This window comes from Rattus norvegicus, chromosome 18 (genome assembly GCF_021556685.1).
Source record: "Rattus norvegicus strain SHRSP/BbbUtx chromosome 18, alternate assembly SHRSP_T2T, whole genome shotgun sequence".
NCBI lineage: Eukaryota > Metazoa > Chordata > Mammalia > Rodentia > Muridae > Rattus > Rattus norvegicus.
This window is the reverse complement of record NC_141551.1, coordinates 71,958,123-72,009,624: the sequence shown is the minus strand read 5'-3', so window position 1 is coordinate 72,009,624 and position 51,502 is coordinate 71,958,123. Positions and strand designations below refer to the sequence as shown.

General features: G+C 47.5%; 1 long non-coding RNA gene across 1 annotated transcript; it reads right to left on the bottom strand.

Annotated features, from left to right (window-relative positions):
* Positions 1-21,020: 21,020 nt before the first annotated feature.
* Positions 21,021-37,727, bottom strand: LOC102549578 (uncharacterized). The gene is made up of 4 exons (XR_015642655.1): positions 37,509-37,727; positions 32,313-32,385; positions 24,757-24,848; positions 21,021-21,320 (listed from the first exon to the last, which is right to left on the bottom strand). It is a non-coding gene; the product is annotated as an uncharacterized LOC102549578 (long non-coding RNA).
* Positions 37,728-51,502: the final 13,775 nt, after the last annotated feature.

Genomic DNA, 51,502 nt, shown 5'->3' with positions numbered 1-51,502 from the left:
TCTCTTTCCTTGCCATAAAACACTCCTCTTTATCAGCTATTAATGTTGCTATCCCTATTTCTGTGTTATTAGCCTGCACTGGCACAGATCTTAACATTTCCCTCTTCCTTTCAACTTCGTTATTTGTTCTCTATGTGTGTTTTCCAACTACCCAGACAGGATTTTTAAAAAGCTAATTTGAGAAGAATATAACTCGTTCCAAAGTATCATGGTAGCTCATATACTTAGAATTGCTTACACGGATGGTGGTGGTGGTGGTGGTGGTGTGTGTGTGTGTGTGTGTGTGTGTGTGTGTGTGTGTGTGTCTGTGTCTGTGTCTGTGTCTGTGTCTGTGTGTTCGTGTGTGTCCACATATGTTCTACAGAACATACTTTTTGGTTTTTAACCCTTTTATTCTTCCTTTCTTTATGTCCTTGACTTACTGTCACTCCATTCCCAGTGTTTGAGTTATCTTCTAGGTCCCCATCTTTCGAGAGTTGACCATACAAAGATCAGTGCCTATTTTTATCTCCACCCAGGTTAGCTAAGGGCAAACTGCCTATCACTCCCTCTGTCCTCTGCCACATCCTGTGAAAGCACCCGACATTTCTCTTCTGTATTTCCTTTTAGTTCTTTTTTTTTTTAATTTCTAATTTCTTTGGCGTTTCTTGAGTTGTGCATCAAGAGCGGTGTTCACTGTCATAAATGCACTGAGAGGTCTGAGTATGCATAGGGTTATCTCGTGAAGGAAAATACATCATTTTCTCTATCGAATCACTTAGGAATAACTTGGGCTTTGCTTAACAAAAGCTCGCAAAAATGGTAGTTTAAAAACGCACAAATGTGGACCTCAAATAATACACAGAAAGACATTTTTCTCTCAAGTAAAGGAAGCCCAGAAACGCTGAACCCAGAGAGGATCCCTGCAGGTGCTGGGAATTTATACCTTGCAATCCTGCTGCCTCACAGAACGTGGCTTCCTGTCCCAACATTATCTATCCCATGGCTCAAATGTCTGCTAGGACTCCAGTCATTACACATCCACCCAGGCAAGAGGAGAAAGAAAAAAAAAAAAAAAGAACACCCTTCTAAGGAACTTCCTAGAATATCATCATTCTATTTCTACTTACAGTCTATATATAACTGCAAAAGGGGGACTAAGAAACTAGTTTTGCTTTGTTTTTAAATTGGGTGGTCATAGGCACTCATTGTGAAGCTGGAAGATGGCAAGAGTCAATAGAAGGTCCTGAAAGCTTCCAGGAGAGGGGGGAAAGGTCACGTTAAAAGCAAAGGACCGGGGCTGGGGATTTAGCTCAGTGGTAGAGCGCTTACCTAGGAAGCACAAGGCCCTGGGTTCGGTCCCCAGCTCCGAAAAAAAGAACCAAAAAAAAAAAAAAAAAAAAAGCAAAGGACCATTTCAGATGATTCAGAATTCCAGGATTTGAAGCCATACTGGAAGCCGAGAGACCACATAGAAATCCTTTTGGGGATCTGGGAGAAGTGGCCTCAAATTTGGAATTTTAGGTCCAGTCAAAGCCCTGAGGAGAAGGGTGTTCATCTTAATAGGAAGCTACTAAGACAGAGCTCACCGAAATGAGGAAATCCCTGAAAAGGAGAGACCTGGAGTCCGGGAATCCAGCCTCAGAAGAGGATGAAGAGAATTCCAGTGTTCCATCAGCTGGAGTAGCTAGCATATTTGGACAAACTGGGAAGATGTCTCCCATCTGTGGGAGACTGGGAAATGGGTTCACAAGCAAGGCTACCGAATTTGTAAAGTCAACAAAGAAACTTGAGAGCAGGAGAGAGGGAGAGGAAATTTACAGTCAGCACACACCTGTGCCTTAAGACTGGAATTCGTCACACTAGTCAACAACACCCAATGGTGGAAGCCATTCGGTCTCTCTCGGAGGATGGGGCATGGGGGATTTATGTGCTGAGAGGGGAAGTAAAAGTCTTGCCTGCAAGTTAAAGTAGACATTTCCATAGATGACACTTAGTTGGTAACCCTCAAAATGGAGATGTTAAGAGAGGACTGTCTATAGTAGAAATTTCAAAATATAGAAGCAGCTAGCTGACCACAGCTGGGAGAGTGGAGAGTGGTTGCTTTGGGGAGTGGGAATCTCAGATAGCAAGATGGAGTACCGACTGCTCTGTCCTATACACACCTGGCCTTACTTCTTGTCTAAGGAGCTTGCTAAATAAAGTAAACGTGCTTCTCTGTCAGCATCAGGCAACTCCAGGTTCCTTTTTGTCTGTTCTCAGGGGAGGAGGGGGCAATAGCCGAATACAATAATTCTTCCAAAGAGGAATTCGGAGGCTGGTAAATGTTCTGAGTCCTTATTTGCCTGACGCGGCTTCATTTTACCCTCACACTTGAATGATAATTTATGTTCAAAGCCATTTGCCCTCCGTGCTTTGAAGACATCACACCATTATTTTCTTGGATCCAATTTTGCTGATGAGGAGTGGGATTGAGATCCAGCCCTGGCTCCTCTGTCTAGCAGGCTAAATGGCGTCCCATCAAAATAAACTCGGATCCTCGCCCAGCACCCACGAGAGCGCCCTCATCACGCAGAGGGGCGTGTACAGGTAAAGAGGGTCTGGAGATGGGATCATTAGGACAAGACCTATGTCCAAAGACCAGTGTCTCTGAAGGGAGAGGACAGAGGATAAGGACACAGAGATGAAGGCCACATTCAGACTGGGACAGAGGAGGGGACACACAGCTGCAGGGGAAGGGCCTGAGGAGCTACCAGAGCTCAGGGAGGGGCTGGAAAAGACTCCCTTGGAGTCTCTGGGAGAGGCCACTCACAGCTCCACTAGAGACTCTGGCCCCCCAGCTGGGATTGTTACAAAGCCCTGCTAGTCAGTCTCCTACAGCAGCACTGGACAATGAATATGACACACACACACACACACACACACACACACACACACACACACACACACAGTATATATCTATATTATATATAGATATATATATACTTTTCTTATTCCTCTAGTATTCTAGAATCCCACAATGTGTCTTTTCTTTCTTCTTCCTCTTCCTCTTCCTCCCACCTCCTCCTTCCCCTCCTCCCCCTCCCCTTCCCCTTCTCTCCCCTTTTTCTTCCTCCCTCCCCTCCTCTTCCTCTTCTTCCCCCTCCCCTTCCCTTCCCCTCCCCCTCTTCTTCTTTTTCTCCTCCTCCTCCTCCTTTTTCTTCAGGTTCTTTTAATCTGAAAAGTGATATCTTTCTTTTGGTTCTAAAAAATTCTCTCCTGTAACTCCTTGCCTGTTGCCTCTCCCTCCTCCATTGTTTCTATCTCCCTGTCTACACTCCCTACAGCGGTGTCCTTTATAGTGGCCAGCTCCCCTTTCCAGTCCTCTTCTGGACATTTATGTTGTGTTGCTGGAGAAGTCTTGATCTTTTTTGGTTGCCGATCTGTCTTCATCCACAAACTCATTTTGAGCTTCAATCTGTTGCTTTTGAGATTTTAAAAGTATTCAACTACGGGGTTGGGGATTTAGCTCAGTGGTAGAGCGCTTGCCTAGGAAGCGCAAGGCCCTGGGTTCGGTCCCCAACTCTGAAAAAAAGAACCAAAAAAAAAAAAAAAAAGTATCCAACCACAAAATCGTTCATTTCTGTGACTGCTCATTGGTTCTTAGTGTTTAGACTCCAGGCCTCCATGTCTCTTATAGGATATTAATTGTCCTTGCTGTGTCTGCTTTCTGCTACTGTAACAAATACTTGAGATGACCAATTTTTTTTTATTAACTTGAATATTTCTTATATACATTTCAAGTGTTATTCCCTTTCCTGGTTTCCGGGCAAACATTCCCCTCCCCCCTCCCCTTCCTTATGGGTGTTCCCCTCCCCACCCTCCCCCCATTGCCGCCCTCCCCCCAGCAGTCTAGTTCACTGGGGGTTCAGTCTTAGCAGGACCCAGGGCTTCCCCTTCCACTGGTGCTCTTACTAGGATATTCATTGCTACCTATGAGGTCAGAGTCCAGGGTCAGTCCATGTAGAGTCTTTAGGTAGTGGCTTAGTCCCTGGAAGCTCTGGTTGCTAGGCATTGTTGTACATATGGGGTCTCGAGCCCCTTCAAGCTCTTCCAGTTCTTTCTCTGATTCCTTCAACGGGGGTCCTATTCTCAGTTCAGTGGTTTGCTGCTGGCATTCGCCTCTGTATTTGCTGTATTCTGGCTGTGTCTCTCAGGAGCGATCTACATCCGGCTCCTGTCGGTCTGCACTTCTTTGCTTCATCCATCTTGTCTATATGGGTGGCTGTATATGTATGGGCCACATGTGGGGCAGGCTCTGAATGGGTGTTCCTTCAGTCTCTGTTTTAATCTTTGCCTCTCTCTTCCCTGCCAAGGGTATTCTTGTTCCCCTTTTAAAGAAGGAGTGAAGCATTCACATTTTGATCATCCATCTTGAGTTTCATTTGTTCTAGGCATCTAGGGTAATTCAAGCATTTGGGCTAATAGCCACTTATCAATGAGTGCATACCATGTATGTCTTTCTGTGATTGTGTTAGCTCACTCAGGATGATATTTTCCAGTTCAAACCATTTGCCTACGAATTTCATAAAGTCATTGTTTTTGATAGCTGAGTAATATTCCATTGTGTAGATGTACCACATTTTCTGTATCCATTCCTCTGTTGAAGGGCATCTGGGCTCTTTCCAGCTTCTGGCTATTATAAATAAGGCTGCGATGAACATAGTGGAGCACGTGTCTTTTTTATATGTTGGGGCATCTTTTGGGTATATGCCCAAGAGAGGTATAGCTAGATCCTCAGGCAGTTCAATGTCCAATTTTCTGAGGAACCTCCAGACTGATTTCCAGAATGGTTGTACCAGTCTGCAATCCCACCAACAATGGAGGAGTGTTCCTCTTTCTCCGCATCCTCGCCAGCATTTGCTGTCACCTGAGTTTTTGATCTTAGCCATTCTCACTGGCGTGGGGTGAAATCTCAGGGTTGTTTTGATTTGCATTTCCCTTATGACTAAAGATGTTGAACATTTCTTTAGGTGTTTCTCAGCCATTCGGCATTCCTCAGCTGTGAATTGTTTGTTTAGCTCTGAACCCCATTTTTTAATAGGGTTATTTGTCTCCCTGTGGTCTAACTTCTTGAGTTCTTTGTATATTTTGGATATAAGGCCTCTATCTGTTGTAGGATTGGTAAAGATCTTTTCCCAATCTGTTGGTTGCCGTTTTGTCCTAACCACAGTGTCCTTTGCCTTACAGAAGCTTTGCAGTTTTATGAGATCCCACTTGTCGATTCTTGATCTTAGAGCATAAGCCATTGGTGTTTTGTTCAGGAAATTTTTTCCAGTGCCTATCTGTTCCAGATGCTTCCCTAGTTTTTCTTCTATTAGTTTGAGTGTGTCTGGTTTGATGTGGAGGTCCTTGATCCACTTGGACTTAAGCTTTGTACAGGGTGATAAGCATGGATCGATCTGCATTCTTCTACATGTTGACCTCCAGTTGAACCAGCACCATTTGCTGAAAATGCCATCTTTTTTTCCATTGGATGGTTTTGGCTCCTTTGTCAAAAATCAAGTGACCATAGGTGTGTGGGTTCATTTCTGGGTCTTCAATTCTATTCCATTGGTCTATCTGTCTGTCTCTGTACCAATACCATGCAGTTTTTATCACTATTGCTCTGTAATACTGCTTGAGTTCAGGGATAGTGATTCCCCCTGAAGTCCTTTTATTGTTGAGGATAGTTTTAGCTATCCTGGGTTTTTTGTTATTCCAGATGAATTTGCAAATTGTTCTGCCTAACTCTTTGAAGAATTGGATTGGTATTTTGATGGGGATTGCATTGAATCTGTAGATCGCTTTTGGTAAAATGGCCATTTTTACTATATTAATCTTGCCAATCCATGAGCATGGGAGATCTTTCCATCTTCTGAGGTCTTCTTCAATTTCTTTCTTCAGTGTCTTGAAGTTCTTATTGTACAAATCTTTTACTTGCTTGGTTAAAGTCACACCGAGGTACTTTATATTATTTGGGTCTATTATGAAGGGTGTCGTTTCCCTAATTTCTTTCTCGGCTAGTTTCTCTTTTGTGTAGAAGAAGGCTACTGATTTATTTGAGTTAATTTTATACCCAGCCACTTTGCTGAAGTTGTTTATCAGCTTTAGTAGTTCTCTGGTGGAACTTATGGGATCACTTAAATATACTATCATATCATCTGCAAATAGTGATATTTTGACCTCTTCTTTTCCGATCTGTATCCCCTTGACCTCCTTTTGTTGTCTGATTGCTCTGGCTAGAACTTCAAGAACTATATTGAATAAGTAGGGAGAGAATGGGCAGCCTTGTCTAGTCCCTGATTTTACTGGGATTGCTTCAAGTTTCTCTCCATTTAGTTTAATGTTAGCAACTGGTTTGCTGTATATGGCTTTTACTATGTTTAGGTATGGGCCTTGAAATCCTATTCTTTCCAGGACTTTTATCATGAAGGGGTGTTGAATTTTGTCAAATGCTTTCTCAGCATCTAATGAAATGATCATGTGGTTTTGTTCTTTCAGTTTGTTTATATGATGGATCACGTTAATGGTTTTCCGTATATTAAACCATCCCTGCATGCCTGGGATGAAGCCTACTTGATCATGGAGGATGATTGTTTTGATGTGCTCTTGGATTTGGTTTGCCAGAATTTTATTGAGTATTTTTGTGTCGATATTCATAAGGGAAATTGGTCTGAAGTTCTCTTTCTTTTGTTGGGTCTTTGTGTGGTTTAGGTATAAGAGTAATTGTGGCTTCATAGAAGGAATTCGGTAGTGATCCATCTGTTTCAATTTTGTGGAATAGTTTGGATAATATTGGTATGAGGTCTTCTACGAAGGTCTGATAGAATTCTGCACTAAACCCATCTGGACCTGGGCTCTTTTTGGTTGGGAGACATTTAATGACTGCTTCTATTTCCTTAGGAGTTATGGGGTTGTTTAACTGGTTTATCTGTTCCTGATTTAACTTCGGTACCTGGTATCTGTCTAGGAAATTGTCCATTTCCTGCAGATTTTCAAGTTTTGTTGAATATAGGCTTTTATAGTAAGATCTGATGATTTTTTGAATTTCCTCTGGATCTGTAGTTATGTCTCCCTTTTCATTTCTGATTTTGTTAATTTGGACACACTCTCTGTGTCCTCTCGTTAGTCTGGCTAAGGGTTTATCTATCTTGTTGATTTTCTCAAAGAACCAACTTTTGGTTCTGTTGATTCTTTCTATGGTCCTTTTTGTTTCTACTTGGTTGATTTCAGCTCTGAGTTTGATTATTTCCTGCCTTCTACTCCTCCTGGGTGTATTTGCTTCTTTTTGTTCTAGAGCTTTTAGGTGTGCTGTCAAGCTGTTGATGTACTCTCTCTCCTGTTTCTTTCTGCAGGCACTCAGAGCTATGAGTTTTACTCTTAGCACAGCTTTCATTGTGTCCCGTAAGTTTGGGTATGTTGTACCTTCATTTTCATTAAATTCTAAAAAGTTTTTCATTTCTTTCTTTATTTCTTCCTTGACCAGGTTGAGATGACCAATTTTTAATTAGGTTGGTTTGGGTTCAAAGGTTGAGAGGTTTAGGATCAATTGACCTATTGCTCTGAGTCCTCTGTGGAAAAGAGCCTATGGAAAAGCCAGCGCTCACTTATAGATGGGAGAAGAAAAGGTGGGAGGAGGAAGAGAGGGGGAGGGAGGAAGGGAGAAAGAGAGACTATCAAGGGTAAGCCCCAAAGATCTAAAAGCTACCATGATGTTCCTTCTCTTAAAGGTTCCCACAGCACCACAATGATGTCCAGAAAACCTCCACTCAAGTCCACAGCTGCTGCTTCCTCTTCTCCTCATGGTCCATTTGTTCATTCCTTGAGCCAGGCATGTCCACTCCTTACGACACCTTGCAAGTCCTCAGAGGTTCTTGATTGCTCTTTGGTCTTTGCGGAGCAGCCATAGAACCCTGGTATCAGCTTGCCAGAAGGTTAAGGCTACTTCTGGGTGTGCTACTTGAGCTGGCCTCTGTGGGGAGCAGCAGATGTATGTGCCGCCCTCATCTGCCTCGGAGTGGTTGAGACACATCCCTTCTAGAACTTTCTGTGCTCAGTTCCAAACCGCCCATATGCACCAGTCTCAGGTGTCCATCCCAATGGGCATTCATAGAAAAGACAAGAAGCTGGACAGAGGTCTCTTGCTGTCCCTAGCTTGGCACCCTACCTAGTATCCCCTTGAGCCCTTGTCTTCACACACCACCAGAGTACGTTTGAACACTGTGTAAAAAGTGTTCTCTGTGTTTCTAAGGTTGTTGCTTGAAGTTATAGTCTGTCTTTCAAACACTGTGGTCTGGCGTCTTGCATGATTCCTCTTGGTTCTGATGCGAAGATTGTCTCCACTGTTAATTGAGGCCTTTCAAGGTGCCAGGCAATCTACTGAGTACTTAACAATTATGGTCTGGCTCCGGGATTTGAACCTTTGGCTACTGTGCTGCTTAGTTTCTGTCAACTTGAATCACCTGGGAAGTAGGAATCTCAATAGAGGAACCGCCTCCATCAGACTGGCCTGCCTCCATCAGACTGACCTCTAGACACATCTATGAGGCATCTTATTGATTAATGATTGGTGTAGGAGAGCCCAGCCAAAAGCAGGTGGTCCTAGATTGTATAAGAAAGGAAACTGAGCAGTCCATGGGGAGAAAATGTGTAAACATTTCCCTCCATGGTTTCTTCCTATGCTCTTGCTTAAACCCCTGCCCTGCTGTAATCAGGATGTGTAAGCCTAATAAATCATTTCCTCCTCCAAGTTGGTTTTGGTCAGTGTTTTATCACACCCACAGACCGCCTTCCATCATGGTCCCTATGTCACATGGGATTTCCTGATATCAGTTTGTGTTTTGTTAAAAGGTCAGATTATACTGGGTTCTCACTGGGAGACACATAGGACATTTGACACATCCCTGGAGATGCGTCAGATGATCGCAAGGAGGATAGCAAAGGTAAGCCTTTAGCGGGCAGAGCATAGGGACCCTCCAACGTCAGTTATGTCTGTCCCTGCAGGTAGACAATCCCCTGCCTCAGTGTAGACTATCAGGGTCTGTGGGCCATTGCACAGCTCCTGGTCCACAATGCCAGTGCGAGTGTAGGGGGGATACCCAAAGGACGTGAGCGGAGCCGGCGAGTTCACAGAAAAAGACTTCGAAGGTGAGTGGCACACGTGACTTTCCTTCAGTCATATCATTGGGTGGCTTCTCAGTCTTGCGGACTTCAGGCCTCACACGAGCCCTTCACATCTGCTAACCACCCCTGGAAACCCCGAGCCAGGCCTCAGCCCCAGCTGTCCATTCTCTGAATGTTGAGTAGACAGCCAGGTCCCGGTGGGCTTCTTAGTGGCGTTTTCAGGGCGTAAAAGTGGGAAAACCCCTCCTATCTCCAGGAAGAGAAGAACCAGAAACACCAGTGCCCCACAGGTCACTACCGGGACACCGTGGCAAATGGAATCCCTGGGAGCCAGTCACAGGCCTGGGAAATATAAAAAGCAGACCTCCGAGGCACCCATCTGAAGACCCTCCCGGGCAGCCAGAGAAACCCTGAACAGACACAAGGGACGTCTCTGAAAGGTCCTGCACCTCCATGTTCCTATAAGAGTTAATGAACTTAAAGCATCATGCTACCCTGCCTGAACTGCTAGGCAGAGCAGTCACGTTAGGGAGAGAAGCAAAAGAGGCTGTAAAAACAAAAGAGAAAGTCAACAGAGTGAGGAACTGCCTTGTCCACACTCCCTCACCCCCCACCCTCCATAATGGAGCGCCGTGGTCAACATTCCAGAGCTTCCAGGTCTTGCTCAAAGCGCCTTCCAGCTTTCTGTGGCCTCCAACTCCCACTGGCTGCCTCCCCTCTGGCCTCTCACCTAAGAAGCCTTGTCAGATCTAGACAAACAAGGCTGAGAAACAGAACCCACAGTGGACCCTGCCTTGTACACAGACGTGGCTAGACCCACAGGGGTCCTGAGGTGATTCAGTTAACCCACTTGCGTGATTCTGTGCCTATGGAGGAGGAAACATAGCGAGGAAGAGACCAGGCTGGAAGACTCCAGACCAAGCACCATTCATGAACCTCTCTAGCACCCCCGTGTGGCCGAAGCCCCCTCCCCAGCACACCTAGTCTCCATCCTGGCCTTGACCGGCCCAGTGACAAATGAACAGGGAAGTCGTAGCTTATGATGCCCCTGGTTTTGAACTCAAATCGCATTTCCCTATTGACCCACAGGACGGCTTAGGAGATCGTTAATCTTCATTTCTGATCGATTTTCTGTCAATACTTTCCTGCCGCCCCCACCAACCTTCCCATCAAGTGGTTAATGAGCTGTAAACGGCACCTTGAATGCACTGGGGGAGTTGTTTTCCAAGAGCCCCTTGAATAAGCCGCACCAACTACCCAAACTACACCTCCTGTTTTTGTTCTAGTGGATTCGTGGGTTCAGATTTTCTCACTGGGGTTCCTACGACAGAGAAGAGGGGACCATGCCCCAGTCCTCCAGGCAAATTAAGTAGCAACTACCCAAATGAAACCTGGTACACTGAACAGATCCACAGTGTCTCCCCTGGGCTTCCCAGCTGTGTATAACTGCTTCAATGGGTCAATGGTTCCAGAAGGTTCTGTCAATCAGGAAGTGATTAGGCCCGGGAGTATGGTGTAAGTACCAGGTCCCATCCTGGCATGCCCAGGCTTCAAAGCGATTAAATGGAGAAAAGTTTGAAAGCTGCTTTTGGGAGAGGGAAAGTCCGAGAAGGGTACCCCGAGGATCTGCTTTGAACTGCCCATAAGAAGACCCTGTCTAGTCAGTGTCAGTCCCGGGGTGTCATCAAGACCCCTACGCTTGGTCTTTCTCATCAACCAGATGGACAGAATAGTTTCTTTATCTCTACCTTCAAGGGTCTGAAGATCCGGAACACAAGGTCTGAAGCAAACCTAAAAGTGTACAAATGCGAGGGAACCCATCTGCCCCCCCCCTCCCCGGGACACCCCCATCTGCCCTCCCTACGGACAAGGTACAGGTTTCTCTGCGGCCCGCCTGCATGTTAACACGCAGGACAAACTTCAAGGAAAACATACAGCTGATAAAAATTTAATGCTATATGTAACAAAGCAGAATGAATATTTAATCCGTGCTTTTATGCGGAAACCACATAACCAAGCAGCCCCTCGCGGCGGCCCCTCCCGGGCGCCCGCGCCTGGCAGCGAAGCAGTTAAGCTGCTGGCAACAAGCAGCTCCTAATAAACACTCGGCTAATTCTGTAGGAAAAGCACTAATTAGAAAAGCAATAATAATCGGTGTAATTGCTCTAAATTACCCTCCTAACAGAGAACGGCGCTTGGAGCCCCGAACGCAGCTGCCGCGCCCAGGCCAGCGCATCGCGCCGCCGCAGCTCGCGCTCTGCTGCCCCCTGGCGGCCACCGCGAGCCCCGCACGCCTGACCGCGAGCAGACCCGGCGCGAAGCTCGACGCGCGGGTGCCCCCTGGTGCCCACCCTGCCGCACGGACCCGCGCATGGGCGGAGGTCCAGCCAACCAGAGGATGAGAGCTGAACCAACGCAGCTTGCTGGACTCTGGATTTCCCCTCTGACCATCACATTGTTCGAAACCAAAGTCGAGAGAGGCCAGGGCCAAATCGTGATCCAAGAATGGACCTCCACACTGTCCCACTATTTGGGATGATGTGCACCCGGGGTATTGTTTGGGAATGGAGTAGAAATAGACAAGTCCAAACGGGAGGGAGGGATTGTAGTGGAGATAGAACGCTCTGGTGAGAGGGCTGGGGCAGCTCCCAGAACCCAGACTGCATGAGCATGAGAGTTCCCGGATGGGTGGGCTTGCTCTTGATCTGGCACAAAATGAGCAAGGCTACTGTGCCGGTGTGTTTGCCAATGCTGAAAGGATCACTTCCAAGATCTGTGTATCCCTGCCAGAAGCCCTCCTGTATCAGCCACAGTTTTCAGAGTAAGTCATGCAGGGTATGTATGAGTCCGTTCTCTTCAGGCCAAACCACAACCGTTGACTGGGTCATCAGGGTCCGCTCAGCGCTGGTGTATGCACACGCGGGGCAGCAGTCACGCACAGGCTTGCCATGGTGGGCACAGTTCCTGATGCCTAGTGCCCTCCACACAGAGCAAATAAAAGAAGGCCTGCCTGGCCTCCTGTGACACTGAGTCCCCCACATCTGTGCGCACTCGAATGCACTTGCATGCACACACTCCACACACCACCACTACATATACACATGCATGTGCATTTGCACGCATGTACTACATAACACACACACACACACACACACACACACACACACACACACACTGACACACATGAGTTCCCTCCACTCTGCAGCCCTCAACCTGGAATCTGGCTGTTCCTGTCTTGAAGAAAACCAAGGTTAGAGACCAGGGTGGATCTCCCCTGCAATCCTTCCCTGGCCTCTTCTGAAGGATAGGGCTTCTGGATTAAAGACATCTGAAAACTATGGGAGAGTCTGATGACAGGAAATGTCTTCCTCCAGGAAGTCTTCCCTGACTTACAACAGATTCAGAACAACTGACAATGCATGGTGTAACCTAGGGACCAGACGGCATGGGGTCTTTGCTGAGTGACCAAGGGCAAGTTTCTTAACGCCTCTAGGCCTCATGTGCCTATAAAAAGAGGGGGCTATCAGTATTAACTTATTACAATTATTGGGGAAATTAGCTGACTCAAAGTACCTGCCATTATGGTAAGCACTCAATATGCATTTGCTAACTACTTCCTCTTCCTCCTCTTCTTCCTCCTCCTCCTCCCTCTCCCCCTCCCCCTTCCCCTTCTCCTTCTTTCCTTTTCTAAATCCCAAATAGCAGGCTTCAGCATGTTTGAAAACCTGCTGGATCTGGTGATTATCGAGTCCCTTCTTTTAACTCCCAAGCCTACACACCTGCTCTTCTCCCAGTTCCTTCTCTGCCTTCTGGAAGCGTCTTCCTACCCTTCAAGCCTGCCTTAGAGAGTGCCCTCCTCTAGAAACTCCGTAAGTCAGGCATCACCAGGCCAGTCAATGCCCCACAGACTCCCACACTCACCACACTCAGCCTGCCTGGTACCACCACCTGTCCATCCCTCACAGCTCTCTAAAGAACCTTGGGCACCTGCAGAGCTTGACTTGCCCTGGCCTGGTACAGGCTGCTCAGATGATGGGTCCGATAACAGCTGTACAGTCAGAGAAACGGAAGCACATCGAACAAGCAGCTGGAGACACCGAGTGAGTCAGAGAGTGGGAGATGCTGGGCCTTTGGGCTCCCAGGCTGGTGCTGATGCATCTCAGCTCTGACTCTTACATCTCAGGGATATAAGAGCACAGTCACACAGGAAGGTCTCCACCAGTGGATGCTTAGAAGGGCCAAAGGTAAGAGGCCAGCTCGCCAACACACACACACACACACACACACACACACACATACACACACCACATATACACCACACAATACACCCACATCACATACACAACTATATAATACACCACAAACATACCACACACATCACATACACCACACACACCATATACACTATACACGTATACCACACATCACATACACAACCACATAATACACCATGGACACACCACACACACATCACATACACCACAATACACACACCACACATACACACATACACCACATACATACACACACACACTACACACACATACATACACACTACACACATCACATACCACATACATACATATACACACACCACACATCATATATACCACACAAGCATACACACCACATACACCATACATACACACACATCACATACACAGCACAACACACACATACACACACATATACACCACACAATACACACACATCACATACACCACATACATACATACACACACACACACCACACACACCACACATCACATATACCACACAGGCATACACACCACATACACCATACATACATACATACACATCACATACACATACACACACATCACATACACAGCACAACACACACATATCACACACACACACACACACACACACACACACAGAATTTGCAAACAAGCACTTGGAACCCTGCAGACAGGCAGTTGGAACCCGATGCCATCTTAAATCTAGACCATTGTGGTGGCCTCTGCTTGGCCTCCTGCCTCCTACCCACTCCACGTATGTAGCTTCCATGGCATCACATTCTGCTCATAATCAACCAGGATTAAAGCCAATGTCCTTCCTGACCTTGCATCCTCCACCCAGCTGTTCCCTGCCCATTTGTCCATGTTTGGAACCCAGAGCCAGTTTTCCTAAGATCACTGTCTCTCCTGCGCCTGCAGTGCACCTCCTCAAGTACCCATAGCAACACCCTCCTCTCGGGCTCCCCTGCCCCATCTCAAGAAGAGCTCCCCACCCCACCCTGTTCTCCATCACCATTTCTTCTCATAGGACTTCTTCACTAGCAACCCATCTCTATGTCTCTTTTGTTTCCCCTGTTGGACTGAAGGCTCCAAAAAACAGAAACTCCCCCTCGATGTGCAATGCACTTGGATACCAAAGTGCCAGGCACAATGTGGGACCAGAAACCTCTTAGAGGATGCCAGGCCATTCTGGTAGACTTTTTAAGCAGCCTCGTTGCATGGCTGTTAGCTGGACTAGTTAGCTGTATGAAGGGGGCAGGGGCGGAGAGAGAGAGAGAGAGAGAGAGAGAGAGAGAGAGAGAATCCCAGCCCTCCACAGTTGGAGGGCTCACTGAAGTACACAGCATATAGTATATTTTTTCCACTCGCTTTAGGTCCTCACAACCAATTGTTTCTGGCTGACGAAAAGGAAAATTTAGTTTCCAACTAACTAGCTTTCAATTAGGTGCCCCTCTTCAAGTTACGGGACTACCCTTCTCCCAAGGGGCAAAGGGTGTCCTTGCACACACGTGGCCACCACCATTTGACACTGGTCTTTTGGGAGAGAGACAAAGGCTTCCTGAGCCCAGCCATTGTCTCTATGTGGAGTTCACGGGCAGGCTGACACAAAGGTTGGATGAATTCTTCATGACTCTCTGAAAGCCCATCCCTCCAGGTCCCTTCCTAGCTTTGCTCACACGTTAGTCCTTGAATGGGGAGATGGACATTATCTTCCCCTGGGAACCCACGTCCTTTATGGAGTATTTGAACAGGGCTCCCTCCCTCTTTCTCTCCCTCCTCTCAGAGATGCCACCTTAAAGGTTAGCTGAAACCAGAGGCGTCTCCCCTCCTCCGATCCCCACACAAGCCCTGTACAAGGCAAGGTCACCTAACATCCAGAGTAATTCCCCAGTCATCCACGCCAGCGTCTGCTGCTCGGCCAGCAACAAGGCAAGACCCTGCTTCTCAACGGGATGTCCCCTCTCTGCTCCAGTAAGGGGCAATGTGCCCTTCCTTCTATGTGGAAAGACCCGGAGTGGTCTCCCTACTTCACCTTTGCCTGAGCTCCACATACAAGGCTGGCTGTGCCGTGCCGCCCTCTGCCGGTAGGATTCAGGCAGTGCATGGGTTGCAATGTTCTCCCAAGTCCTGACCCCTGTACCTGTCCCTACCTCCACCCTGCATCTAAGCCACTATCCCTCAACTCAAGCCCCTTCCTCCGGCTGTCCCTCCAGTCTTCAGAAATAAGAGGCAGCAGTAGTCTGGAAAAAGGAGGGAGGGAGGCCAAAGCCTGGGGGAGGGGCTGGGATTTGAGTTAATGAGCTATGTATTTTCCTCTCCCTATAATCCACGGTATTTGGTGCAGCAGGCAATTTAACGTAGCAGTGGGATAATTTGTCATGAGGTCGTTAGGATTCAGAGGGAGGCTGTACAGGATGAGGAAGAGTAGGAAAGGACTCTCTCTCTCTCTCTCTCTCTCTCTCTCTCTCTCTCTCTCTCTCTCTCTCCCCTCTCTCCCCTCTCTCCCTAGAAATGAGCCAAGGAGGAAGGAGACCAACATATAGCAAGAGTGACTCCCCTACCAAGTGTGCGGGAGCTCCTTACTTGAGCCTGAGGCTCTTGGAGCCTGACTGGGTCTGTGTGAACCATAGATTGATGGCTGGGTTGGGATGGCTTGGTCCAACGACCAATGCCAAATTCCACCTAAATGTCCATGCGTCCCAGTATAAGGCAGCCCCTGGGCACTCGTCTGTGGTCCTGATGGTCAGAATTCGGAGGGTCCAAGTGAGAAGGTTGAGGAATAGTCACCATCCCTCAGGTGCGTTGGGAGAACACAGGTTCTAGTTTTCTCAGTACAGCCATCCCAGGTGTAGCTGGCTATCCCAAGTCGATTCTTAGCCCTACTACTTTTGAGAGCTGCATCCTTCTGTCGTGGCCAATAAATGTGGTTATCCTGTCAAAGAAGAGCTCAGTTCTGAGGTGAAGCCACTGCTCACAGATAATCCACGGCCTCTGTTAGGGTCTCCTGACAGTTGGTGTGGTGTGGACTTGTTCATTTCATTTTTGTTCGTTTTTTGTTTCGTTTCCCTGCCAAGTTAAACTAGCACAGGGGTCCTAACCTAAGGTTACAGGTCCTCCTATCAGGGACCTCCTCCTCTAGGAAACCTTTTCTAACCCACACAGACACCACCCATGTGCACCCATCTATAACTGCTTCCTACTGGTATGGGATATCCCAGTCCTGCCCATAACTAGTGTTTTCCATCAGGACTTAGCCAGGCCAGATAGGAACATGTTGAAATGTTCATGGATGAAAAGACTTTGGTGACAGAGGAGAGATGGTCTCAAGCTGACCATTTCCCCCAACACTGAAGAATACAATAGGACTAGAATATGCTCGTTGATGGTCATTTGCACACTGCAGTGCTGGGCAGGGAGAAAGGCAGGTCCTCTCTACCAAAAGCCTGAAAAGATGCTTTTCTATAACCCAGCCCTGTCTCCATTCCACCGGTGCTATTGTCAGCTGACTGCCGAGTCGGCTTCTCCACTGTTGGGTCCCGTTTTTCTGCCTGCAAGCCTTTCTGGAAAGGAACATCAGGCACCAGTGAAAGCAGTAAGTGTTCGTCTCTCCTCCCTCTCCACGGGAGATGTGAGTCTTTTCCCTCACAACGGCCTTCCAACTTCTTAATGGACCATCCATCTCCTTTCCCACTGTAATGAATGAAGGGCCGGGGAGCAGCCACTGTCCACTAGCTGGGATGTAGCGCCATCTAGTGTCCACATTCGGCCTGGCAGTTCCACCGGTAAAACTTCAGGGCAAGGTTTGATGAAATCACCACATATGAGGCTATTGAGAGTGCAGAGTACCACACGCACACGCACACGCACATGCACATGCACACACTTCATTACATGCTTCTGGCACCTGAAAGCACTTGCTTCCCAGTAGGAAAAGGAGCCTAACACAGAGCAACAGAAGTAATGCAGTGTGATGTTCATAGGCAAACTTTCCAAGTAATACCATCCAGGGTTGAAATCCTGGCTCTGCCACTTACAAGTGAAGCGGTCCTACATCTATTATATATTCCCTGTGAGCCTGGGTCCCTTTTGTAATGAGGACGGGAGGAAAGGAGAGAGAGAGAGAGAGAGAGAGAGAGAGAGAGAGAGAGAGAGAGAGAGAGAGAGAGAAATGGTGTGAATCTTTTGAAACCTCAAAACCCAGTGACACACCTCCTCCAACAAAGCCACACCCCCTAATCCTTCCCACACAATTCCACCAACTGGGTACCATTCTCATTCAAACTGGGATGGAGCCTGGAGATTTTGGTCTGCTGGGGACAATGTCTGTGGGAGTAATTACAATGTCTCTCTTAGCAGAAGGTTGTGAAGATCTCATTAGAAGTACCAAACACAGCACGACGCTTGGCAGGCAAGAAATGGTTCCTAAATGCATATTGTTGTTACTGTTACTGTTTAGATGATGAATTACTTATTCTGGCTGTTATAAAGAATTGGGGAAAAGGTCAGCCTTGATGAGAATCACAATGAAGAGTGTAATGAGGGAGGCAAGGATCGAAGCAGGAGCTCTGGAGAGTGCAGGCTGTGTGACTGGCCATGTGCTAGTCAGGGATCCTTTTTAGGCCTCCTCTGTAAATAAACACAAAATAAAGTGCTTAAACATAGGGACCTGGCCCAGTGTAGCCTTTGGGTAATGTATCTGAGGGATGGATACACACTAGCAGCTGTGTGCAAGGCTGTAGGGCTTGCAGAATGGTTGCTAACCTCAAAGTTTCAATCTGGTGCACATCACAGAGAAAAGATGGGGGCAGCTTCTGGTCTCATCTTGACTTCTATAGCAAACCCAGAAGGTTTAGGACATTGTCCCCAGCAGACCAAAATCTCCAGGGTCCATCCCAGTTTGAATGAGAATGGCACCCTGCTGGTGGAATTGTTTGGGAAGGATTAGGAGGTGTGTCACTGGGGGTGGGCTTTGAGGTTTCAAAAGATTCACACCTCTCTCTCTCTCTCTCTCTCTCTCTCTCTCTCTCTCTCTCTCTCTCTCTCGTTCTCTCTCCTTTCCTCCTGTTCTCCTACTTGTGGATCAAGATGTGAGCTCTCAGCTAGCAGTTCCTGACCCCATACCTTTGCTCCACCATTATAGACTCTAACCCTCTGAAACCGCAAATCCAAATTAAATACTTTCTTTTATAAGTTGCCTTGGTCATGGTATTTTATCACAATAATAGACAAGTAATTAAGACAGATCCCAACAACACAAGATCCCTTTCAACCACAGAAGAACCAAATGTTTAGGAAGACCAGGTGGTAGATAATGAATTTAAATTCAATCCCAGTCCTCCAAGACTTCTGATCTGTGACCCTCAACCACAGATCCTCTCCACACACATGCAAACATTCACACATGCACACACATGCATACACATGCAAAATCTACAGACACACATATGCACACACACACACACACACACACACACACACACACACACACCCTTAGAACAAGAATGGGAAACACCCAGAGAAGTAAGGGATAGAGTGAGAGCCCAGCACAATATACAGCTATACAGTCACAATCCCCAGAATGAACACAGAGCACAAGCAATCTGAGACAGAAAAAAAAAAAAAAAAAGCTGAGGCTTTTCCTGAATTAGTGCAAGAGCTAGAGCCATGTAGTAGAACTGATGAGTGTTAAATAAAGGTAGTTTTTTTTTTTCTTTTCTTTTTTTTGGAGCTGGGGACCGAACCCAGGGCCTTGCGCTTGCTAGGCAAGCGCTCTACCACTGAGCTAAATCCCCAACCCCTAAATAAAGGTAGTTTCTAAGAAAGATTCCCCCTATTTCCAGAGACCATCCCATAGACGGAGCAAAACATGTCACTCAGAAAGACTGCAGCTACCATTTGGTGGCTCGATTAGAGTTAAGTCTGCCATTGTAGAGCCCCAAGTGAATTACCAAAGGCAGAGTCTGAGATGGTCAGTGGGTAGGCAGCTTGTGAACAGTGCACCCTCATCCCTATGGTTAGGTCAGAAGGGCAGATTCGGAGAAAGTGTGTAGACCCTCCATTGGCTTGGCCCAAGGTAGCCCAGAAAATCAACCAATCAGAACAGAGATTATGCCAGTCTTTGTCCAGTTTCTTCCTTCCTATTAAGAATCGTACACAAGGGGCTGGGGATTTAGCTCAGTGGTAGAGCGCTTACCTAGGAAGCGCAAGGCCCTGGGTTCGGTCCCCAGCTCCAAAAAAAAGAACCAAAAAAAAAAAAAGAATCGTAGACAAAGGAGTTTGAAGGCTCTTTCTATGTTTAGAAATTCCTCCCATGCTCCTGAGTTTCTTCCATTTAATTTCTCACTTTCTGTTGGTGGTGGTGATTACGGTCTCACTATATATCGCCCTGGATGACCTGAAACTTACTATGTAGACGAAGTCAGCCTCAGTGGTGCAGAGATCCGCTTGTTGCATCTCCAAAGCTGGGATCAGAGACATGCACCACCGTGACTGGCTATGTCTGTAATTCATAATCCAACTTATTTGCTTACCACCGTGCACACTCCAAGGGGAGTCTGTGTCATTTATTGTACCTGGCATGAGACCATGAACTCAAATGCACTGTTCCAGATCATAGATGACCTTGTCAGGCATTTTAGACCCTTAGATCAAGCACAGCCAGGCTCTGAAAGGTCCTGTCACACTCAAACCCTCATTATGGCATAACCTTGGGGACAGACAGCAGGACAGTGGAAACAGGATGTGATCATACATGACCTTAAAATGTAATACAGGAACCATATCAGCAAGGACTTAGAGTCCAGAGAAACTAGCTGGAGACACCAAGACAGAACACAGAACGTTTCATACATCTCCGGTCACATTTGTCTTCCTCTCTTCTCCACTCCCAGCAAAAAACAAACAAACAAACAAACAAACAAAAAACCCTCAATAAGCTGTGTTTTGAGCCTTCATCATAGAATACAGAATATGCACCCCCATGGGTTTCCTGTGCATTTCCCATATGTTGGGTGTTATCCAAGGCAGTTTGAGTCTCAAGATCAACAGGTAAAGGAAAACTTTCTTGTGCTTTGCACGAGACAGTGTCTTGGAATTAGATTTCTTCTCTAACTCCTTCCGAGGCTTCAGACTCCGAAGTTTAATATTAACCTTCTTGTGTCTCTCAGAAATGGACCCAAATCCCTAAATTCTGACAATGCGGAAGACCTCAGGGCTGCCAGCTTCCCTTGGTCTCTAATCCTAGGCATGAATAGTTGGGTCCAACTGACCAGACGCTTACCCCCCACCCCTACTTCTATCCATTGTGAGATGAGACAATGGCTCCTAACACAACCCTGTGCTTTGGAGACATCTCAACGTTACAGAGCTGGCAACTGTACATAGACAGAAGGTAGACCTGGGCAGTCCAGGGGACAGTCACTACTGCTACTGCCCATGCTAAGGAAAGCAAGAGCTCAGTGTGGGATGGTGACGATGTTTTAAATGAATTGCTGTGCCTCTGTGAACATAGCAAAATGATAATGTTGCACTTTAAATGGTTAGGTTGTATGGTATGTAAATTATCTTCCAGGAAATCAGCTTTTAGAAAGTGTCAAATCCCATTCCTTAATCTGAAGAAGACTGGGCCATCAGTGGTTTTCTTTATAATTCATGGTTTCTACTGTTTTCTATATTTTGTCCCACTTGTCTTATCTCTAACCTGGCTCCCTCCTTTTCTGCCCCATCCCCCTCTCCCGCTTTCTCCTTTTCTTCTCTCCTCCCCATTCTCCCCCTCCCTTCCTCCTCTCCCTCTTGCTCCTTCCCCTGCTTTTGGAACCCAGCCTCTAGGTTACGGAAAAGCTCAGGCCTCAGGTGGAGGACACACGTGGGCTTCAGCCAACCACGGAATGAGGAGCCTCCAACAAGACTTCATCATCAGCCTTCGATCTCCCCCAGCTGTCAAGAGAAAAAGGCATATCGTCCCCTTAGTCCTTTTGAAAATGCATTTTGCCGAGACATTAGCTATCTGTGCTGCATAACAAATACCCCTTTTCTTACAGCCTTTGTAGGTGAGGACCATGTATAAGACAGCTGGGGTTTGGATCAGGGCCTTTCTCAGGCTGATCGTGTTGACTAGATATCTCACCTTCTCAAGGCACGCGGAAGGGCTGTCTCCCAAGCTCCCACCTATAGCTGCTAAGACACCTCCTTTCCCTAAGGAAAATAAATACGCTGAGTTCTAGCTTTCAGCTCCTTGCCACTTGGGCATCTCTCACAGGACAGCCTACAACAGGGTAGTGAGGTAAGCAATACTGAGGCAGGAATACGAGTAGCTTAGTTTAGGGCCCCATTAGGTTTGGGTAAGTCACCTACAGCCTTTGTAACCGTGTAGTTGGCAACATAGTTTCTTCCCCTGCTGGCACTATAAACATCAACCCCTCTCCAACCAGTGAACCTGGCACTGCAGAGCCCCCTCAAATCCCCAGTCAGTACTAAGCTACACGCATTCCCATCTTTGAACAATGGGATGAGTTTTCCCATCTCTAGTAACAATCAAATTTAGACAGTTTATATTCAGGTATGCTCCCGATGTGTCTGAATAGGAGAAATAGAAGGGCCAGCCCAGCCTGAACCAGTTTGGGGTGCAGTCTTAGTAGGGCAAACTGCATCTTCTGGGAACGTTTTAGGGAGACGTCCCTGCTTACCATCACATGCTTATGTGTGAGTAACTAATGCATTAAACAGATGCATTGTAGGAAAGGAGAAATCTACCAACCAAAATAGAGAACGGGTTACACCATTCCCCTTAATAACCAACCCCTTCTCTTGAATCCCATACAAGGATGTCCCACATGCTAATGGAGAGGTCCTCTCCTGTGGGCTGCTCTTGACAATGTCTCCCTCTGCACCCCCATGCTGTCGCTTTGATCTAAATGAAGCTACCTTGTCTCTTCAGCAAATCTGTGTCTTTGTTTTCAATCAATTACTTGGATAAGAGGCTAAGAACCTAGAAACGTCCAGCCCAGACACCAAGCACCAGCATAGAAGCGACAACACAAGCCCAATCTCTGATAAAGTAACGGAAAGGTAGACAGTCCATCACTCTCTGCTCTGCATTCGTTGGGAGCAAGTGGCGAAGTGCAGCCCCACACAGGGGGAAGGAGTTGGGAACAGCACTGGGCACAGTAGAAGCCTTGTTCTGTCATCTCAATCAGAAGTTTGGGTATCAGACGGCAGAGTAGGGGAAGAGCTAGGGAAGAAAACTATCTGTAGCATATTTGTTGTGTGCTAGAATCACTTTACAGATAATAAAATGGAGGCTTAGAGAGGGTCACCGAAGCTGAGCCAAATGGGGATCGACAACCGTGTCAGGCTCCGTGACCCCTGACCTTTGCACTTTGCCACTCTACTTCCCGGGCTCTACAGAGAGCCTTCTGAATATGGAAGAGTGTTTTAACTGTGTGGCTGCCAGCATGTGAGCCTGTGTACACAAGTGTGCTGGTGCCTTAGGGAGCCAGATGTGTCAGTGCCCTAGAATTGGAGTTGTAGACAGTTGTGAGCCACTGTGTGGGTGCTGGGAACCGAACCCTGGTCCTCTGCAAAAGCAGCAAGTGCTGTTAATCATGGAGCTATCTCTCCGGTCCCTCAAATTGTGTTTTAAAGATGACTTCATCTCCCACCCCTATTAAGAAGCCAGGGGCTACTTCAAGTCACTCCCTACACACAGCCCCTCAGATCTGAGTTATGAAAGATTTTCCTCTTAATGCAATTTTGTATTTTATGAAGCTGGCGGGGCCAGTGGACCAGGTTTAGCTGGATTTTCTTCCATAAAAACAAGCTTTCAGGAATACTATTGCTGGCCCACAGTGAGGACATAGATTCCAGGAAGCTGGTTTCGAATACTCAAAAAAGCACCTAGGCAGCCATTCGCTGAGGTAGAGGGGAAGCTAAGAGCTAACTGAGCCTGCTGCTGCTTCAAGTCCACCCACCCTGCAGGGGAAACTCAGACTGGACACACACACACACACACACACACACATAAATACAAGCACATCCATATACACAAACACACACACACATACCCAGACACACAAACACAAATACACACACACATACCCAGACACACATACACACACATACACACATACACAGACACACACAGACACACTCCCACATATATACAAATACACACATAAACACGCACACACAAAAACACACAAACACACACACATATACACACAAATACACTCATATACACACAAATACACACATAAATACACACACACACACACACACACACACACACACACAAATGGAGTCTGTCTTTCTGTGTTGTCGACTACCCCTGAGCCTGCCTTGGAGTGTGGTTGATGCACTCAGCAGAGACGTCTCCAGTCCTCCTCGTCCGTATCAACTGCACATGGCTTCTTGGTTAGGGTGGGACTTTGTGTGCACTTCCCCTTCTCTGTGCTGGAATTTTTGTCTGACTTGAACCGTGTAGTCCTGTGTGTGCTGCCAGTCTCTTGAGTTCACTTGTGTATTAGCTCTGCTGTGTCTGGAAAATGGTGTTTCCATGGAAGCATTCACCATCTCTGGCTCTCACAGTCTTCCTTCTCCCTCTCTCCTCCTCTCCCTTCCTCCTCCTCTTCCTCTTCCTCCTCCTCCCCCTCCTCCTCCTCTCCCTTCCTCCTCCTCTTCCTCTTCCTCCTCCTCCTTCCCCTCTCTCCTCCCCCTCTCCCCTCCTCCTCTCTCCTCCTCCTCTTCCTCCTCCTCCTCTTCCTCCTCCTCCTCCTCCCCCACTTCTGCATAGATCCCTGAGCCTTGAAGGGAGGAATGTGATAAAGACATCATATTTAGGACTGAGCGCTCCAAAGTCTCTCACTCTCTGAACACTGTCCAGGAATAGCAACTTCTTAATTGGGCTGAATGATATATTCCTATTTAATTATTAATATGATTGGAATTAGGTCTACCATTTAATCATTTAGCCTCCACCTGACAATTCCAACTTTGCTGTTGTTCTGGTTTGATCCAGTTTGAGGATTTTTTTTTTTCTCTTCTCATTTTTCTTCCCCCTTTGCACGGTTTGAGCACATTTTAGAATCCCATTTTAATAGATATGGTGCCCTTTCAACTTGAACTGTTTGCATTATTTTTAGAGGCTGCTTCAGGGATCACAGTTAGACACTGGGTTCTCCGGATGTTACCATCCCTTTGTATATAACACAGACATTTTACAACACTGCGGTTGCATTTACTCCCTTCTGCTAAGCCACCCAGAGCCCTCTGCCTGTCACTGTGGTTATATGCACGGCATTCTTCTGGTTTTTGATGGACACAAAACCCACTGCAGCAAACATCCTGGTGGAAGCCTTGCTGTGGTGTCACCTACCTGGAGAACATGGGTAGTGTGAGTTTGTGTCGCACCTTTGAAGCATTGCTTTCGGCCTTGGTGGTTTTGCAAAGCAGCCTTTGGACTTGATCCTGTGAGAGAGACCAATGACAAAGAGTGTTACACTTTCATTTGTCGGATGTCTTTCCCTGTAGAGAGGATGAGTAGACTGAAACTATTTCATGCTCAACACTAGAGTTGAACAAATAAGTAACTAAATTACAAAAGAGTCAAATTTCTTACAGCTGGAGACGGAAGTTACAAATAGGCATGGGGAAGGGAGAGAGAGGGTGAGGGAGAGGCAGCACAGGAGTTAGAAGCATGGCTGCTCTTCCAGAGGACCCAGATTCAGTTCCCAGCACCCACATGGCAGCTCACAATCATCTGTAGCTCCAGATCCTGGGGATTTGTACTCCTTGGTTGTGTTTGTCAGCTTGACACAGCTGGAGTTATCAGAGCGAACCAGCTTCCCTTGAGGAAATGCCTCCATGATCCAGCTGTAAGGTATTTTCTCTATTAGTGATCAAGGGGGGAGGACCCAACCCACTGTGGGCAGTGCCATCCCTGGGCTGGTGGTCCTGGGTTCTATAAGGGAAGCAAGCCAGTGAGCAGGACCCCTCCATGGCCTCTGCATCAGCTCCTGCCTCCAAGTTCCTGCCCCATGTGAGTTCCTGTCCTGACTTCCTTTGGTGGTGAACAGCAATGCAGAAGTGTGAGCTGAATAAACCCTTTCCTCCCCAACTTGCTTCTTGGTCATGATGTTTTGTGCAGGAAAAGAAGTCCTAAGACGGGATTTAACATCCTTTCTCACTTTCTTGGACAATGCATGCTGTGGTGTGCACACACAGGCAAATCACCAATACAGATAAAATAAAAATAAGTAAGTCTTCAAAAGCATAAACAAATGCAAGGCTGGGTTAGCCCTGTTGGCTGGATTAGTACTGCAGACAGCAACATAAACTCATTTATTATCATTATTTATCATAAACTCATTTATTAGTATCATAACGGGGACAAGCCAGAGCAATGGTAGGTGGCAGGTTCACGTGCCTACGTCCATCCATCTTTAGCTCTGGCTGCTGAGAGGATTTGGATCAGTGACAAGAGCAGTGACCTACCAGTCCCACTAGTGGCCCGTTCTCAGTTTCTAAAAAGTGTGTGTGTGTGTGTGTGAGAGAGAGAGAGAGAGAGAGAGAGAGAGAGAGAACATGTCAAAGGTTATGTACCACCCTGAAAGTGATCCTAGAATAATTGTATTGAATTATACCCCAAGGAATAAAATAAATGGCTACTGGTCCATTCTGATACAAGTAAATAATTGATTAAATAAGATAAGGGTTTAGAAATATTAGGATATTAGGAGGAAAATATCAAGGAACAATTATGTTCTATAATAGTACCCTCTGAATTAAGATGTTTTCATCCTGGCAAGGGGCTTGTTAAGACTCCAGAAGCTCCAACTTGAGGCATTCTATCCTAGAAGGAAGCTCCCTTAAGACTCAGGAGGCAAACAACTCACAAATCTCAGGGAGCCCCTGAAACATAAAAAATTCACAAAACCCTTCACTTCCAAAGTTATGCAAGCTGTAAAGGCCACTAGGAAACAGGACACTCTCCATCATGCCCATCCGTCTGCAAGTCATACACATCTATCTGTAAGTCATGCAGACAGCCCCAGGGCTTCAGCTTTCCTGAGTCATTGCCCATGATATTGTGGACTCTTTCATAACACAGCTGCTTCGACTCATCCATACTCTTTTACCCATAATCCTATAAATAAGCACAACTGGTTCACCAAATTTGACTCTGGTAGATTGTGGATTTGGGGCGGGGGGGGGTGTCTGCTGGTGATACTCTATCTGGGGTAAGTAAATGTTCACATCCCCCGCCCCCAGCAAAAGCCACCCAACCAATGTGCCATTGCTTCCAATGTTCTCAGTAAAACTGTATTGAATTATCGTGCCTCATTCAAGAGCCCCAGAAGACCACCAAAGAGCCAACCGTGATGCATTCCCACTAGGGTATATTTATCTCAAGCTCAGGCTTGGGCCACACACGTCTCTGATGTTTTATAGGTTTTATAGGAAATAGTAAGCAAGTGGGGAGGGGGTTTTCTAGCGTGATACACATCTTATTGAGAGGGGCCATTATGGAATTTTTGTTGCCCTTAAGAATAATTAGCTGGTGCTGGGAGCCAAAAACATAAACTTAATTTCTGCTTTCCTCCTGATTGGTGGTTGTTAGAAAGTGAAGTAGCAGGGGTGGGCTTGTGGTCTGAAGGCACAGGTGTGTTGGAAAGTAGCCTGGAAACTGGTCCTAGAGAGTTCAACCTTAGGCCAGGTCCTTTATAATGGAGTCTGAACCCAAGATGTGGTCTCTCAATCCCAAAGAATAAAACGAACATACAGTGGTCCACACCGAGGCAACCAACGATGAAACCAATACCTGGGAACGACGGAGCCCTCTTCCTCTATAAGACCTCCAACTAATAAACGCAGAACAAATGGAGGAACTGAGGCACCATTACCTTATCAAAACAGCAAATCACTGTGGGCAGGATCCAGCAATGGACGCTGAAACTAGTGGCAAAGGTTTAAGGAAAAACAGGCAGTAGTTTCAAAACATCTTCCTCAAAATATTTACTAATTTCCATGGCGGGTCGAATTCACAAACTCTGACACATCCCTCTCCAGGGTTGCATTTTAATTCCCCTCCCTTTGGATGTGTGTTAGATTTAGAGAACCTGTTTAACAATAGCATTAAGAGGTGAATACACTGATGGCCTACAGGAGAAACTTAACTGACACCATCTTCAGCAAGGGAAGGAAGATAAGATCTCCAGGATTAAGATATAATGACATCATGTGCCCTTGGATGAGAACAACACCTCGGTTCTCTCCTCTCCTTCACCAAAGCCTGTAATCTTGGTCTAATCATGGTGAAGCATCAGAAAAACCCAAATTGAAGATCATCCTACCAAACAGCCAAGCAAGACATGATGGCTAATTGTGGCTGTCAACACGGCTAGACTCAGAAACACCAGTGAGACATTCCTCCGGGCATATCTGTGAGGCATTGCCAGAGAAGTGAGGAGAAGACAGGGAGAGGCCAAGGAACATCACTGTTTGGAAGGGACCGAGGGGCCGAGGAAAACACAAAGATTGGTGCAGCACGGTGACCTGGGTTAGATCCTGGAACACAAAGCAAATGTTGGCATGAGGTGGGTGGCCATCTAAGGGGATCTGTTAACTTCATTCATGGAACAAGCCAGGGCTTGGATGACAGGGAGAAGCACTAAAGTAACAAAGGGAGACAACCCACAAGCTGCAAGCATAGCACACCAAAGGGCAGGAGCAGGGAAGGAGGAGGAGGAGGAAGAAGAGGAGGAGGAGGAAGAGGAGGGGAGGAGGAGGAGGAGAGGAGGAGGAGGAAGAGGAGGAAGAGGAGGAGAGAGAGAGAGGGAGAGAGAGAGAGAGAGAGAGAGAGAGAGAAAGGAAAGAAAGAAAGAAAGAAAGAAAGAAAGAAAGAAAGAAAGAAAGAAAGAAAGAAAGAAAGAAAGAAAGAAAATGACACAGTTGATTAATGGTAGACAAACTGCTCCCATCAAGATGGGAAGAGCCCCAGGGCTGGGAATCTGTCCATGGACTCTGCACTGGACATTTTATAGGATCCCAGGGCCTTTCTCTTCCCAGACTCCCTTATTGGTCCCACCCAGGGTATCCTCCTTGGGCATACCATTTTCCTCCCACAACGGGCTTTTCTTCCAGGTAGGCATCGACAATTGGAACAATCATGCAGGGCACAAGAAGTAGCCCCTCTTAAAGGGGACTTCCTTGCTTCCCTAATCAGTCTAAGGTCCCTTGACCCGCCCCCCTTCGGAAAAATCTAAATTAGGTCTTTGCCATTTTTAATCCATACTGGATTGGTTTGGTTAGATCATTAGGTATATTAGTCTCTCTCTCCAGATCATGGCACCATGACCCTGTAGGTTACTGGCATTCAGGGAAGCCAGGTGACGGATGCAGACAAACTCCCTGTGCTCCATAGCAACTCCTCCACAGACAGAAATTATTTCAGAGTAAAAAGTTGTCCTCATCTTCCCATCAAGAGGACATAAGAAGACCTGTCTCTTTGTCCCCTCACCAACACTAGAGATTGTCAGCCTTTGAGTCTCTGCTAGTTGGATGGGTAAACTATATCTGGCTTTTCTGACACCTACTTCATCATTGTGGGAGAATGATGAAGCATTTTTTTTCAGGTGCACTGTATCTATTTACATTCTCTCTCTCCCTCTCCCCCTCACCCCCTCTCTCTGTATGTGTATGTGCGTGTAGCCTATTCAATATATTACCCTTCATTTCTTCAACATCCCTGTTCAATAATTACTCTGCTCATTGCACAGCTGTAAAAACTGAGGCTGAGTAGGGTAAGAAACTAACCCCAAAACACCCTAGCCGCACATATTTCAGGGAGCCTGAGTCAAGGTCCACTCAACTCCAAGGCCCATGACCCTCTAGTATCCTGGATACGCTGGGTCTTCCTCCCTGCTTCCCACTGCCTCCCGGGATAAAGCCCAACGAAATGCTAAATGTCCTTGAGGCGATCTGGTGGCTCTGACTTAAAATGAGAAGGTGGGCCGAAAGACATATTTGGTCACCAGGAGAGGACTAGAATCCATATCTATTGGCTCCCAGCCATGCAAGCCCTGGCAGTCAGGAGTCTCGGCCAGAGGGGTCACGTGTCTGTCCTCACATGCATGGAAAGTTTTAGCTGTGATATTTGCAACCTCCCATTACTTCATCCAGCAGCAGTGGAACTATGCCCTTTATTTTGTTTCTCTACAATAAAAGTTTTCCACTTCAGGTCAAGTGTTGAATTGAAAGTTTTAACAAAGACCTTCATTAAACCCCAATCATATGGAAACAATGGCTAGAGAGATGGCTCTGTGGTTAAAAGCTTTGGCCGCTCTTCCAAGTTCGATTGCCAGCACCCATGTGGCAGCTCACAGCTGGCTGTAAGTCCAGGCACACACTGGTGCACAAGCAACATGTCCATACACACAGAATGACATAAAAAAATTGTTTTTAAATATTTTATGAAAGAAATGGATGTTACAGATTCCTTCTCTTCACGGTCATCTAATACCTCCCATCTTGGGATCCAAACTGAAGGTCATCTGACATGGGAGAGTTTCCATCTTCAAGGTGCTGGCCCTTGCCAAGACCTTCCGCAGCCTCTGTTCTTGCATTGCCAGGTGGAGTGTGGCGTTTGTCTAAGTCTTCGTGCTGAATGCACCTCATCTTCCCACTAGGACGTGAAACTTTCTAGTCATCAAAACGGTGACTTCACTCCAAAATTTAACAGGTTACTCTCAACGCCACCAGACTGGTGCATTCTAGCCACACCAGTAAGAATGACAAGGACACCATGATTTACTGCAGGCTGGGTGGATACCAGATACTACTCGCTACTTTGTATGCACACTTCGTCTTTGGACAGCGGACAGCAGCAGCATCCTATTGCGAATGGGATGCTGGGCACGGGCAGCTATGTTCATTCACCCAACATCACACAACCAGGACATGGGAAGAGTCAGGGAGTCTGGCTTCAGAGCCCACACGCTCAATGATGCCCGGTCTGTGGGCATCTTTATTGAATTACTGCTTTGAGACGCTAGGAAAAACCCATTCGGAGAATACTTTGAATCATCAAAAGCAAAAGCCATAAATGTCACAGGAAGCAATATCCAGAAGAGATTTCTCTCAGGCAAACCACTCTATAGCCTTGATTCCCAGACTTCGGTCATCCGCCAGCCACTCCTCAGCCTTGTTATATTGTTTCAGATAAAGCCTATTCTCTTAGTCACTTAATATCTTTTAAATGGGCTCAATTGTTTCTGCTTAAGCAGATTATCTATAAAGGAAAGTGACCTCATGTCACTGTTGTAAATGGAAGGGCAGTAGCATTTACTCTAAGTAAATGGGAACCTAAAAATAAATACTATGGAAATGAGACAACACCAATAAATTATAGTCAGATGCTCTAGCCTGCCAAAGCACTGAGGTTTGCTAAATCCAAGCCTCTCTTTGCTAAGATGGGAGGTTTAGCAAGCCTTGGGAGAGGTAGTTGTGACAGATGTATAAAGATAATCAGAAGTACAAGAAGGGGGAAGAAACGGGTTCCTGTGAATTTAAGCTTTGGGGACAGAAACATCCATGTCCTGGCCCATCACTTAAGGAAGTCCGAGCAGGGAGTCAAGTAAGGAGCCTGGGGACAGGAGAGTCAATGCAGAGGCCATGAGGGAATGCTGCTTACGGGCTTGCTCCTGTGGCTTGCTCAGCTTGCTTTCTTATAGAACACAGTACCACCAGCCCAGGGGTGTCCTCACCCACAACAAGATAGGTTCCCCCCCCCACATCAATCATTAATCAAGAAAGTGTCCCACAGGCTTCTCTAGAGGCCAATCTGGTGGAGGTAGTTCCTCTGTGAATATTCTCTCTTCCTGAACGACTCTATCTCCTGTCAAGTTGACATAAAACTGCCCAACAAAGCAAATAAAAGAAGAAAAGTGTTGCGGGAATTACTAAAGAAGAGGGAAACGGCTAGGTGAAAGTGATCTGTGGTTTGAAGGTTCCCTTCATGACACCCTGGTGTTTCACAATTACTTCAGCTATCACATAGGTCTACCCAAGCCTGGGTCTTCAGTAGTCCCCAACCCCTGCTCTGAAGTCAGCCTTCACCTCATGGCTACTCTGGACACCACTCCTTTAGAGATGAGGAAAGCTTTTCTCTTTCCCATGGTAGAGACATTTAATTCTCATGTCCCTGAAGGCTGCCTTCTGGATCCAAGGCTTATAAGCTCTCCAGCCAAGGGGGCTGTGGTGCAGCAGGGTACAGCATGGGGGAAAGCACTGTTCATGGGCTCATTTGTCTGCCCTGCACCAGGGATTTAACAGTGCACTCTGTGCCTTTTCCTTGTGGAAGCCAATGCTGCAAGCCAAGAACCTCTGGCCACAACCTCACAGCCCTGGATTCTGCATGAGTGCAGCTATAAGGATCCTGACATGTCAGGAATTTAAGATCTGAACAGGAAGGTGGGCCACGCCATCATGAAGGCACACAAAAGCCAGTTCGGCAGTCAAGGATGGCCCTGGCAAGGCTCAGCAAGTTGGAGATGGAATCTCCCAGGTCAAGAGTCCTTGCAGTGTAGTCTGTAGCAAGAAGGCCTGTGTGCTTCTTCCTCCAACAGTATCACTCCTGCTTTTGATAATTCTAAGTATTTTTAGTTTGTTTTCAACTTTTAAATGATTGACTTTTTATGCGCACTGCTGTTTTGCCTGCAGAGGGGTCTGTGTGAGGGTGTCGGAGCCCCTGGGACTGGAGTTACAGCCCATTGGGAGCTGCCATGTGAGTGCTGGGAGTTGAACCTAGTTCCCCTGGAAGAGCAGTCAGTGCTCTTAACCCCTGAGCCATCTCTCCAGCTCCTAGAGGTAGAGGCTTGACACCTCAAAGATGAGTCACAGATGGTGGACTATGGCTTGACTGTGAACACTTACCGGTAGTTTCTCATACTTAGGTCTAAGTTGCCAGATAAGCTTTCAGGAAGAGACTGGGTGCTGAGGGCTTGACCTGTAGGTGAACGAATTCCATGGTAAGCATTATTAGGTTAGGAGTAAGAGGTCGAAGGATGCCAGTCACCGGGGCCATGTTGTTGGGGCTCTACCTTGCCTCCACCCCTTACCGTATACCCCTTTCTCTGCTTCTAGGCTTTCATCATGTGCGCTGCTGTGCTCCAACATGCTATTCCCAACCACGATGGACTGAGCCCCCTGAAACCATGGGCTAAACAAATAATTCTCACTGAGTTGTTCCCTGGGTGTTTTGGTCACATTGACACAAAAGTAAGTGGCTTTATCACTGAGAGTCGGGTGGGGGTTGGAGGAGGCAGACTCCTGGTGCAGTGGGCAGACAGGAGACCTGGCCAAGAAGATGCCCTTTTCAAAGTCAAAGACATCCTTTTTAAAAAGTTCCAACTTGGGGGGCTGGAGAGATGGCTCAGTGGTTAAGAGCACTGGCCATACTTCCAGAGGTCATGAGTTCAAATCCCAGCAACCACATGGTGGCTCACAACCATCTCTAAAGAGATCTGATGCCCTCTTCTGGTGTGTCTGAAGACAGCTACAGTGTACATACATATGTATACATACATAAATAAATCTTTTCTTTTTTTAATTTCCGATTTTGAATACTTCCTTTTACAAAGTTCTTTGCCAGCTAAACTGTACAAGTTCTTAAGAATCTGCATACATTTCCTTCGTTTCCCCCAAGACACAGATCAAAGAATCAAATGAATCAAATGGTCAAAGAATGTGATGAGCCCTACCGGAGGGATGCTGGCATTCGAAACAGCCCACCCAGACACATACAGAAGGAAAACCGGCACTCTAGATAGGATCTGAGTTTAGGTTCTAATTTATGTGTTGCATCTGCCTATCTGCATGTCTCACATACGGACTTCAGAGGTCAACTTGTGGAATTTGGTTCTTTGCTCCACCATGTTGCTCAAGGGATCAAACTTGGGTCCCTGGGCTGGAAAGCGAATGGATGCCTTTACCAGCCTGAACTATCTTGCCAGCCCTACTTAGGATTTTTCAAAGCACCCAAACAGTGGAAGAAGCCACCCTACCTTTGCTTCTACCGTCTTGCTGACCTCTGACCTCCTTCAGGGTTGGAAAGAGCTAGATCCCCCCACCCTGACTCCTAGTCGCCTTACTACTGGTCAGAGTGCTGCCCACAGAACAGTACATGGTTTGCCAAGGCCACAGAGAGATGGAGATTGGGCTGTGTCCCGGATCTCCTGATGCCTGTCCTCTGTCCTTCCTCTGTCTACACACAGATTTCAACCATACTTGGGACCCTTCTGTATGGGTGCATCTGGACTGCATCACGAGTTCCCAGAGAAAGGCTTTCAGGACCATCCACACCCAAGGAAGTAAGGGACATAAATTAAGCGGCCAAACATGCCAGACTTGTTCTAATTACCCAGACGACTGGCAGTCTGAAGGCTGCAGGCTGTATGGCGGGATCACGGTGTGAGTCCAGCTCCTTCTACGATCGCTGAGAAGTGATAAGTGAACTAACTGTTGCTTTTCCCAAGCACCATCTAGATAAAGTTCAGGGGTAGACCACCCAGAAGGCGCCTGTGTCTTGCCGCACTCCACAGAACACGCTCACCCGGTGTTATTCCCAGTCTGCGAGGAAGTGCTGACTCACACAGAGAACATGCCCACGAAGGTGGTGTGAACAGAGAAACTGGTAGGTTAGCCTTACGTTCTCAGGGGCTGGATGTCCACGGCTCTCAAGGCCTCAGCCTCTCAGTCATAAAGTGCTAGTTTAGAGCCAGTGTGTTGCCTGCTACAGCCGCTACAACGAAGGAGATTGGGAGCCTTAAACAGCAAAAACACAGTCATCTCAGCTCTGGAGTGCTTTAAATCCAAGATCAAGATGTCTGTCAGCAGGGTGACAGTTCATCCCAAGTCTCTTCTCTTCTCTTCTCTTCTCTTCTCTTCTCTTCTCTTCTCTTCTCTTCTCTTCTCTTCTCTTCCCTTCCCTTCCCTTCCCTTCCCTTCCCTTCCCTTCTCCTCCTCCCTCCTCTTTCTCTCTCTGTGTCTGTCTCTCTGTCTGTCTCTGTCTCTCTCTGTCTCTGTCTCTCTGTGTCTGTCTCTCTGTCTGTCTCTTTCTCTGTGTGTGTCTGTCTCTCTCTGTCTCTGTCTCTCTGTCTGTCTCTTTCTCTGTGTGTGTCTGTCTCTCTCTGTCTCTGTCTCTCTGTCTCTCTGTCTGTCTCTGTCTCCCTCCCTCTTGGTTTGCTGGTAATCTCGGCACCTTTGACTGGCATACCCAGCACCCTATCTCTGCCTCTATCTCTGCTTCCATCATCATACCATGTCCCCCAGCACATGTGTCTGGGTCCCAGTTCCCCCCCCCTTTTTTTTTTTTTTGTAAAGACACTGGTCACTTTGGCTTGAGGCACACCAAATGACCTCATATACCAAGTGACCTCATGGCAACTAATTTTATTTTCAGCGGCCTCACCTACAAAGGATACTTCACATTCTAAGGTGAAGCAGGAGAAGCCACCTTACCCTGGGCAATCTCTTCCCATCCCTGTTGACCTCTGACCCCCTTCAAGGTTAGAAAGAGCTGGTGTCCCCACTAGTTTCCTCTTGTTCCCCTTGACAGCACCTCTCCTTGGACTTGGTAGCCTCAGAAATCATAAGCTAAATTCTGTTGTCTAAAGTCTAGGGACTGGAGAGTTGGGGCTGATGCTAAAAGGACTAGCTGCTCTTCCAGGGACCACGGCCCAATTCTCAGCACCCTCAGATGGCTCACAACCATGCCCTAGGTCCAGGGGTTCTGGCACCCCCTTTAGACTCTGCAGGCACTGCACACATGTGGCACCACATATGTGCAAGTAAAACATCCATGCACATAAAATAAAACTTAAAAAATCAATCCAGGGGCTGGGGATTTAGCTCAGTGGTAGAGCGCTTACCTAGGAAGCGCAAGGCCCTGGGTTCGGTCCCCAGCTCCGAAAAAATGAACCAAAAAAAAAAAAAAAAAAAAAAAAAAAATCAATCCAGTCTATAAGATTTTGTTAGAGCGATAAAAACTATATTGAAAGTATCCATACACCTTTTATAGCCACCTTTATTGCATGTTTAAAACTTTATATAATGCCATCCAACCGGATGCTCCTTCTGTGGCTTCTTCCCACTCAATAATTCCTCTTTGAGACATATTCGCGTTGGCATATGTCTACGGTCATTTTAGCTGCTACATTGGACAGGCAGCTAAAATAACATTGTGTGTTTTTTTTTTCTCTTTTCTTTTATTTTGTAGTTGCAGCTGGCCTCGAATGAAGACTGTTTTCCTAACAGGTTTCTTGTTCTCCTCTATAACACAGACCCAGAGTGAGACGCCGGAATGAGAAGAACATCCCCAAGTCTTCTGGCTGCTACTGAAGTGGTTTCTGGGTCTTTCCACTCCCACCTGCATTCCTGTAAGCCCTGCCCCACCAGAGCTGGCTTTTTCAGACCTTTTGCAATTTCACCAAGCTAGCGCGTATGAAATGATATGTGGATGAAATGTCAATTTGCATTTTTTTTCTTTTCGGCAGGGAAGTAAAGCATTCTCTCCTGCCTATATTTAAATGACCTACTCCTTTAGAGATCTCTCCTGGTACGTCTGGATTCAAGGGAAGAGCAGATGTGCTTTGAATTGAGTTGTGCCTCTCGGTAACTCCTATAACTCTCCTGACCCATGGGAAAGAAACTCAGTTACCCAACTCTCTCTGCCAGTTGACCTTGTGGAGGTTGAAGGTTAAAAGGGAAGGGTCTAGTTCCACCCCACTCCACTTGGATGGCTGGAGGCAGACAGTGCCCCTGGTGGTAAACTCTGTCATGGCAAGTGCTAATAAAGTCTAAGAAAATTCAGGGCTTCAGTGGTTAAGATCACTGGCTGCTCTGACAGGTTCAGAACCCGTGTTATAGTTATAGGCTTCAAACAGTCTATAACTCTAATGACAGGGGATTCAATACCTTCTCCTGGCTTCCAGAGGTACCAGGAGTACACGTGCACTGACATATATGCAATCAAAGCACCCACACTCATAAAATCATCAACACCATCACCATCATCATCATCATTACTATAATAATAAAAATAAAGAAAATTCACCTTATCTGGGCTCAGTGACACACGACTATAATCCCAGGAATTTGGGGAGCTGAGGCAGGAGAATTACAAATTCAAAGCCAGCCAGAGTTTCTACAAAAAGAAACTCTGAAAAGAGACAGAGATGCAGGAAGGGACGGAGGTGGGGAGAGAGAATCAGACAGACAGGGAGAGAAAAAGAGAAGGAAAGAATATCTTAGTCTCGATGTTTTTTAATTGTCTATTTCATGTATGTGAGTACACTGTCGCTATCTTCAGACATGTAAGAGGGCATCAGATCCTATTACAGATGGTTGTGAGCCACCATGTGGTTGCTGGGGATTGAACTCAGGACCTCTGGAAGAGCAATCAGTGCTCTTAACCGCTGAGCCATCTCTCCAGCCCCTAGTTTCAATATTTTAACTTATCTCTTGCTGAAGGGTGACATAGCCCCTGACTAGATAACCCTTCCCAAGCTGGCTTTACCTGGAGAAGCATGGAGTGAAACCTAAAACCAACATCGCCTGGGAACAGCAGGCAGCTCCGGAAGTCATGGCTCCTCAGCCAACCTGAGCTTCACACCAGTCTCCTATCATTGAGGCGGACATACCAAGTGGTATTTTTTTTTTAATTCTCATTTAATAGAAGAAGCAATGCGGTTAGCGGGGATCACTCAACCTTGAGAAACGCAATTGGGTAACTCCCCATGGCTCCTAAGTCAGAGCTCCCGGAGCTGGACATGGGGCTGCAGAAGTGTCCTTCCCCTGAGAGCACGCGGCACCTTCTCATTGGTCCACTCCAAGCTTAGGGCATTGCTAGGGGACAGAATCTCTTCTTCCTGCAGGCGCACAGCAATATCTCAGACAGAAAAGTATGAAATGGGGGGGGGGGGTGCCTGTCAGAGCACATTGGGGCTGCCAAGACCGCCCCTCATTAAGCTGTGTTCAGGACAGAACAGAATTTGGCTTTGACCACACCCTAAGCAGAGAGCCAAAGCAAACAACAGGACCCCTGCCCCACCCAAGCCCTCACCTCCGTACCTCGGGACTCGGACCTCCCGGGGGAGCTGTCTTTGCAGGAAATGACTTCAGAGCACAAAGGAAGAGCTGTGTGTGTGGATGAGTCTCAGGAAAGCCCTGGTCTCCAGGAAGGAAAAACAGAGACTGGATTTAAACCACAACATTTGGCAACAGGGAGTCTCCATGGCTCCAGGTACCTGACCGCGAGCCAGTGACCTCGGAGCGCAGCGAGAGTGACGTGCAGGAAGCGTGGAAGGGAGGGGGTGTGTACTAGGCTGGATCCAGTCCACTTTTCCCTGGCCATGCTGGGTGGGACGCCTTCTCCAGTCTGGTGGCAGGAACAAAGGCGGAATTGGACCCAAGGGTCCTGTCTTCTTCTACAAAACAAGATCTTGTGGGTGATTTGCCCTATCTGATGCACTCCACCCTAGGCCCAGGACAGAATCATTTCAATACCACTGCCCAAGGCTAGCTTTTAAAACCTCTTTTATAAATGTATACAGAATTTTCATTACACCCCCCCAACCTGCGCTTCGCCCCAACCCCTCCCACGTTTCCCCTCTCTTCTTTTCCGTGGCCCCCTTAACTTGCTACATTGCTGCATATACAAACAAATGAATATATAAATCCAACCTGCTGAGTCTACTTAGTATGACTTAAATGTGTATGGTTTACAGCGCTGACCACTTGGATAATGAGGATAATGAATGAGGGCGCTCATCTCTGGAGACTACAGACTGTCTTGCCCTCAGTAGTCATTAATTGCCTACTTCACTTAGGGGTGGGGCCAAAAGACTAGCATTTTTTTTTCAACTTTTTACTGGTTCTTGTGAATTTCACATCATCCACCCCAATCCCACTCACTTTCCCCTCCCCCATACCCACCCTCTACTCTTGCAGTCCACCCCCACAGGAAAAAAAAATCTCATTGAGGAAACTGTAGTGTCGCAGTGCGCCCCACAGTGTACCCTTGTGTCCACACTTTTTGCTTGCAAATTGTTCCTTGCAGTGTTATTGATAGGTTGGAGGCCTCTGGCTCCTGCTACACTATCAATACTGGATCCTTCCTGGGACTCCTCTCAGATATCCTCTTATTGCCCGGAGTCAGGCCTTTCCTGTGCTCCAGTAGTTCATAGATGATATAGATCCTGAGATGGGCCAACTCAAAGCCCTAGATCAGGGCCTAGAAGGTATCTGAGCTCATCAGCCTGCCAGCTCCCCTGCGCCCACACCACCAGGGGGAACTCAGCATTGTCCCGGCTAGCTCACCCAAGGCTGCATCCCCACAAAGGGGCAGAGTCTGCTCTCCCAATCTCATGCCCTCTGGGCTAGCTCACCCTGCCCATCAGTAGCTCAACTGTGCTACTCAGGCAAGGTGCAGGGCCTGCTCACCCAAGTAGGGCTAGCATCTTTTTTTTTTTTTTTTTTTGGTTCTTTTTTTCGGAGCTGGGGATCGAACCCAGGGCCTTGCGCTTCCTAGGTAAGCGCTCTACCACTGAGCTAAATCCCCAGCCCCGGGCTAGCATCTTTTAAAACTTATATTTTAGACTTCTTACCACAAGAATAGGGGCCATCTTGCAGGAAGCCACAGATCGGGGATGGCCTAATGAAACATTGTAGACTTTCGATGGCAAGCCCTGCACCCCTCCTGCAAGCTCTCAAAACACTTAACTAAAGCCGCAATGCTCAGGCATTCCCGAGAGTTCCCAGGGGAGCTGCTCACAGCTGGAGAGGGGAGAGTCCAATACAGGACCTCTGTCCCTGTGGTGGTCCGTGGTTCCAAACTCAGGTACTGAGCATCAACCCTGCCAAGCACTGTGCTGGAGGAGCACTAAACTACAGAGTCTCCAAGACCATGGTGATGGTGCTGTGTGAGGAAGCTTCTAGAGAGTGAGGAGGATGATGGAAGGGAAGAGGTCTGGACAGAGTTCAGACCAAGTGTGCAGGCCTGATAGTTTTCCTGGGAAAGAGGAGCCCTACACAGGTGACCAAAGAGAGGAGATGATCTGAGGGTCAGGTGGGCCCTGGTGCCTCTCACTCATCAGGGCAGAACCGAAGTGAGGAACATGCAAGGCTCCCAGAACCAGCCCCTCTCGCTACACCCTCTGCCCCACCCCACTGGGAAACTCTCGCTTAGCCAAGACCTCGTCTCCCGCCTATTTAGGACCCACCCTGCCTCCTTTCCCACCCCACAGAAACCAGCCTTGAGGGTTCTCTCCCTCCAGCCTCAGCCGCCTCAGGGTCTGAATGCACTTTAAACCCAACTCTGTCCCCACCCCTCCTTAACCCATTACCCAGGCCAGGTCCACTGTTGGAGGAAGGCGTTGGCTTTGCTCTGATCAAGGGGGGCTAATGGAGGAAGGGACACAGGGCTGGTCTCTTACTGTTGCTACCACCTCCATCAGCTGTGGGACCTCTCCTTCCCGCTCACACAGACGAGGAGGACCAGATTCACCCTAGCCCAGGACTTTCCCTCAGGATCCACCAAGGAGCTAACAGCAGGCACCAGGGTCACACAAGAAGTCGGAAAGTCAGGAACGTCCACAGGTGTACCTCAGTCCCATTTGGGTTACCAGAGCTACCCTGCACACACAGCTCAGGACAGTGTTTGTTCTCTATCGCTCCAAAGACCTCTTCTGATAGAAAAATATAAAATGTATGGGTATATGACTCTGTTTCGTGTTGATATAAACTCTCTGGGAAGGCAGATCCTGTCTCCCCCATTTTCACATTATCATCGGGGTCTTCACACCCACACAACGGGGTACTCAGAGAAAAAGAGAGGCTGGGATTGTCAGCCCCCTGCCTCAGGAGCTGACTGCGGGAGAGCTGAGAGGAGCTGGGATGCACAGGCCTGCCCCAACGTGCCATGTCAGATTGATTAACTTCATCATGGTCCTGAGCTCCCTAATGTTTTTCTCTGAACTGTCTCAGCTCTAAACGATCGTGACCCAAGGCAATTTACGGTTACTTCCATTTTTTTTAATGAAGTCTGATTTAATAGTCGGATGGTTAATGGCCTCGTCTGTCACACATAATAAAACAGAGCCTAATTGTGTTTTAAAAAGGCCCTTTTGGTATGAGCAGAAGCAACTTGATTGAATTGTGAGAGGGCTTTGGCGTACACTAAGATGGCTTCCCAAGGGTTCCAGGCAAGCTTTTGCTGAGTTGCCATTCCCATCTCCCCCACCTGCCATCGTCCTTTCTTCAACAGAAATTTCCAAACTCCCCAAACCAGTTCCAAGCCATGCTGTCTGCTGGCTTCCTCAGGATGCCCCATCCCGGTGCTTACAGGGGTTCACACAGCCTCTTGTAATTATAGCTCTCCAGACCCTCCCACAGCAGCAAACGGCCTTGTACCCATTTCATACCTGGGAAAAACAAGCCTGGCTTGTGACCAAGTCTCCAGGGTGGTGGTGAGTCAGGGCCTGGGCAGCTGGCTCTCCTCCCCAGCCAGATCCTGAAAAGCCTTCTTCCACCATGGCTAGAGGAGGCTTACGACCAGGCAGGTGTTGACAATGTGTCCTGCCCTCTCAGAATCACTATGGTAAGCCACAGACTCTAAAACCCACGGGGAGACTGCAGCAAAGAGAAGCCGCTCACTCAAGAACTCAGAGCTCATTTAAAGGGGCCTGAGATTGTTTTTTGAGATCCTTGAACAAAATGGCTTCTACACAATATACATGGCGCCTCCAATAGGAGAGACTAGAGAGGCAGAGAAGCAGAACAGGGCTGCCCCTCTACCCTGTTACTGCCCCTGATGTCTAAGCACCTGCTGTGTGAACCTAGCCTGGAACTTTGGCCAGGCACAGTGGTTTGTGAAGGCCGGTGGCTCAAGTCTTGCCGAGATGGCTCTCCCTGGGATAAGCACACAGCTCCCAGTAAAAAGCACACAGGGCTCAGGATCATCAGACAGGAATGGTGCTACGTTCTTTCTTTCAACAACCTGCCCCGTGTCCTCTGGTGAGTACCCTTCTCAGAGGAGGACCAGCCCTGTCTGTAAACACACCCTGGTCCTTTCTGCCTCGGCGGACTTTGGAAGGGTTCCTTAAACACACACCCTAGAAGTCCATGGGAACATGAAACACCATTGGGAAGTTACGATAGCCCCTCCCCACCCAATAGCTGTGGAGTTACCTCAGACATACCTTCAACTTCAGTGAAAACCTGAGGGTGAGCAAGGGGCTGGGCATCCACAGAATCAGCCTGAGACTCTATTTGGCTATATCTGAAGGACAAAGAAACATGTAAGCCTTTGGTCAGAGGGGCTCATGGCTGGGACAGACAACTAGGAATGACAGAAAACTCCCTCTGCACCCAGCTGGGCCAGAGGTAGTCTACAGCTGGGCAAGGCCCCCTGGCTTCTCTAATGTGGTTGGTCATCAGGTTTGGGCAGAGGGGAGCCTTGTGGTGCCAGGCAGCAACAAGATATAGATGCAGAGTAAGAGTGGAGCTGCAGTCAGAGTGGGGCTACAGTCAGAGTGGGGCTACAGTCAGAGTGGGGCTGTAGTCAGTCAGAGTGGGGCTACAGTCAGAGTGGGGCTACAGTCAGTCAGAGTGGGGCTGTAGTCAGTGTGGGGCTGTAGTCAGTCAGAGTAAGGCTGTAGTCAGTCAAAGTGGGGCTTTGGTCAGTAAGAGTAAGGCTGTAGTCAGTCAAAGTGGGGCTGTAGTCAGTCAGTGTGGGGCTGTAGTCAGTCAAAGTGGGGCTGTAGTCAGTCAGTGTGGGGCTGTAGTCAGTCAGAGTGGGACTATAGTCAAAGTGAGGCTGCATTCAGTCAGAGTAGAGCTGTACTCAGTCAGAGTAGGACTGTAGTCAATCAGAGTAGGGCTGTAGTCAATCAGAGTGGGCTACAGTCAGTCAGAGTGGGGCTATCATCAGTCAGTGGAACTGCAGTCAGTGTGAGGCTGCAGTCAGTCAGAATGGGGCTATAGTCAGTCAGAGTGTGGCTGTAGTCAGTCAGAGAGGGGCTGCAGTCAGTCAGAGAGGGGCTGCAGTCAGTCAGAGTAGGGTTGTAGTCAGTCAGAGTAGGGGCTGCAGTCAATCAGACTGGGGCTATAGTCAGAGTGGGGCTGTAGTGAGTCAGAATAGGGCTGTAGTCAGAGTGGGACTACAGTCAAAGTGAGGCTGCATTCAGTCAGAGTAGGGCTGTACTTAGTCAGAGTGGGGCTGCAGTCAGTCAGAAGGGTGCTGCAGTCAGTCAGAGTGGAACTGCAGTCAGAGTGTGGCTATAGTCAGTCCTGGAGTGGGGCTGTAGACAAAATGGGACTGTGGACAGAGTAGAACTGTAGTAAGACATAGTGGGGCTGTAGACAGACAGTAGGACTGAAGACAGAGGGGCGTCTGGACAACACAGCGTTCACAAGGTGACTCGATCCCTGTTTCTATCTGGTTGGAAGGTGGGTGATCCTATAGGACTATCTTCACCCAAGATGTGGGTGCTGTAAGGAGCAAAAGTCCAACAGCAGGCAGGGTCATTATTTTTCCCTCTTCCTCTATCTCCAAGACCCCTTGGATGGCTGGAACAAAGGCTTTTCTGGAAGGATAACTAACCAGAGGCTCGGACCGTGGCCTAAGAATGTGAGCCTGAATCCCTAGCTGTACAAGAGACATCAGGAGAATGAGTTCCTATTACCCCAGCACTTAGGAAACAGAGAATCACTGGTGCTTCCTGTACCCAGCCTCGTTCTAGGTTCACTGAGAGACTCTGGGAGGCTCTCAAAGGATTAGAGTGGAGAAGGATAGATCAAATCACTCAGTAGCAGTATCTGGTCTCTACACATGCATACCTGTGTGTCACGAGACATACAGGAATGCGTGCACACACACACACACACACACTCACACACATGCACATATACACACTCACACACACTCTCACACACACATGCACATACACACACTCACACTCACACACACACACACACACACACACACACACACACACACACACACACACACACACTGGAGGGGGAGCTATGTCCTAGTTAGGCACAGTGGTGTGTGCCTGCAGTCTCAGCTACTCAGGAAGCTGAGGCAGGAGGACTATTTGAGTCTAGAAGTCCGGGACCAGCCAGAGACACCATTTCAAGGCCCCAACACAAAAATAAAACAAAAACTTTTTTTTTAAAAAAAAAGGAAGACAGATAGACAGAGAAAGAAAGAAAGGAAGGAAGGAAGGAAGGGAGGGAGGGAGGGAAGGGAAGGGAAGGGAAGGGAAGGGAAGGGAAGGGAAGGGAAGGGAAGGGAAGGGAAGGGAAGGGAAGGGAAGGGAAGGGAAGGGAAGGGAAGGGCCTGAAACCCTGTCTTTTGATGCCCAAAGTTCTGACTGGACATAAGAACACATTCTCCTTGGGGACCTGAGCAGGGAAATGTTTTGTTTCTGGCTGTCTCTGTCACCATCTTGTAAACACAAAGGAGTGTTTCTCGAGGTGAACCTGACATTTCACTTGTTTTCTGTTTCCTTGCTTAGCCTCTCATAAACATGCCCTTGATGCCAGTGTGGAACCCCCCCTCCGCCATTGTTGTTTATTACAAGGAGCCCACCACCATAGTGTACACAGAGAAAGATGTCTGAAAGACTTCCAGACAGCAGACAGGTGATCTTTGCAGTCATCATTGAGCCAACGTCTCCAGAGCTCAGGACTGTCCACTCCTCGCTTGTCCCTCCTGCCATGTCCAGAGCACTGGGCTGTGGTTCACACCCCTAGTCTTCACTCCAGCACCCAGGCTGATGTGAGAGGGAACATGGAAGCAGAGGAACTCTGCAGTGTCTTCGTCTCAGAAGCTCCTGTCTTGACAATTTTGGGACAAGTTTAGCCCTCAGGGTTGGTGTCATCTGACAGGTAGCATAGTTTTTCTTGAGGACTGCAAAACATTTTCACCCAAGAGCTGGACTCTGGAGGGGTCACCGATGCTCTCCGCTTGTCTAGTTGCTCAGTTCCCTTACACTTCCATCACTGCTCTCTCTTTCTCTCTCTCTCTCTCTCTCTCTCTCTCTCTCTCTCTCTCTCTCTCTCTCACACACACACACACACACACACACACACACACACACACACCAGCCAGTTTGTGAGTCTTTTTACCCAGCCTCAGTGGAACTCGTCCGCCCTCAGCAGTGGTTTCCCCAAGCAGGCACACACCAATGTTCTGCTCACACAGGGACCTTGTGCTTCAGGATTCTCTCCTTGCCCTCACTCTCCAGGCCAGCCTCCTGTTACCTAGCAGGGCGGGCACACGCCCCTGCTTTCCACACTCTGCAGAATCCTCTGAGAACCGATGCGTTTCCTCAACCCCCAGCTCTAGAAACCCTCTCCGGCCCACCTCATTACTCTGTACAAAACTCCTTGGAAGTTGTTTATATCTGTCTCAGTGAGAGGTACTGCTGCTGGATTGAAACCCCATGACCAGAGCAACTTGCAGGGGGCAGGGGATCTTTAATCCACATCACCGTTCATCACTGAATTAAGTCAGGACAGGAACTCACACAGGGCAGGAACCTGGAGGCAGGAGCTGATGCAGAGGCCATGGAGGGTGCAGCTTACTGGCTTACTCCTCATGGCTTGTTCAACCTGCTTTTATATAGAATACAGGACCACCAGCCCAAGTATGGTTCTCCCCACAATGGGCTGGGTCCTCCCCAATCCATCACTGATTAAGAAAATGACCTACAGTCTTAGCTCAATCTTATGGAGGCATTTTCTCAATTGAAGCTCTCTGACGACTCTATCTTACATAAAGTTGACATAAAACTAGCCAGCACAATATCTTTTAAAAAACTTTTTATTGATTCTCTGTGAATTTCACAACAGGCACTCCAATCCCACTCATCTCCATGAACACCCTCTGCCCTTGCAACCTACCCTCAAACAAAAGAAACATCAAAAATAATAAGAAACAAAAAGATTAAAAAAAAAAACCAAAAGCAAAGATAAACCATCTCTCTGTGGACACTGCCATGTGTCACAGTGTGTTTTGCTCAAACAGCTTTACTCGCAAAGCTCATTACAATGAGTCACTCATCTGGTTCAAGGCCTCTGACTTCTGCTACACGGTCAATATCAATCCTCACCGGACTTCTCTTGGATATCCTGCCATTATCCTGTATCATGGAGCTCCTGTAGCATTGGTTCTGCAGGACCTGCCTCTTCACAAGCTCCAGCAGTTCATAGGTGGGGTGGATGTTGGAGTGGGCCAACCAAAGCCTCAGATCTGGGCCTGGGTAGTAACTGAGGTCAGCCTCCCAGCTCTCCCCAACACTGCTCAGGAAACGTGCAGGGCTGCTCTTCCTGGTGCTGTAGCCAGCTAGGGGTAGGTCCAGCCCTCTACCTCTCTGGCTCTTAGGGCCAGCTCTTCCAAGCTGCCCAGGCAAGGGATGGGGCCAGATCTTCCTGCCTACTGAAGGCTGTGAGGCATGGGTGGGGAGGAGAGGTGGGGGTCTGGAGACCAGGAATAATCTCTCCCCTGCCCATTTCCCTCACAGCAGATGAGGGCGTAGGGCCAGCTCTCCCACACTCACATGGGTAGGCTCATCTCATACTCCTGCCATTGGGGCCATACGTGCTGTATCAGCCAAGGGTCAGAGCCAGCTCTGTGCAGCCCTTGGACATCAACATGGTCCTAGGCAGCATCCCAGACCAGAGACTTCCCCATGGCCTTTGGTGGTAATGGGCCACAGACATCATCTCAGCTCCCCGTTCCTGCAGGGCCATGGACTCAGACCTGATCCTTGGCTGGTAGAAGCATGGACCAGGACCTTAACCGTGGTCTCAGCACAGGTTACTCACATCGGACTTTTCCTCACCACCTCATGTCTCCAATTCTGCCTCCCTTCATTGTGCACACACCATTCATTCCACTTCTCTCTCTCTCTCCCATCCCTCCACCACTGACTTGCTCATTTTAGTGGGGCGAGGGCTTCTGGGTGTCCTCCGCCCCACCTACCTACAATAATACCTTTTCTTGTTTGTTTTTGTTTTGGGTTTTGGTTTTTTAAAACATGGTTTCTTCAAGTAGCCCTGGCTGTCCTGGAACTCTCTCCGTAGACCAACCTGGTCTCAAACTCACATAGATCTACCAGCCTCTGCCTCCCGAGCTCCAGGATTAAAGGCAAGCACAGCTACATTCAGAATGCAGAGGTACATCTGAGGTCTGCCTGAGCATTAAGTGGTAGGAGAAAATGGATAGGAATATACATGAAATAGTATGCCTGGAGCTGGTCACCGTCACAGCCACACAGTGATGCCACTGCTGTTAGTTCATTTTATCTTTATTTTTTGAAATAAATTATATGTATCCCCTACTCGCACGCTTTCGGGTGTGCATCAGGTGATTTCTTTCCACCCTGGTCCACGTCAGGCATCTTGTCTTACTCATTTCAGAAGTCTCCCGACGGGGCCACATGGCTTTCTTCATTGTCTTTCTTATATAGGTTTTTCTCCAACCAGCCACCAGATCAAAGTAATCACTTAAAAATGAAGTCATACTATGTCACTCTCAGCTATAAACCAACTGGTGACTTTCTAGTTTATTTTATAGTATTTTCAATGTATACAGGGGAGGGGGAGATGATACACAGTGGCATCAAGGGATTGGGAGCTCAAGGTCATCCTTGGCTACGCAGTGAATTAAAGGTCAACGTTAGTTGGGTTTTGTTGTTCACCTTGACACAAGCTAGAGGAAAGGGGACCTGGACTGAGAAAATGTTGCCATCAGATAAACCTGTAGGCAAGCCTGTAGTGCATTTTCTTGATTGCTGTGGAAGGGCCTAGGATACCATGGGTGGTACCATCCTGAGCAGGCGGTCCCTAGTTGTGTAAGAAAGCAAGTCAGTAAGTGTTGTGGGTCGCCCTGGTGCTGTTTGTATTTTGATGCTAATTCCGCTTCACCTAAAGGGGATGCCTGGGATGGGGAGTGAATTACTACCAGATGACTTCATGTGAACCTTCTCCCCATTTTAACCTGTAACATAAAGGCTAGAGCTGGTGACTGGGCAGTGGAAGAGAGGTGGCACTGAAAAGTTTTGGGAAGAGAGAAAGAGAGAGAGAGAGAGAGAGAGAGAGAGAGAGAGAGAGAGAGAGAGAGAGGAGAGAGAGAGAGAGAGAAAAGGGGAGGGAGGGAGCAGCAGGGAGAGGGAGAGGGAGAGGGAGAGGGAGAGGGAGAGGGAGAGGGAGAGGGAGAGGGAGAGGGAGAGGGAGAGGGAGAGGGAGAGGGAGAGGGAGAGGTGGAAGGAAAATGGAGCGGAAGCACATGGCCTGGAGAAACCGCAGATTGTAAGGGATCTCCTAGTTGGGGAATAGAGTAGTTCAGTGGTAGATCTGCCCGATCTAGGCATGTAGTTTGTATTCATATTAATTGAGTTGTGTTTTCCTTGCATGGCCTTATTTGGGTTGGAGATTTATGGAAACAAATAAGCAGCAGCCCTCCATGGCCTCTACACTGGTTCCTGCCTCCAGGTTCCTGTCCTGCCTGAGTTCCTACCTTGGCTTCCCTCGGTGATGAACTGTGATTGGGATATGTAAGCCAAAATAACCCCTTTTCTCCCCAAATTGCCTGTGGTCATGGTATTTTATCACAGCAGTAGAAACTTAATTAAGACACGGAGCATAGTGACACAAGTCCCTATTTTTAAAAACCAAAAAGGCAAGTAACAACAAAACACCCATACTTTTATAATAGTTTCTAAAGTTTAGTGTTGCTTATAATTACTTCATAGTCTTCAAGAATTTAAGACTCATTTCAATGTTCCGCCATGATCATAGTGGGGTTCTGTGTTCTGAAGCAGAGTCATTGAAGTGGCATCCCTTTCATATTTCACAGCAGAGGGTCATACTGGGTTATTGTACATTGGATTTCCTCCCTTTAATTCACAAATTATTCACTCAGTTATCTAGATCCCAGCCACGTCTTCCCCACTGGTCTTGGCATTCACGGTTGGTTCCGGCCTGAATCAGTTCTCACAATGGTGGAGTTAAGTTCTCACCATGGCGGCTAAGTAGTAATGACTCCCACAAATTCATTGGCAGGCATCATTTGTGAGAACAGGCTCTCTTTTCTCCTGGTGGAGACCATTCTAGCGTTTAACATTAAAGTCGATTTCTCTGCCATCTGAAGTTACGGACTTTGGATAGAGATCAATACAACACGGGAGGCACTGAGCTCAAATCTGATGGTGGAGGACCCAGGAAACCCCAAACCTTGAAGATGTGGTGAAGTTGGCACATTCAAGGGTAAACAAGAAAGGCAGGGAAGCTGGAACACAGTAATGCATCCAAGAGGGACAGTGAGGGGTAAGGTCAGAGAAGTAGCCTGTCTAGGTCATGGGGTGCTAGTGGACCAGGCTGAGGGCTACTGGCTTCGTCCTTAGAACACTAGGAAAAGAATGAATGTGAAGAATAATCTGCTTCTTTGGAGGACTACACTTCTCTCCCTAGGAGGAGAGACCTTGGTTGAGGTAGTTTTCTAATGCTTTGGGTTGAAGAGGGCATGTACCCTTAATCATAGCTAGTGGTATTGTACAATGGCATGGCTTTATGGAAGGCAATTCTGCAGTCACTCACAATTGGAAACAATTTGGTCCAGCAATTCTACCACAGAGAATTTCTTATTTGCATATGCAAAATGACACAAGTATAATGCTACTCAATGAAACATAATTTATAATAGTAAAATACTGGCAACAATATGTGTTCGACAGCAGGGGACTAATTGAATATGTTATAATGCACCCATACAGTGGAGTATTATGCAGTTGGCAAAAGAAATGAGTGCGGAACACCCATAAGGAAGGGGAGGGGGGAGGGGGATGTCTGCCCGGATACCGGGAAAGGGAATAACACTCGAAATGTATATAAGAAATACTCAAGTTAATAAAAAAAAAAAAAAAGAAGTGAAGAAAAAGACGGAATTTCCCCTCCATTCTCTGAAGAGTCACTGGAATAAATAATCAATACATTTTAAATAGGAAGAAAAGCATAAAAAAAAAAAGAAGAAATGAGTGCGTTCCTCACCCACTAACATAGAATAATTTCTGAGAAATAATGAACAACACAGACTGTAGAACAATTAGAGCATTTAGGGAGGGGTGAATCATACCATGGCCTCTTTGGTCATGAGCTACATCTTGGGAGGAGATAACATAACCTGATAACAGAGATTGTCTTTGAGGGGGAATGAGAAAGACTTTAATGGCTACTCTCTTACAGACTTTTTCCGTCTTGTACTCTGTAAGTTTATTCCTGTTAAAAAGTAGGATGGACGTTAGGTAGAAAAGTAGGATGTCATATAAGTGGAAAGCAGTGAAGACTAGAGATCGTTCGAGGTCCATGCCACCTGACACAGCTGATGGGGGCAGAGGGATAAGTGTCCTGTCCTCTGTGGACATCTGGGCCCCAAAGAAGCCATCCCAGTCATTTGCCTTGTGATCCCCAAGACAAGGGTTTGTCACGTCCACGGTGGGTAGGCAGTGATGAGTGGGTGGAAAGGAAGCCTTTAGCATCTGAGTGCCAGCCTGCTGCTGACCTCGCTGTTACCATCCAGTCAAATCCACCCGCCCCAACTTCCCAGACCCTTTACCATGCTCCTGGGACTGCAGCCTAGAATCTTCTCCCTCCACTCCCCTTGTTGCCTGCTGCCTAGCTTTGCTTTAGAAACAAGTCAACCCACTCATCCCCTCTCTGATCTTAGCGTGCGCGCGCGTGTACACACACACACACACACACACACACACACACACACACGATGGCTCAGTTATCTCAAAGAGTACCTATTTAGTGTCTCTCTCATCCCACATGACCTCCCAGGGTAACCCTAGCCCATCCCCATGAACATGATCTCTCATTCACCAGGCTCAAAATGTATCTATCCCATGTCCCCATCTAACCCCATTCTGTAACCATTCTAATTAGTAGGGATAATTCTACTTCCCATCTGTGGAAGAATGTTCCTTTCCTCTTTGCCCTGGGTAGGTATGCAAAAGAGCAGGCATCTCAAGCGTCCTCCTTTCAGTGACGAGCATGGGCATTCATGGCCACGCTCTACCATTGTTCCTCTGGATGCTCAGATCGGAGGTTCACATCCTCCGCACCCCATGCTGGTCGTTGTCTACTCATGCCCCCTCTCACACTCGAGTTAGGAACTCAGTGAGTCCTAACTCCATGGATATCTATCTGCAGGGAACCAGACCAAGACTTGGGAGGTGCCAATAAGGATGGCCACTATGGGGATGGCTGTTTGCAAGCAGGCACACTGGGATGTTTCTGGGACAGGCTGTCAGTTTCAGTTCTGAATTCAACGTGTCTCCACACTTCCTGGGATCTTGCAGGCCTTTAGGGCTCAAATGCCAAGTTTACACTTTGGGAGACTTTCTGTGTAGAGCTGGACATGCTCCTACACTGATGCTTTGACCCTTTTAATGATGAAGTAAAACAGAGTGGACGGGCTCAGTGTGAGCAAGCCAGGAACCACAGACCTCAAGGAAGTTACTTCCCACATGGCCGCAGAGGCACGGGCTCTCTCAGACCCTGCTTTCCTTTGTCTAGTATTCTATACAGGGGCCTGCAAAGTCACATGGGAAAAGGATATAATACATGCCTTACCGAAAGCTGAATGCCTATGTTCAATGCCATTTTAAAATGTTTCTTGTTATTCTTCCTCAAACTGCAACTCACTGCTCTGTGCAAAGTTGCAAGCCACACGTCACCCTAACACAATACTCCCACCCCATCCTGCGTGATGCCTTGCCTCAGATAACATACAACTTTGATTTTTACTAAATAAGCCTTCTCTATAGCAAATCCCGGAAGACTTACTCTCAGGGCTCAGTCTATAAAAACAGGATTATCCATGCTTAGTTGTTTATTTTTATTTATTTTTTTAAGGCAGAATCTTTTTTCATAGTCCTGACTGAACTAGATCATGCTACGTAGACAATGCTGGCCTCAAAGTCCCAGAGATCCTCTTACCTCTTCTCCCTCCCCAAGAGTTGGGATTAAAGGTGTTTGCCACCACACCCAGCTCA